At 42.0% G+C, this 72,089-nt stretch overlaps 2 protein-coding genes across 2 annotated transcripts; both read right to left on the reverse strand.

The window, feature by feature from the left end:
• Nucleotides 1–14,887: 14,887 nt before the first annotated feature.
• hs3st3b1b (heparan sulfate (glucosamine) 3-O-sulfotransferase 3B1b) lies at nt 14,888–30,433 on the reverse strand (the record flags this gene model as incomplete). The annotated part of the gene is made up of 2 exons (XM_083903927.1): nt 14,888–15,506; nt 29,826–30,433. The coding sequence occupies 2 exons, from the start codon at nt 30,431–30,433 to the stop codon at nt 14,888–14,890; spliced, it is 1,227 nt and encodes a 408-aa protein (XP_083760053.1).
• Nucleotides 30,434–34,209: 3,776 nt separating this feature from the next.
• Nucleotides 34,210–58,252, reverse strand: cox10 (cytochrome c oxidase assembly factor heme A:farnesyltransferase COX10). The gene is made up of 7 exons (XM_083904202.1): nt 58,153–58,252; nt 57,173–57,315; nt 56,675–57,050; nt 56,148–56,272; nt 39,822–39,892; nt 36,471–36,703; nt 34,210–35,034 (listed from the first exon to the last, which is right to left on the reverse strand). Exons 1-7 carry the CDS (start codon nt 58,181–58,183, stop codon nt 34,601–34,603), a joined length of 1,413 nt encoding a protein of 470 aa, XP_083760328.1. The 5' UTR covers nt 58,184–58,252; the 3' UTR covers nt 34,210–34,600.
• Between the last annotated feature and the right edge of the window lie 13,837 nt (nt 58,253–72,089).

The raw sequence follows: 72,089 nt of genomic DNA on the forward strand, positions 1-72,089 counted from the left end.
TTCTCTGCTTGGCTCAGTTGTTATATTTCATACACATGCACTACTTTCCCGTTCCATCTAATATAAATGTCAAACTATTTATGTGATCTTAAAACAGCACATTTAAGTTTTATCAGGCTCCTAAAAACACGGGCAGAATGCTGCATTTTTACCCGGTTTCCAGTCCATTATGACACAATTTATTAATAGGATTCGATGACGTTCAAACATGGTTCTCTCCAAGAGCCACCGACCAGGAGTGACACCGGTCTGGCTGCACAGGATGCATATAAGAAGCTAGAAGTTAGATTTGTCCATTCAAATATCTGGCAACTGTTTTTATATCCGTGTATTCTTAACCAAGCCACATAGTTTGAGTATAAAAGCACCTTGAAACTGTCAGTTGATGTAAAATATGCTCAAATCATTTGATGTCCTAGCCAGATGCTATCTGAGTACCGGTGAAAATAAATAACAGTGTCTATTTTTAGGGTTTTAATGGTTTTCAGGTCGAGAATGGAAGCGTACGACAGAGCTTCAAATAATCTTAAAAACAACTGTTAGGAGGATACGTGCCAGGGTTGCAAAATGTAATCGCCAAAAACGTATGGCCAAGTATTTTGATGGTTGATTTATCAGTCGAAGAATTGCTTTAATCAAAACAAGTCTCTGATTTCACCTTTTGTTTCCATGACAGTACACTGAAGATCTCTGGGTTGTGCAAAAAAAACAAAAAAACAAGACATTAGACATTTTCTGACAATTTCAGAACTTGTTTTCAGAACAGATTAATTGATCATGAAATCCGGCATCTATATTTCCTATACCTCTCTCTTTTCCATATCCTCAGCTGTCACACTCGCGTAACCACAAAGCCATGATTCGATTGTACGTGATGCAGATTCTATCTAAAGCAGGATAATCAACTGCAGAATTCACATCCGTCCCCTTTCAACAGAAAATGTGAAGGAACCCAATGCCCTAAAGACAGAAAAAAGAAGAAGATACTGAATCCAAAACACGAGCGGATCATTTCAGTCCAGTGAACTACCCGTGACACTCATTACTTGCTCAGAATGGTAACAAGAGGCAGGAAGAATGTCCTTTCATCTGTGCCTCTGCTCAGAAACGCTGCCTCACGTGTCAAAGCAATTACAAAAGGTGTTAAGAGTAGTGAAACGACGGAGGATTGTAAAAATAAGAGCAACGTGATGTAGGGAAATTATACATTGACTTGTTGATGGTGAGTTACACAAAGAAGAAAAAAACAAGTGTTCAATTCCATTAGCAGAATTAGCCGTCATATGGTGGACAAGACACCAAATACAGGTATGACCCGGTATGGGTGGGAGGCTGCTCGATGACTCGAGCTAATGTGTTCATTTCGTTCTTGTGTTCGTGGCGCTTTGATGGCACGCAGCCAAAGCATTTGTGTGTCTGAGTGCGTGTGGAAACAACGAAGCACGCACATTCACACTACCCGGGGGTCTCTGGCCCCCATTTGTGGAAGAAGAAGGTGGTGCTCAGTGGGCAATTTCAGCAGACAGATGTCAGTGCCTTATTACAGAAGATGCCCACCAGCGCTCGGAGGTGGGAGAAGGCTATGAATAAATTTATTTTACTAATGTACTGACCTTAAAACTGTAAGTGACGTTCAAATGCTGCACTGATGCAGGCAATTGATGTAATAGTCATTAGGGAGCGAGGGGGGGGGAATATTCGGGGAAAACAGCCTTGCCCTGTCGTCGGTCTTCATTTTTCTCTCATTGACGGTCTAACTGTACACAAGCTTTCGTCCACAAGTCTCCAGACGAAAAAACCCCAAACAGGGCCTGTTTCCAATCCATACCAGAACTGGGACGGAGCGGCAAAAGGAGTTTCCACCACCTCCATCGCGAGCAAACCACCTCAAACAACTCCCACCTCCCCTTCCCTCCCCTCCCCCCCCCCCCCCCAACGTCATGATGTAGGAACGCTCTCATCAGGGCCTGATTAGGCTGTGCGAGTGGGCAGCGCGGCAGAGCAATGGTTTCCAGACTGGCGAGCGGTGGCTGTTAAGAGCGCAAGCGCTGCATGTGTTACCATTGAGCTCTGGATGTGACATCACCTCAGCGCAAGACAAAAAGTCGCTCTGTTCTCCCCCCGGAGGCGGCAGCAGTGGTTTACGGTGATGCCAGCACAGCAGCGCCGCGGAAGGAGCTGCTGTTCGCAAACACACATGTGCCCGCATCTGCACACACACATACACACACACTCGTGCAGACATGCCCGTATTATTATTCCTCTTTTCTTTGATGCAAAGACACAAAAAAAACATGCAACCGTGCTCAGCTTTGTCAGCCACACACGGACTTCCCAGACTTCCTTGTCTGATGTACATTTTTAGATCAGAAAAACTCATTATTCGGAGATAACTGTTGGATATAAACACCACTGAAGCTGAAATAACACGGCAAAATACAGATCATCGACAAATTGACAACCCACACTTCCTCCCTAGCTCTCCTTCTCACCCACAGATTTCATACCAACAGCTGGTCTAGGAACCCCCACTGACTAACTGAGATATTGCTTCATCTGTTAGTGGATGCTTGCTTTTTTGCATAAACAACAGGCCGTCTCAAGCAGGGACTTAATGTTAATAATAGCACATTAGCATTGGACCGACGATACGCGTTCTTGCCGAGCCAGGCTACAGTCTGACGACGGAGGATTTTTTTTTCTTCCTACTTTTCTTCATCAGAGAGGAAATTGAAGCCATCTGTCTGTGGAGATGGGAGGGGGCTTCCAGCAGGGACAGGCCAATCATCTCTGATGATAACTCTGGTTGCCGGATCTCTCTCACCCCCCCCCACCCGACCGTACTCCATCACGTGCATTAATGATGGCCACCAGTCAACGTGTGTCTGACCACATCCAAGTGTCTCAGCAGGAGTGTTGCAGAGATCAAAATACACACACAGACACACACAGCACTGTCTCCAGCTCATTCACACCCTCTCACGTAGTCCATCGTCACATGTGCATTGGCACACTGAACCTGGCATCAAGTGACACATTTATAGTGCACTGTGACACAGCACTGTGTACATGCAACAACAGCACCGACATGGAGTCTAACCAGTTCGGGGCATGGCGATGCTGTATCTCTGTGTTTAGCCGCAGGAATGCTGAGCGTCAAGGAGTGTCTTTGAGACACGAATAAAAAAAAGGTATTATTATTGTTAAGTATACTGTAAAAGGCCTGTCTAATTTTACCTGAGACCAAGGAGATGCTTTCAATGTATCCCATCAAAACTGTTCAAATTGGTTTTATTGTTGCACATTGCCACCACTTTATCTAAATTGTACTTTTAAAATTACACCTGTGTTGTTTCTGCACTGCATCACCAACAAAGTTCTCTCAAATCTTGGAAAACACCAGATATTGTTTTTATCTTTGCACCACTATCAACTGAAATGAGTAAATTACCAGTTGAATAATCTCAAGCCAATCTTGCTTTGGAGCCTCACCAATAATCCAGCCGTAAATACAAATCAAGTGTAGGCTACACTAAATATGACACAATAAAACGTGTGCTGAGTTCAATAATTTAATCCTAATTTATTTCAGTTGCATATGCCAAAGAGGCTTTTTATAACCATGCTGTAATAAAGCAGAGATGTGCTTCATCTACATACAGTATATGGAGTAGTAGTGTGCAGTAAGTTGTTGCAGCACATAACTCTCGGAGCAAAACAACATTTCTTATCGACTTGAGTAACACACCGGAGCTGACACAAACGAGGTGGCAGGTATAAAATACTTTAAAGGCAAATAAATCAGGCAGGAAGGGGAACAATCCTTTGTTCTGGAGTTGGATCGGTTGGGGAAACAAAGCTACACATGTGGACGGGGGGGGGAACTGTAAATTAAGAAAATCTCAGACAGACAGCATTAAAATGCCTGGCAGTTCTGCTCACATTGCTGAGGCACAGTCAAAAACATCTGCGCCTTATGTTTGCCTCCATACTAAACTTTATCGTTTTTAATCCGTGGAATAAAGCTGCCTTTTTTTTTAAATTTCTCCTCTTATTATAGGAAGAAAAAAAAATCACCACCTTTTTTTGGCCACAATGTGACAGATGTCAGTAAATCACTGCATCATGGAGCGACGAGTGAGAGAATACTGTGCATTACATAAAACGTGATACCAGAGGGATATCTAAATTCACATAACCTGTCTGAAAGTAAATACTGGAGCCGAGTTAAATCCTGAACTTGGCTTGGATGAAGGCGACGGAGGTGAGGTGTGAGTGACTGATCTGAGAAAGCAACACTGATAGGGCAGGTGTATGGGGCACGGCTGCGACACAACCTTTGTTTAACACCGATTATTACCCTCATGTAAAGCAGCACGGGCTGCTACTCCGGTGCGTCGGCTAATCTCCTTTTATACCTGCAGTGATAAGATAGACTCGCTCTTGATTCCCTCCCCCCCCCTTGCGCCCTCCGTTTCCTCCGGCCGTAACATCTCTGGGGCTTAGCTTGTCGCAGCATGTCTGACATCTGTCAGACAGAGGAAACAGGGGAAGGGGAGGAGGATATGGTGGGTGAACGGGAGGTGGGAGCACAGATGAACGGAGGGGGCTATGTTTCCTATGCAGTGGACTTAATATTCGCTTTTTCATTACTCTGATCTATATTCAGATTTAAGCTCAGCATCTAGCAAAAAAAAGTATGCTGAAAATGACTTCATATATATTTCAGTGTAGCAGCAGGTCACGTTTTTGAAGTCTGCTGCTCTTTTGTAGACTGTGGGGAATTCCACTGAGACAATCCTGCCTGTTAAGATGTGCACAGACTCCACTTTCCCTTCCCTTCTTACCCGATTCCAGTGACACGAGCAGGTCTAATTGTTGTTGTGTCGCCATTCTCTGTTTTTCTGAAGGAATTTCATTCATTCTTAAGCTAATGTCTGGGACATCATAATATCTACATTAAACAAATCAGTTGGTTGTTTGTGAATCAACCTGATGGAGCTCTGCCACAACACCAACTTTAGTTAAAGTAAATTTCTCCAAATAAAACTCATTCCCTGGTTTCCTAATGAACATGTAAAGTGAAACATAAGGGAAATGACATCAGCCACAGAGGCTACTGGGAGCTAACAGCAGTTAGCATTTGGAAAAATTATCATTTGCAGGCTCTAGCAGGCACATTGTCGTCATATATAACATGTATCCATTGGACAGATAAATTCTCTGAGTCTGGAAGTTTGTGTAGCACTCTGTGCTGCACTGTGGAGCCAAGAACAGCAATTTTCACGGACTTCGGATTTTCGGATACCGTTGCCCTCGCCAGCATTCTCGCGTTTTGCAAACAAAGCAGAGCTCCACGAGACAACGCAACATTGCGTGTTTATCTCCTGTACTTAGACTGAGGAGGACCACAAAAACATGAGCGAGTCATCTTTTTTTCACACTTTGGCGACTGGTAGGACCTCCAGAGTCCCAAATATAAGGATTTAAATGATTAAGAAGTTGATTTTGCATAATATGGGACCTTTAACATCGATCATTATCCCCATGTAAAATTCAGCAATAAATTATAGAGAGGCAGCACAACCTTAAACATAATAAAAGATCTACCAGCACTGTAATCGTGCTCCAGCTTTCATCAGATAGTTTTGGTTTTATTCCCTCCTCTTCAATAAAGCTAAAGTGAAAACTCCCTTTTAACAGGCAAATTAATCAAAAAATATGAAGTGTCTGATGTGTTGAGGCCTTAGCAGAAATAAAATCCTGACAACGACATGATGTGTTTTGAATTAACCGTCAGTTCACACGTTCTTTCTGCGATGTCGATTACCGTTAACCCAAGAGACGAACACGTCAAATCTGCGCAGCCATATGCCACTGAAGTGAGAAAATGTGTTCTTTTTATAGGGGGTTTTAATTGTACTTTGCGTGGAGCACCCAACGGTCCACAAACGGGTGCATATTAATAAGAAGAACAGCAGATGCCTGAAATTTCAAGCTTAGATATAAAGCCATCCACCAAAGCCACGTCTCCCTCTTCAAGAAAGTTCATATTGAGTTAAAAAGGATTAAATGACCCCATATTAGAGGATGGGAGAGGTGGTGATGTGCATCAGAGGGGAATAGGGATAGTCAATACCGGGTTTGCGTGTCTAGCACTACCAGGTGTCTGTTCCCATTGCAAAGACCAAAGTGGCAGCCACCTGTGCCCAAAACAGCCCAGGAGGCACCCTCGATGACAATAAGACATCATCTGCCAACGCTTCAATTACCCTCCTGTCATTCTGCTCAGCTTCTCCGTTAATTACACAAACCATTTCCTTCAACATGGCTCAGTTGGCCGCCAGCCCAGAAATCTCTCATTCCACTATGTGCGTGTGTGTGTGCGTCAGCTCCGTGAACAGGTTAATCAGGTTCGTCGTGAGTTAATGCAGGTGGCTGCGATTCAGGGGGACGAGCCGAGCGCCGAGAGAACACACTCCACCTCGACCTGCCGAGCTCTCTCTGTTTTTTTAAAAAAAAAAATTGTTTTTTTTATCCTCCCCTCATCATTCACACCACATCCTGTTTGTCTTCCTCACCGGTGTGTCTTTCAGTGCTCCAGCTGAGCAATTATCCAGCTCCAGACTTGTAAATATGAGCCGTGATCGCTGATGAGAAGCAAGCCGCTACCTGTATGTGTGTGTGTGTGTGTGTGTGTGTGTGTGTGTGTGGACGACAGGAAACCAGTGGGGCTGGGCCTTGAAAAACCTCAATGGATCCTGATAGCTGTGTTTGCACTGTATCACACTTTTGCCATAATACAGACCGCTGTTTACTGTGAGCGACACATTTTTTTCCATTGAGGTTAAGTGGCGCTGTGGAGAAGTGGTGCCCACACGCACCCACCCACCCACACACACATGCACACACACACGCACACACACGGGAATTAGCAGATATTTCCACCTGGCTGCACCGCATGCGTGTCCTTGTTTGGACATCATCTTTACCTGATGTGGCAGACTTGGTTCTTTGTCTATGTATAAACACAGTTGCCATGTTGACAATGTTCATATCACTTTACCCACTGGATGTTTTTGAGCCTTTGTATATACAATTAACCGCATTAACGGTAAGCTGTAAGACTAAGTTACACGGATTGTTTATTTTGTTTTTAATAGAAGGCACATAAACTTATTGTTTCTGTTGATACGCCCTGGTTTACGATAGATTTTTTTTTTTTTTTTAACTCCCTTAGGATTACGTCCGTGACTGACGGCAAATAAACATTTTTACCCACTTTTTATTTGCCACTGCATCTTAACACGCATACCACGGGGATTTGTGCCAATCATTACAGACCCGCCTCTTCCTTTGGGTTTGGAAGTATTTAGTATGTTCAGCCAACACAAATTAAAATGGGAAGTTTAAAAAAAGATTTTAATTTGAACTGACTTTGTCACAACATGAATTTTTTGGGGATTTAAAATACCGTTGAATTCAATAGAAGTCAAATACAAATACATGAGGACGCATTTCAGCTCTTTTAACACATCCTTTACGCAAAACCAAACAAAAACACAAACAACCAGCAGGATGTGTCAGTCAGATATAGAGCATATCGCCCCTGGGAACAACTGTGCCTCTTTTAAATCTGGATCACTTTAAGTATCTACCACATTATTTGGCAGAATTAAAAAAAAACGGTAAAATATGTTGGTTTGGTTTTACACCATCAGCAATACTAAAATGGCAATATTTGGTTTTTAATTCATTTTTCAAATTGCGTCACATTTACTTGTAGATGGAACTCATTAGGCTGCTGCCCAGCTTTGCCCTTGTTCTGTCCCGAGCATGAAATGTGCCAGGGCAAACGGCTACTGGCAGGAAGTGCGAGGAACCTATTGTTTCTGTTCAGTTGGTGATTTTTCTCCGAAGTTGCGCTCAATTTTGAGGGGGTTAACATGCATAAAAACTCTTGAAATTTGGCATGGAGGTCGGTTTGGCAATAGTGGTGTGATAGTGGCATAGGGCCTAGCCCCAGGGCTCTATTGCGCCCCCAGAAGTCGGGCTATGGTCAGACAAAAGTAGTCCGATCCAGACGAAATTTGTTGAGTCTGTTAGGCTTAGTTCAAATTCTCTTGAGGAATGTTTGGGGAATTTTTGAAGCAAGATAAAGTGGTCAAATTTGCATAAAATGCTACATGTGTCTCTCATGATTCCAACAAATTTCTAATGTACTTTCATTAGCTCCGCCCACCCAGAAGTTGGCCATTTTGGAAAAACTAAAATCCTGGTCCTAGTCCTAGTTTTGATTAGTTTTTTGCAGATTAAAGAACATTTTCATTAAACTGAGCAGATTAGAATTGTGATACTATACACTGTTAAAAAAAAAAAAAAGTTGAAAAAACTAAACATTTTCTTCTTTCTTCAAAACTTCATGCAATCAATTTTTGAGTTTACAGCCCAACAAAAGATTTCAAGTTTTTAAAAAGTTCCATCAAATAATATGATTTTGTAAGACAAAACTCAAAATTCTCTTTTTAAAGAGTTTGGCTAACTAATCTTGTTCATATAATGTAAAAAGTCACAAGTTTGTCTAACAAAATATTAGTTGATGGAACTTTTTAAAAACTCGAGATCTTGTTGGTTTGTAAACTCAAAAAAAATTATTGTAGCAAGTTGCCTTGAAATTTTGAGTTTTCTTTTTTACAGTGTAGTACAGTATTTAACCACTGATGATAGAACTGTAGGTGTGATCTGCAGTAGCATATCTGCATGAAAAAAAAAATCCCCAGGACTTTCGACACAGTTTTCTCTGGATGTCAACACGACTCCGTGGACAAGTTTGTCAATAAACCACCTCTGATATTGTGAATGAATGAACACCGAGTTGTTTCAAGGCCTTGTAAACACACAACGCTGGAGGTGTATCTCATTACGAGCCCATAAGGAAACATTGGCTGCTTTTATGAGGGAGGGAGGGTGTGGGTGAGGGGAGGGGGCATTTCCGATGGGCAGACAGACCCACCACCGCTACCAGCGACCAAACCTCCCACACAGCCATGGGTCACCACACAGACCCCCCACTCTCATAACCACAGTGCCACGCTGTGCTGGAGACAGAGCAAGTAAAAAAAAAAACTAATAGACACAAGCGTCTTCATTTAGTTACTCATAATGTTGATATTTAATAAATAGAGCTATACAAAACTGAAGTATAGGATTTTTAAAGTAAATAATTTGAGGTTGTCATCGTGACCGAATATTATACATTTACTTTAAATATCCAGAAAAAGTACACAAATGATGGTAAATTGGAAAAATATGAACGTATAACATCTGCATCAAATGAAAGCGTCATAACTTTAATTAAATGTAAATGTTTCCTGATGCTGTGGGTAAATTTAGGGAAAAGACCTGATTTCATTTTTGGTTTTGGAATATAATTTTATCATAAAAGTGCCATAAAAACAAAACTTGAATGCACCGTTGAGAACGTTAGGATATGCATTATTTCCAAAATGTACTTTTTTAAATTGATATAGAACAGTCAGTGCATTTACATGCATGCAAGTCTAATACGTTAGACCGACAAAAAACAAGCAAGTCTTAGTCGGACTAACATACCTGGATAATGTGATTCATAGTCCGATTACTCCTGCACGTAGACCCATAGTCGGACTGGCGTCAGACTTGGCCTTTTTTTACACATGGACCATAATTTCCCCTGCGGTCTTTGACCCGGTAGTATATTATGCAAATATCTACTAATACAAGTATCTTCAAACAACCCAGCAACCACAAAAGCCATGCTCGATCTAATTTGTACCACGATTAACATGTACAGCACGTACGAACCATACAGAACGACAGCACGAACTATCTCACCGTCCATCTCGCCATTCACGGTTTGTTTTTCTGTGACGTTAAGGTCAACAGGAAACTGGTTCAATATACACTTACGCATTTAGAGCGATACGGCGCCACCTACAGAGGCGGAGTCAGACATACGCAGCCAATAAATCCATTTTCTCCTGCACATGTATGCTCAAGTTATTCAAATGTGCATGTAACCGTAGTGAGTGTATCAGTGAGGTGATCATGGACATCATTAGTGCTTTGTAGTGTGAAAAAAAAAACACAAAAATATTAGTAGTAGTTAAAGCACAGCAGATTATAATCTCCTTTATAACACGGCCCTGCATGTTTGAGATGTGGCCCTGCTCCGGCACACCTGATTCAAATGAATGGCTCGTTATCAGGCTTCTGCAGAGCTTGATAACGAATCAGGTTGAATCAGGTGTGTCGTAGCTAGATTGGGGAAACACTGGTTAAAAACACAGAACAATCTAAATCAAAAGCCGCACCTGATGTTACTGATGTTACCATGTAAACTGAGGTGTGTGTGGGTCTACATTTAATGACGTAATGTTTGGTTTTAAGTGGAGAACATTCTGTTATGCAAGTTACTTTTGCATCATTATTCACCAGCCAACACAGTCACGTAGACTGGAATGATCATATTAACAGAGTGAAGCTGACCTTCATATCTCCCAATACAGACTTAACAGACAACCACCACAACACAAAAAGACACTCAATCTCTAAATAATCTAGTATCGTAGTTCCTTTCCGAAGTTTAATGGACCCTCCACCAAATATATTAGCTCAGATTTTGATGTACTAAACCATGATAGAGCCTGATAACATATACGAGTAACAGTAACAGATGATGTTTAACAACGCATCAGTTCTTTCATGCCCATTAAAGCCACATAATCTCAGTAATTTTACCTTTACTTAGCCAGGAAGTCACTATAAAGGACAAGAAATGCACAATAGCATGTTTCTTTTCAGCTGAGACACGTGCAACATTTGAGTATAAATATTAGTGTGGGGAACACATGTGTGTTATTATTGTCCATGTGATGGAGCAACATTAAAGTTTCCTAACTAAGTGTGACAGGGAAACCAAAAACAATGAAAACACATAACATTTCCATGAACAGCATGACAGAGCCATATAATGCATTTGCCAAAAAACAAAACACTGCAACAACAACAACAAACCCATGCAAATATAAGCTGCACAGGAGCAACACCATGTTAAAACCCCACAATGCAAATGTAAACATACATGTTATTATCACCTACCTGACCCTGAAGTCTCTCCATGGTTCCCCCCGGGGTAGAGATCCAGGTAACAGGCTGTGAGGTGTGAGGAGCCTCAGAGAAGACACGCAGCAGAAGACATGTCCTCCACATTTCTTCCACGGAGACACTTGTCCTCCTCCTGAAGGTCTTGTAATCACTGTTTCCTCATCGAACTCTGCATTATCATCAGCTGCAGCAGAAGCAGCTTAACGAGTCACAGTGCTTAATGACTGCTGCAGTTGGTGGAGCTGTTTAAAGGGTCATTTCACCTAAATCACAGCAAAATCTCCCTGTTAGTGGTCGACATGCAACTGTGTATTTCTTTCTCCAACACATATAGTAAAGGAGATTTAATCTACTGTGCTTTAACTACTCCTGTGACTTTGTTTTGTTTGGGGTTTGTTTCACCACAAAGCACTAATGATGTCTGAATCACCTTTTTTTTAAAAATCCTTTATTTAGCCAGGAAGGTCCCATTGAAACACAAGATCGCTTCTTCCAGGGATTCCTGGTCAAGATATAGCAGCATATTAAAAAATAGTTACATAAATGGTTACCTCACAACAGAATATAAGACGTAAAAAGGAAAACATAAAATGTGTTTGAAGAAGGCAGTGTCTGTAGTGAACTTGCAGCTCATTCCAAGTCCATGGTGCACAGAAGGAGTGTGTGTGTGTGTGTGTATAAATATGTATATGTATACGTATATGTGTATATATATGTTTATGTATGTATATGTATATATATATTAGGGATACACAATATCATGATATAGGTATTGGAAGATATTGCCTTTAAAATTATTATTAGTATTAGTAGAAAACACACAAAGCTCTGTGCCTAATGACTAAAACAGTACACTGAATAGTCTGCTACCTTCTTGACTTCTATTGTTTTTTTATTATTATTATTTCATTTGGTCAATAAAGAACATTATATCTACATCTGCTTCAACATGAGTATGAAAAATATTGCGTTCATTTCACGACAGAAGGGACTAATTGCATCGTATACATACTGCAAATATAACGGTATCAATAAAAGTTGTTACAAAATGCTTTTTACGTGCAAATGTTCATTTAATTTAAACCGATTGTCAAATGTCAAATCACACAAAGCTGATGAAGCTCCACACAAGTGTCTCTGTGTGGCAGAGTGATCAAGAATTCTGCTGCTCAAGAATCCATGTTGTTCAGTAGTTTGATGGGATCAATGCTTCTTGTCCCTGCGCTGCCTCTGCATACACACAAAGGCTCCTCGGTGACAAAGACATGAAGACAACGACACAAATCACCGAAATGTATACACTGCAGCTCGAGGTACTGAAACTCCACAAGAGGGTTGAGAAAATAAAAGCCAGGCACAAAGGTCTTTGGTAAAATATATACTTTTTTTTTTATTTATTTCTTCATACAAAGAAATATTATGAATGTTCAGTATTTAATCATCTAGAAACATCTGTTCCATTCTGCGTTTGCATTGTGTAAAATTAATTCCTTTGATGTACATACCACAAAATACTTGATTTACATTGTTGTTCTCATTTCTGTACATACAGATCTGCTAGTCTAAATACATATTATACGTGGGTAAGACGAATATTTCTAACGGGTTTCTTTTTTTAGAGCTCAAGAGAGGCTGAATAAAACTCAACCATAACAAACGTAGCAACATGACGCGACAGCTTGTTGAGACAGGTCACCATAAATGCTTTTTTTTTTTTTGTCATCAAACATTGCACTAATGAGAGGAGGGAAGACGGAGGCTCCGGATTCTCACTCGGAGAATCGTTTGCTCAGGTAGAGTGAAGGAAAGAAAGCACTATGAGAAGGTACAGTGTTACGAGGCCTCCATCTCCACCTGCTGCCATTGGTTTGAGGTTAAAACCAGGAAGCTGCTTTCAAATGGAAGGTCGGAGGTCACAAAGCAGGCCAACTGTGTCGTACAGGATAGTTACAGAGGCACAATGTTTCCTTAGCTTCAAAAGAAAAAAAAAAGGATAAATCGAAGTAAAGCTGAGTGACAACTGACCTTTGAAACTGATTTGAGGGACTTAAATGTGAGAGGACAGGTTGTGTACATTCACTCTGGGCCCTGCGTATAGGCAAACGAATCCTTTGGACCCTTCCATATTCATCCCTGCATTGTCACCACAGCTTCCACGTTGAACATGCATAGCGACATAGCGTTGCCGCCCGCCGCAGCAAGACGGAGCAGCACTTCAAAGAACCACTATATCGACGCATTTTTCTCCCTCTTGCATATCAAGAATTCAAGCAGAAAGACAAAAACAAAGAAGAAACAGCGGGGGTGGAAGGGTGGTAGTGAAACACGATATCAACTCAGAGGGGTTTTCTTTTTTTTTTTGGCAACGACTTGAGAGTTGAGATCTGCGGCGGAAAGACGCGACGTGTGAGGACGACAGCGGTGAATAAGGCATAAAGTACATTGGCCATGGGACGTTGGCACGTGAGGACGTCTGATGACATCAGAGAGGTTAGACAATGAATCCCTCCCCCCTCCCCCCCCCCCCTTCGCCGCCTGAGGCAATTCTTGCTGTGCTGAGAGTGCTTCACCAAAAAAAACCTTCCCTCTTCCCTTGATCTCTTTAAAAGTGCGGGATCTGAGACGGAGCTTGTTTTGAGCGAGCGCCGTTTTTTTTCAGTGAGGTGAAACCAAGTTGTTGTCGGTCTTGTCATCTTTTTTTTTTTTTTCTATCTTCACGCTCGAGCTCTCAAAGATACGGCTTCGCTATGCTACCTCACGCGAAGATCGCCCGTCTTAAAACAAGGGCGCACCGCTACCTCCCATCCCGCTGCGCTACACCCTCTGGCAGTTCCACAAAAATCAAACCGCCGCTTGACAAAATTTGACTCCGGGACTTGGTGTGACCTTTGAACTGAATGGATCGGGCACGAGTCTGGCTCACAGCCCAACACTGCTGCTAATGGGGAGTTAGCAAAGCCCCGATTGATCTTCCAGTTACCTTTTACCCAATTAGCATTACGTTGACATGGTGGTTCCCTGATATGGTCGTGAGATCAGATTTAACATCTGATGGATGGGTCGTTCATTAAATCAGACAGCAGGAGCGCTGCGAATGAAAGGGCAGCTGTATACTTTAAGTATGAGTGACACAATGAGGATCAATTAGACCTATTGATCTACATGTGACTGAGTGGAAGGGGGCAGGAGATCTGCAGCAGTGGAGGAAAAAAAAAAAAACTGCAAGGTCATAAGAAGCGGAAGTGGGAGGTTTGTATTTCAGTGAAACACCTTATAGAAGAATTACACTCACAAAGACGGGGGTTTTAAGATTAAAGTAAAATTGCAATGCATATATGAACATGGATTTGTGTTCTCCACCACTCTGTACCCGTATTGCGGTGCCTCTGCATGTTCCACCCCCAGTATCTTCCTTCAGTTATCGCCGATCGTCTGCATCACGAAGCACCATTAAAATTCACTGAGTTTACAGGACGGAGCGAGAGAAATCAGAATTAAAATGAGGAATGTTAAAAAAAAAAAAAAAAGATGTGTCAGACAGATGTGGGTCAGATGTTATGTACAGATATGGTTAGGCAGCTTAGTGAATTAATTGCTTAGAAATAAAAATAAATTATTATAAAATAGATTTCTGTACATTTTACATATATATATTTATAGCAATATCTCCACGTCTTGCCATTGAATTACAGAGGAAAAAAACAAAAAAAAACTTCTCAACAATTCTCTCATGACCTTCACATCAATCCCAACCAAAGTTATGTCCTGTCATCTGGTAGAACTTCATGTTAAACGGCCTGTAGAAGTCCCGCAGCCTCTGCACCACCTCTGGGTCAATGTTGGGATGGGTCCTCCCTTTGGTTTTTCCTAGGCAGTGAGGCTTGCTGCTGCCCTCTGCCTTCTTGAGGCACGGGAAACCCTTGGTCTGGTTAAAATAAAAGTGTTTGTCTGTGATGATCCTCTTGAGCCCCAGGAAGTCCTGCACGCGGCCCAGCTCCCCCGCTGGGTCGCTGATGAGACGCTCGCCGCTCACAAACAGGATCTGGTCCATGGGGAAATACTGCAGCCAGTTGTCCAGGTGTTTGGCGTAGATGCCGATCTGGATGGCGCTCCACGAGGTGTCGATGAGCCCCGTAGTCCTGTTTTTGAAGGTGAGGCTCTCGAACGAGGGAATGTCAGGCTTCTTAGACAGCGTCTGTGTGTAGTCTGAGATAGCTCTGGTGACCGGGTCCCTCACTACCACAATCAGCTTAGTGTCCCGAGACATGGCGGAGATCCTGGCTGGAGCCTCTCTGGTCACAAAGTAGCTGGGTGTTTTCTCCATGGTGATCTGGCCCTCCAGGGTCTTGGGCATCAGCTCTCTGCAGAAAAACAAATGAGAACAAAAAAGGTAAGATAGAGCAAGGTATTGTGTAATATAATAGAGTAGATAGAGATTTGTGTGTGTTCTGTAACCATTGACTCATTGCCTGTGTTTAAAGTTATTATAGGGCTTGAAAACCTATTAGGGATGGCAGCTCTCCAACAACAACAGGCTCACTCACTCATACGATATCTCACTTGTGACAGAAAACAGAAAACCCTTATTTGCAGCGTAATCAAACACAGGGACTCATTAAGAGGAATTTCCAAACATGATCAACCTTGGATTTTACCATATTAGGAATTAGGATTTGGGTTTTCCCCAGCCCAGCTCCCATTTTCAAATCCCCCTATCCTACTTGTTGCCCTGTTGTTTTAATGGTGAATACTTTTTTTATCCATAATTTATAATGTGTGAATCGTATTATCTTATGTGTCTTCCATAAACTCATATTTCCTCGCATCTCACTGCAGGATGTAATGTTCCAAAATGTCCGAAATCCACCTGCCGCTTTATACGATTGGAGCAAAAAAAAAAAAAAAAGGCAGACAACAAATATCAGCCTTGCTGTGCCCTGGTGCTCGGGGGTGGGGCACAAAAAAAAAAAAAAAAAAAAATGTGCCACCACATTGAAAGATGATGAGCCTGGTATGCTTGAATCAAAAAGGGGAATCTGTTTTTTTGACAGGACTGGGTTTGGTTTGGTTTTTTGGGTGAGGGTTGGACCATGGTCCTCACACAGATATGTTACACGCAGACATATAATCAAGAAATGCTTGAGGACTAACGGTTTTGAAGGGAAAAGCGAACGCGCTCGCGCTCTCTCTCTCTCCGTGTTCGGTTTCAGAATTGGTGGCCAACCGCAGAGTCCAGATTACCGTGGAGGCGATAAGAGAGGTTTCACGGACACTGAGATGTGGATCACCTTTCCCTTTCCTTGGCCTCCGCGCCAGGAATAAAACAAGCCTGTGTTGATGTGTGTGGGATCAAATGTGTTTTTTTTTTTGGGGTGGATGGGAATGGTTTGGATTATGGAGGGGAGACTATAACAGCGTGAAATTCTCCTTTCTGTTGATAAAAGAAAAAATATAACTACAATTAAAGATAAACAGCAATTTAAAGCACTAACAAGGAAAAAAACAAAGGATGGGAGAGATAAGAAAAGGCACTGATCTATCAGTGTGAACCCACTGTCACAGATAAGACCCTTGTTGGCCTGTTATACCCTGAACCTCACCTTTGTCATTAAGGGCAGAGCACTGATACACCATTGTGTGGACAGTCCTATTGTACTGGATCCCATTCAAACACTATTTAATCCCACGCAGTGGATTTTTTACACACTGATAAAGGTAAAAAGACGTTGAAACTGCAGAGTCTGGAACCGCTGCTCGATATTTCCCCTGAGCTCTGGCTCTTCTTCAGAAACGCACTCTCTAAAAGCTGGAATCTAGTTCATGTCCATCTTAGCTCATGGCTAATTCATGTAACACCGTCTTCCCATCAATGCACATTTTTGTGTGCAAACGAGAGGGGAACAGTGAAGGGGGGGGAGGAAAATGCCCAATGCTGAGGTAACTAATAAAATGCCTTATGGAAATGGTGTTGGCAGATTTGTGTAATCTTAATGCACTGCCAGTGATCTAATTATGATAAAATCTCCTTGATTGCGTACACACGGAGTAGACAGAAGGGAAAAAGGGGGCTGTTTCCAAAACCTCATTAATCGCCTATTGAAATCAAAACAGATACAGCGTGCGGTTCTGTGCGAGAGCATGACAGATCTCTCTGCCAGCAAACCATTTCTGGAAATGTAAATTCTAAAAAGCACATTACGAACGCGCACGCATGTTCAAAACTCTGCAACTGTTTACACGGCAACTCTTGAACGTTTCTTCAACGTTCTCGATTTAAAACTGCACGCTACTCTTCATTACGCCCGATGCACAATGGTGATACTGCCTCCAAGGTTTTCTTGTTATTCTTTGTGCTAACGTGCACAAAGAGTCCACGGCCAACACAGAAGAAACCAAATGGCTTCCAATCTAATCCGATTTCAACATGACAATGGAGCATGGAGACAGGGAGGAGGCCCGAGTTACAATGTGCATAGTGATAGATTATGCTGATCCCAGCTCATGGAATTAAAAAAAAAAAAAAAAAAGATGTTGGGGTTTGCAGGAGCATGAAACAAGGGGATGGTTGGAGGGCAAGGGAGAAAGAGTGTTGTGAGGAAGCCTCAAAATCTGCAAGAAGTGCCCCCCCCCCCTCCCCCCAAATAAAAAAAATCTCCACCTCTGACTTTGCCCGGTCTTTCTGCCAAAGAGGCAAGGATACAGAAAAGTGAGGGGAGACGGCAAAAGAGAGAGGAGGGACATTTTAGTGGGACAAGTGGCTCTTGGAGAAACAATGCCTATTATGCTCCCTTTTGATTTATGAGGTGCCGCTTTTAAAGATTCCGTCAGCAAACAGGCAATTCTGTGACACCGGGCTCCTCTTTTTTCCTGCTTTTCTTTGAAAGTGAGCCTTTGTCCCCCGAGCGCAGGGGTGAGCAGGGCAGTGGTCAGGGGCAGCGGGGGCGGGAATGGGGGCCAAAAGAGAGGAGAGAGGAGGCGAGTGGAAGGGGGGGGGGGGTGCTTATCGAGGGGCTGAGTGGAAGCACTCCTCCGTCCCTCTCAAACTCAAGTGAGAAAAGCCTTTTTGGAGGGGCTCAGATGTAGGACATGTGCCAAGATTGCCTGGTAAACATTCACCCCTGTCCCCCCCCCTGGATACAAGCGACTCCACAGAGACTCCACATCTGTGGGAAGCAGCAATAGTAAAAATCGGTAAATAACTAACTTGACCTCCAATATAACGACACAAAAACTACTTGCGCTTCCCCACCCAACCACCCCCCCCTCCCCGACTCACTCACTCCATGCCTCTCTGTGCACCTTTGTCCACTGAGAATATTTGCCAGTTGAAAGACATGCCAAAAAAAACAGCGATAAGACACAAAGCAGAAGCCCTCGTCACATGACAGCATCAAACGGGGGCCCGGCGGTGTGGCCCTTTGGCCTGCGTTTTTTTAAAGAGCCCTCATCCTGCTGGAGATAAATGGCAGGCAGGAAAAGGGTTATTTCTGTCTGATGCTTCTTGCCTCTACCCCCCTGTCACGTTTGATTTGATGATAACGGGCTGCCACTGAGCTGTCTGTGCCATAGCATCCCTGACAAAATGACTGCTTTGCTCATAGACAAAAGAAGATAAAAAAAAAAAAAAAAAAAGAGGCTATTTGGCGTGTGTCTGTCGATTTTTCTGTTTGATACAAAAGGTTTTCAATTGTCTCACATGTCTAGAGGTTGAACGCATTTGAATCTCAAATTAGGGTTTGTTTATTTGAATACAGACAAATCACTTTGTGTCCATCAGGAAGGGTGTGGCTTTGCCCTTATGGCCTGTAAAGCTGTCTAAATTTTTATGGTTTCAATCCACCTGAAGCAACAGCATATACTTAACGGCACTTATCGAGGAGGAAATAACCTGTCTGAGTATACCAAGTGGATGAAATCAAACAAATAAGCTCTTCTATCTTAATGTCTCCGCTCCTGTCCCTTCTACCCCGCTCTCTTACGCCCATTGATCCCTCAAGTTCCTCTGAACCCTGGCAATCAGGCCCGAGCAAAGTGACACTTCACAAGTGGAAATAAGGAGAGGCAGCAGCAGCAGCAGAAGAGGGAGGAAGTACTGAAAGGCTCCCTTTCTTTTCCAAGGGCCTCTTAACAGAGCCCTTCACATGAACCGACGTGGTGCATGTAGAAAGCGTTTTTTCAGGAAACACAAAGAAACATCTTTATTCCGTATTGGATGATAAGGATCTCGAGCTCCACTTGTTCCCCTCACAGTGGAACATGTTTCACGTTTGATCTCCACCCCCCGAGGAAACGAGCATTTGAGCGCAATGTGCTAATTCAAACAAAGTAGTGTAAAAAATCACATCAAGTCCAAGGATGATCCGGTGGTATTATTATGATTAAAACAAGTGTTCTTTTCTTCTTTTGCTCCATATATGAAAGAAATCATTAAAACTGAATCACGTTGCCTTTGTGGACGAAACAAGACGTTTAAGAACATCATCATTTTGACATGCGTGTGCAAACACACTCCCCGACTGCTACTGAGGCAGGCGTACGCACACACTGGCTGAATATTTTCAAAGAAGCATTTGAGCATGTACAGAAGCCAGTCATTTAGAAATATACTCCACTGTGCCTGAAGTCTGACATTATATTTAACCACAGAGTGTGGCTTTGGCTGTAAATTAAAAGAATAAAGGCGATGGTTTATGGCGCAGTAGGCCGGACCGCGCCGATGCAGAGTGGGAGCGGAGCTCGGGCTGCAGTTAAGGAAGCTTCATCTCGTCTCCCTTTCAAGTACTTAAGAGTCTCGAGGTCCAGGTGTTAGTATGTGGCCACTTAGAGCTTTTTGACATTTCATTTCCTGGCTGAGAAGAACCAGAGAACCCCTGCTTAAATCAGAGATTTTGCAAAAGTGCATGCTGGATGTGGGTGGGGGGGGGGGGGTCTCTGTGTGCGGAACGCAATGCAGGAAATCCATTCAAATCGAATGAGAAGAGTTTCAGTTCCCGCCCGAGATGCGACGGCGTCATCAACCTGATGAGAGTGGCCTGTCGGTGTGCACCTCCCTCCAGAAACTGAGGTCTCAAGTTAACGGTCTTCGCTGAATAATGTGTCACTGGAAACGGGAGGAAGGTGGCCGAGTGGAAGCCCCCTCTGAATCATCCGTCTGCTAAAAAGATTAATAATGCAGACTGGCCCAGTATCAGACACTCAGACCTGGATGGTGAGCCCTGCAATGGGATGGCGTATATCATGACGGAGACTGAAATTCCTCCTCTAGATTACTGGAAATTCTGTAGTTTAAGGGCCGGTCAGACAGTTATTAATTTGTTTTTGTCATATGGGCAGTGACATGCAGATAACCCTTTCTAAGGATGAAGTTTTCTTTTCCGCTATAATCTGCAGTCTGGGTATCATTTATTACAGTTTCTAGGTGTCAGCCAACTATTATGTTTTACTTTTTTTTATCTACAGAAATCATGTCCTTGAACATGTAAGAAGAAGAATTCTTTTCAGCGGAGCCATATCTTTTGACACTTGTATCAGATTCCAGATACATACAGTATCAGATAAGCTACTTACTTATTTATCTACTCACTCTACATACAGTTTGGGGGGCGTATAAGTGCCCGATTGCTATAGATAATGCTTCTTGAAAGAGATAAAACATTTCCAGATATAAACGTCTGAATCTATAGGAAAAGTTGCATAAAGCCACACCTTTAGTCACTCTTTCCCTACTTTGGATCTTGAGACAATGATTTTTTCCACACATTAATATAATAGAGATGGTAATAATCTGTGCTTGAACTGTTCAAAAGCTCATGGACCCTGGCACTGGCTCACAATTTCAACCTTTGATTCCGCAGTCCTTCATTTTAACTAACAACGTCTTTATCGAAAGGGAAGGAAGGGAGTAACGCGGAATAATGAAACACTATTTTAAGCCTCCGAATGGTCAAAGTGGTCAGAGCATTTGTCTCGTTTCCTTCAGTGACACCGAGTCCTCGTCCAGTTGATAAATGCAGCTCCCAGACCTTTAACTCCATCAAGGAGCTGCGCGGTGTCAAAGCAGCCTGGGAATCCACTGACCCTCCATGTAAACAACACTGTTAACCCCGAAACAACGCAGCACGCCCCATTTATAATTTTTCACTGGAATCAGGGAGTCATGCATCGCCAGTAGCGTCTCTCACAGTCTCCCTGTGTGTCTGAAGGAGAGAGAGTGAATGACAGAGAGAATGTGAGGGAGGAGTAGATGGAGAGAGAGCAGGGGAAGAAGAGAGAGGGGGGAGCCCGGGCCTTTGCGGTCGCAGACCATTCAGATTGGTTTCGGGCTCGTACCCAACCTGGTTTTGGAAGCAACATCAGACACGAGTAAAGTAGAATAAATAAATAGAAAACTAACCACCACATATAATGTCATGGAAGACATGTCAGACACCCCAGCAGCATCTTACAGCCTCCCCCCCCCCCCCCCCCCTCCTGTTACGCTGCGTAAAAATATGTAAGTGAGGCCGCTCTTCTATCGCTGCGGTTCGCTCCGCGATGGGCATCGTCGCAAAGGCGTGACCAACGCCAATTATTCAATTTGATCGCCGCCTATCATTTTCCCCCAGTTTCTACATGTATTTGTTGTTACTTGGCACCTTTTGAAAACAAAACAGGAATGTGTGGAGACCAAAACTGGGTTGTTGTTTTTTTTTTTCCAGGCCTGGAACCACATCGGCCTGTGGCCATAGGCGACTGCCTGAGTGTTAATAACCCTGCAGTGAAGCGATGGGAGCCCACCATGTGGTATAAATAAAACAGAGGAGCTGGTGAAAGGGATGGTGGAGGGGAGAGGGCAGAAATACCTCCTTCCTTCTTCCTCTCTCATGAATGTGCAACAGCATGCCGAGAGTTTTTCTTCCTCTTTCCCCCCCCCCCCCCCCCCCATCTCCTGGCGCACAAAAAAAAAATCTTCATTTTTCAGGCTTAAAGGAGGCGAAAGATCCCGTCGTTTAGGTCACACCGAGCACAACATCGCTCTCCTTTGTTTGACACGCAGCACTCGATGAGACAAATGAGGTCCGAACACACACACACACACACACACACACACACACGGAGTCACACTCACACTTGATGATATGCTCCCAATTTGTTTAGCGCCGGTAATCCGCACTAATCAGTGTGTTTGCCCTGGGTGTTTGCAGAAGGTGTTAGCCCAGAGCTAGCCACACATTCCAGCGCTCCATCAGCAGTCTATCAGGGTGTGAGCGGCTGACAGCTCAGACCAGGGGGGAGGAAAAAAAAAAACTGATGAACAGTGAAAGGATGAAATAAATGAATAATAATAATAAAAAAAAAAAATTGAGGTGTCACAGGTGAAGACTCAGGCTTGTGTATGTGAGCAGGTTGGTGTATAAATTTCCGCATGTGTGTGTAGGTGTGTGTGACTTTCTCTGCATCTCAGGAGTGTGTGTGTGTGTGTGTGGAGGGGCGGGGGTGGTGGTGGTGGTGGTGGCATGTATGTTCTCCTCCAGTCTGTTTCATCTTTTATTCATCTTCTGCTGTAGATAGATCAAGGAGTCATGTGCCTCTTGGAGCATGTCAAGTGTCAGGAAATCAGTCAGAATGGCTGATTCTTGCCTGCACACCAACACAACAATGCTCACACACACACACACACACACACACACACACACACACACACACACACACACACACACACACACACACACACACATACACACACACACACACACACACTGACACGAACGAGAGAGGGAGCAAGCAAGCTGCTTTGCATCCGGTTTGAATCGGGCCTGTCATCCGTAACTGCCTGCACACCTTTTTGAAGGCAGGTGAACTACAAAGTGTGAGGGAGACAAAGAGGGGGGATTTCCTCCTCACTCAATGTCTCCCCGAGCGGGGGAAAAAAAAAACCCATCTTCCTGTGTGTTTGCCCTATTATTTAGGTTCCATCACTCAAAAGTGCAGCTGTTGCTGCAGGGTAATGTTTTACAAATTCCTGAAGACCTCCTGCCTCCCGAGCTAACGTGCAATTAGCTCACATGAGTAATGATAACACCAGTCGCGGCAATTAACCTACTCCAGTCTGAGCTGGAGAAAAATCGGCAGGAGCAACAGTTTAATCCAGATTTGAGATTTGAGATTGACCAAAAAGACAAAAATCTTTTATAAACATTTCAGGTGCAAAGTAGAGTAAAAAAAAAATCAATCAGAGATTGAAGTTTTTGCTATATCTCCATCAATAAACCTCTTGGTCATTAGTGAAATTCTTGGATTTAAAGGTGCATTATGTAATAAATCTAAAGCAACTGGCCATAAAATCCTCCTAATGTCACAGAGACTCAGGAATAATGTTCATATAACAAACTGAACTCACCACCAACAACAGTACAGCCATAATATTTGTATTAAAAATATATATTTTGCAGACTGCAAATCATGTTTACGTTTTGAAATCATGTTTTGGCATGTGGCGCCACCTACCGCCGTCTACCAATCACTGCAGTCAGTAGAGTCTCAGCTGCCGAGCAACCACGGGTCGCCAGTTACGTCAGAAAACGAAACCTAAAAGACCTCGGTATTTTGAATTTGAATGTAGTAACCGTTTTTGGCCACATTCTTACATATGGCACCTTTAATTCTGCACCAGGATAAGAGGCTATTTTGTGAAAAGACACATGCACAATGCAGAACAAAGGCACAAAGAGAAGCGTAAAAAGAAAGATATGCTACATGCCGCATCTTTTTTTTTTAACAGCTAAACCCAGAAGATAAAAGACAATCACATCAGAGCAATCATCCAGAGTCAGATATGCACCATAACAAGAAAAGGAGAGAAAAACTACACATGGTGGAAAATAACTGAAATTGAACCGAGTTTGACCAGTTTGTGTTGGAGATGAATTTAAGTGCCACTGCACCTCTTATGAGAGAGCGAGAGAGAGCAGCTCTGGGAGTTCATCTGGAGAGAGTGACTGGTGCCGGGGCAGCCATGGTGCAGGAAGACAACTCAGGTCTTTTAATGAGCTCTGCTCTTTTACCGCCGGGCTAATGTAAACCTCAGGAGACCTCAGTCACTCTCTCTGCCTCTTTTCAGCGTGTGTGTGTGTGTGTGTGTGTGTGTGTGTGTGTGTGTGTGTGTGTGTGTGTGTGTGTGTGTTCCTCCTCCTCTCTCCCAGAGGCAGCCACACTCTCCAGCACTCTAATGGCTACCTCTGGGACTTAATACCTGGGACAGTTTCAGTGTCATCACTTTCTCCTCTTGCTGCACCTCCCCCCCCCCCCCCCCCACACACCCTCCTCTTTGGAAAGCTATTTGCTGGCTATAGATTTAAAGCGACAGTTTGTTACTCTTAAATATTAACAAAAGAACGTCTGTTGCATTCAAACTTTTTGGGCTTTTTTTTTTGGGGCGTCAGGAATTCACGATCAATTTTTTTTTTTTACGATTCTCGCTTAGTCATTACTCAGAGGTCCACAGAGGGTGATAGATGTTTCCGCAGTGGAACTTCACATCAAAATTATACTTTTGATATGTTTACTTCGCAGTAATGAATGAGCATTAGTTTTTTTCCCGACAAATAAAATGATTCTTCATCCTATTCTTCCTTTCGTCTCAAAGTCTTTTGTTGTCATCTTGGTTCCGAGGGAAGGGGAGAGGAGTAAAAAAAGGAGTGAACAAAAAAGAAAACAGCTGACACGTGAGTCTCCCGCCAGAGTGAAGGAGCACAAACAATGGTCTACACTTTCCAAAATGAATGCCTGTGTGTGTGTTTTAAATTTGCATGACTTGTGCTTGTATGTGTGTGTGTGTGTGTGTGTGTGTGTGTGTGTGAATCCTTGACAGCAAGTTTCCTTCCTGTCTTATGTGGCAGCCATATTGTCTTCCCTGGTGTGGGTGGTGTTCACTGGACACCATCATCATGAGGAGTCAAGGAGGAGTCGGGGTGGGGGGGTGGGGGCAGGCCGCCACAGTGCAGCACAGCCACTCCCCTATTCACGGGTCTCCCCTTTCACAATTAACCGGTCGTAATTTGGGGATGAAAGCCGCCCTTTCACTGTTTTTTCCACCCCCTGGTTATTCTCTATTCTCAGATGGGCCATGCCAGCTTAGGCAGCAGGGAGCGATGGCTTCCGTCCCCCTCCCTGCTTTGACCAAAGGCTTCTCTGGGAGAAGGCCACTCGTGGTCAGCGAGGCCTGCAAACGAGCCCAACCCAGCGTTGGACAATCCGAGCATGACATGCGACACTATAGTGCACAGCGCACACAGCTGGAGAAATGAGACAAGGGTGAAGTTTTATAAGAGCAGGGATTTGAAGACGATGTCTGGAGGAGGAACTGGGAGAGAGGAAGTTCTAGCCAACACAGGAGCACAGCGCTTGTTTTTATGAAGGCTGCTTACAGCTGAGGATTTAAGCGGGAGGATGTGAACCTGCTGTCAGCTGTGTGATTGGTTGGCCGGGGGTGCTCAAGTCCCAGAAGAGCCGTGGAGTTCCAGGAATTAAGAAACAATCAGAGCGCAAATGCACCTAATCATGTGAATTTAACTTTCTCCTCCCTAGAACTTTAACTGCATTAGACCGCACTTAAAATCTTTACTGCTCCGACACGCAGTTTTAACAGCAAAAAACAAAAGACAATTGTCCTCATTTACTCGCCCTAAAACTGTCATGTCATGCTCATGTTAACAGTGAAGGACAGCTTTAAAATTTTCCCAGTGGGGCTTGTAGCTTCCGGACGCTTTCTGTTGCTCTGCAGATGGTCAACGCACAGAACCTGTCAGCAAGCAGACACGAGGCTGACCCCAGCCAAAGGCCCTTAACCCATCTCTTCACATTACCTCCAATCAGGCCTGACCAATCAATACCGGCGAAAAAAAAAAAAAAATGATTTGACCTCACAGCTGCGCCTGTCACAGCCACACACACACACTTTTCTATACCTGCTGACCTTCAACATATAACACCCCGATGTGTGCAAACATCAGCGCTGGATGTGTTGTTTGGTCTGATGCCTTTCACTGGCGCCCTATAGAAGCAGGTGGCCTCTTTTGCCATTGAGAGGCAGGAAGGAGGGCGAGGTCAGCGGCAACAGAGAGCGCATGGGTCACCTACGTGGAAAATAAGAGCATCCTGTGGTGAGCAGATAAAAGGACGTGCGCCCATCCAGAACTGTCCCTGACACAGGCAGGAGCTGCAGTCTGACTCCAGCTACCAGTGGGGGGTGGACTCGCCTTCAGATAGCGGCTTTAACAAAGATTTAAAGTCTGATAATGGAGCTTGTTTCAGCAATACTAGTAGTAATTTTTTTCAGTTTTTCCATTAAAATATCCTTGCACAAACTTCACCATCACACCACCACCACTGCATCACTAACACGACCATACGGCCGTTACACTCTCTTCGGCGTGTTCCTAAGCCTCTTGTTTTAATTCCAAAGCTGCTCCAAAGGGAGGAGCAACAGCGTCAAACACTGCCGAGGGCCCTGACAGCGAGCTGAGACCAGAGCCCGCGACACGACAGCAAAACCACAGCACAGTAATTATATATCAAAGCCCCTTCGTAGGCAATAGGGCTAAATGGAATATGAAGAGAGCGACGTGCACCACAGACTGACAGGACGAGACGAGGACTGCAGTCAGCAACGGTTAGGAGTAAATAAAATACCTCATTAAACAAAATCTGGAGCAGACTGTTCACTTTTCTGCCCTTATAGATGATATTTTCAAGTGCTCACATCCGCGTGCATTTTTGTTTCTACTTCTTCTCCGTGTTGTAACACTTTCTGCCTTTGATTTCCTTTCAAAAACCACTTTGTATTCTCTGTCATCAAGATCGTACTCGTTACATAACACGTTTCAAGTTCAGCTAGCACGGTAGCAGTAAGAAATTACAACCAGGACTTATAGGCTGTTGCCTCACACTGGCGTGCAAGGTTTGTATTTATCTTTTTCAGGAATTAACCCTGCGCTAAAGATAAGTAAGCAAGACGAGTTTTCACTTCGCACGGTCAGATAACAGCGTCACCGTCAACCACACGCAGATGCAAATACAAATAATGAGAAATAATGAACCAATGTCCCTGCTCATATTCAGTCATACTAGTCTGTTGTGCCTACTGTGTGTGTGTGTGTGTGTGGGGCCAGTTCATGCATGACCTCACAGTGAAAATGTGTACCATCCCGAAGCAAAAGGACGGACAACCTCGGTCAAAAGCATGAATCGCGCGTTTGTCTTTGCTTTCACAAATAAAAACTGTCAAACTACATCAGAAATTCATTATAACACGTGTTATTATCGCCACCTCCATTCATATTAGGACCTCCTCTCTCTCTCTGGCTCCCTGGTAATGTTCCAACGTGCGTGTCCACTGGGATAAGGCAAACGATGGTGCAAGCAGGGAGATTGTGCAAATGGACAAACAGCGAGAGGTTGAGTTGCTCAACACCACAAACGTCTATAACCGCCTCTATAAACGATCACATTCCCATGGAATACATTTCAATGTCCTGCAATTTTGCCCCATTTTAATACATTCCAGCATTCGAGGTTATTCCCACTATCTGGTCCCACAAAGCAAGATTAGCAATGATTGACGTGGGATTTTCTCTGTCCATCATCATCGTCCATCAAAAATAAAGACAGGATTACTTATTTCCACCACAGCGACACCTTACACCAGCTGTTAAATGAGATATACGTGTTTGGTAAAAAAAAAGTATGGTAAGACAGTTTTCACTCTTCTTTTTGGGTACATATCTTGTTGCCTCATATAATAATATACAATATGCTGATTTTTCTATTTCAGTGTAGTGAAAGATGTGTCTGTGTGAGAGTTGTGAGGCCCTGTTTTTTGGCACCGACCAGGACAGAAATGGACTAAAGTGGATTTTAGTTTCAGTGCGTAAAATGCATATTTTTTTTTTATTTCAACTGAAAAAACCTTGAGTCATGGCTTCTTTACAAGGCTGAAAACGTACTAAATTTCACGGCTTAAAAACGCGCGGACAGCACTTTTACACAACTCCCTGTTGGGTCCAAAAAAAAGAAGGAAAGTTGGAAATACTTTAAGTGGAAGTTGAGTTAAATAACAGAGTGAAACCTAAAGGGCCTGCAGTAAATCTCTGCTTCTATCAGAGCACTCTTTATTTTCAATGCTGCCAACACTGGGCTCCTTTTTTTTTTTTTTTTTTTTTTTTTTCATTATGTCCAACATTGTTGGGGCCCTCTTCAAGGTCTTGCATATTTAACATGGACAACAAGAGCACTGGGTCAAATCCGTTAATTCCAGACACATTTTAAATGAATAGGTTTTTTTCTCTCTCTCTCTTTTTAACTTCACATAGAGTATAACTCTGAGACACAAAACCTGGCATTTTTGCAAGAAAGTGGTTTATTTTGAGTCCATAAATAAGGAGGTTTATTAACTGTGTAACCTATTTGTGGAAATCAATAATACATTCTAATATAGGCATACATTATCATAAAAGCAAACAAAAAAGCAGGAGGGAGATTTGGCAAATGCAATTCCTTTGTTTTTTTTTTGTTTTTTTTTTATTTTAAAACCCATTAAAGTTATGACCCTCATTTCGTTAAATGAACGCGTTGTGATGTAAATGCGCATGAGGGATAATGTTAGTTTGTCAAACTGTGGCAGGACGTTTAAACGCTTTTTGTTCCTCACTTTTGTTTTGCAGATCCCTGGTTTTCGCGCAACGTCTGGAGCTATTTAGGGCCCGCAGATCCATTGACATAAGAATGGCCAAAGCGCACTCACACACACACACGCCCACACACACTTTCAGCTCCGTCTGTCAACACTGTTAACTTCAATATAATTCTACAGAAAAAGAAGAAGAAGAAGAAATCACAATAACAGTGTCTCTGCCTGCGTATTTTTGAATCCTCAAATGTTTGGCTTTCTTGTATTTGGGTTGTTATCACACATGGATCACGAAGACTTGGGCACGTTGCCATCAATCACAAAGCGATGAAATAAAAATGCAGCAGCACAGCAGATGATGCTGATAAAGTAAATGTAATTTTGAAAAAAAAAACAGGGGGGTGAGAGGAAGAAAAAAAAGTATTAAAAACAGATTTATCCAAAAGCCCGAGGACGCATCACCCGTGAAGGTGCAGTGTTGCTCTGCGCCCAACAGAGATCACTGCACGTCGCAGAAACAGGAGGCCAGAGCAAAAAAAAACGAGACCTGCAGCAGCTTCACATGCAGGACTTTTTTTTTTTTACGATAAAAATACAATAAAATAAAAATAAACATGAACCCATAACACATTTGATTAAATAGTAAATAACATGTTTGATCCAAACATTGGATTATGTTTGGAATTACAACTACAGCTGAATGAAGATCATAAACAAATATCATAATAATTTAAAATTGGTCAACTTAAACGAGGCTACATGACTGAAAGGGTGAGGTTTGTGTTGAGTGAGTGAGTGAGTGAGTGAATTAAGAAACCTAGTGAAAAAATAAATAGAACATCTCTGACCAGCGCTGTTGGCACTGGTCACCTTTGCGTAAAAGCAATAAAATGATGAATAAAATCATCCAAAAAGTCTCTAGTTACAGACTTTTGTATTAGTATCATTTCTTATAATTTACGGACACATTCATACATCATCCAGACGCACAGTGGTAAAAATAATCGGACTGTACCTGTACCACTCCAGCCCGTTGTCATAGTTGCGGTCGAAGAAGTGCGGCTCGGCTCCCACGGCTCTGATGTCTGGATGAACCCGGAGAAACTCCAGCAGAGCCCGGGTGCCTCCTTTCTTCACGCCGATGATGATCGCCTGCGGCATCTTCTTGCTCCCGGAGCCGTTGGAGAAGCTGGACATGGCGCTGGGCTCCGGCGCTCTCTGCTGCTGCTGCTCTGCGCCGCGCACCTCGTCCCACGTCTCGTCGCCTCTGTCCGCGTCCAGCTCGTCGTCAAGCAGATCCCTGGACGCAGCGGTGCGGATGGACGGCTCCTCGTAGTCGCTCTCTATATCCTCCCACGGCTGCGGTTTGGACATCAGCCGGGACACCAGGTCCGTGCCGCCGCCGCCGCCGCCGCTCTCTGTCCTCTTGGCCACTGCCGCGCCAGTCTCCTTGCCCCGGTAACCGTCCACCACCAAACTTGGCATAGTGGAGCAGTAGCCCACGCAGGAGTAGAGCATGTAAACCCAGACTAAAAACATGATGCTGAGCAGGAGTAGTTTCTTCTTCACGGGGCTGGAGCAGAGGGCGTGCGGGCTGTGACACACCGGGCTGCTATATTCCATAAGCCTCTCGGGTCAAAATCATTTCCCTGCAGCGGCGCATGATTTGCCCAACTCACTCCCAGTGGCACAATCCTCGCAAAAGTACGCACATCATGCTCTCTCCTAAAACTCCAAATACATACAACTAAGAAATGAAAAAAAATAAAATAAAAAACAAACCTAATGTAAATATAACCGTAGTAAATGATACATCCAGGAATGAACGCGCGTGGAGGAATTATTACGCATAGTTGACGAATATGGAAAACGGTTGCTGCTGCTGCTGCTGCTGCTGCTGCGGGATCATCTCAGGTTCGTTAAAAGCTGCTGCTTCTGCTGCTGCACCTTATAGAGAAGCGGAGTTTGGAGCGACAGCAGCTGCAGCCAATCGAACTGCGAGGAGCTTGAATATGCAGCCCGGAGTCCACGGGAGCGCACCAATCACAGGGAGAGGTGGGCGGGGACAGCTCAGCCTTGGGACCCCGGGAAGAAGCAGAAGCAGAAGCAGAAGAAGCGTGCGCGCTGCAAGTTTGGAAAACTTTCTTAAAAAAAAAAAAAACAAGTTGAAATTGAATTGAGTGAAGTTGAAATCATGTCCGGACTTGGTGGGATTACTTCAGATTATTCTGCCAGTTGATTCTCACGCAGTTTGGACACACATTTCTGCGCATCTGCGCCAATTATAGAGAGATAAAATCAAAGGAAATCAAATTCCAAACACTTAACATAATTAAAACAATTAAAAAATATATATATATTAACATCATTAGTGATCGGACTTTTGCACAGTTTTGATTTTATTGTTGACGCTGAATTGAAGGTCACTGCTTTCACCTCTCAGTTGCAATCATTGAAAAAGCTTCTTTTAATCCTAAATTTACCATATTCTGAATTATAACTACAAAACCACAACATTAACTAGACTTAAAGGTCCACGATTACTGAGAGTCTATCTATTCAGGTTGTTTCTGATTATTAGTGTTTTTTTTCCCCTCTGTTCATTGTCATTTTTAATATACATTTTGTTTCACTTTTCCACAGCTGCAGTAAAGCACCAACTAACTCACTGACGGCAAATGTAATATTTGAATAAAAATAACAGGGTTAATATTCTCTCACGGCTATAGTTATAATTGTAATAATTATTATTATTTTAATAATAAAAGTATTTTAAACTCTTGGTAAATACACCACATAAGTCATGCTCGTTTATTTACTTTCTTCTGATTTACTTAGTTAATTAAATAACTAATATGCACCACGATACTTATTATCGTGTACGTCAATCTTGAATACAATTTTACGTCAAAAAAAACCAGCCGCAAAACTCATGAATATTAATCTGCGCTTGACAAATCCGTTCATTTTAATGTTCAATATAGAGAAACGGACGCAGAAAAAAAACATTTTGTTTTGTTATGATGAGTGAAGATTTACGTGCAAAACAAATAAATAATAATTATTAGTTTAAAATGTTGTAAATGAAAATACCACAGTCATTAGATGATTAGATGAAATAAAATTCTCATTTAAACATTTTAAATGCATATATTTTATATTTTCTCTGTGCAACCTACATTTATGAAGAAAAAAAAAATCCCATCATCACCTGTTGCTTGTGTTCATGGAGTTCAACATTGAGTTTATGGTAATAAAGGGAGTTCTTTTTCTTTCTTTCTTTTTTTTTTTGGTGTCTCATCAAAGTCCTGTTTCCTACACATGAACCTTCAGGAAGGAGTAGTTTTACTGAGCTGGTCCGGTCGTATAATAATCCCAGTTAAATATTGCTTCAGGATTACTGCAGCTCTTGTTTTGCAAAAGGCAATCTTCGAGGAGAGGCCAGAGGTCATCCGTCATCCTGAGATTTCATAGCTTGGGTTTTTTGAAGAGTCCTGGAATCTGATCTGTTCCACAGTGTTTCCCCCCCCCTTTCCCTTGTGATGTGCGAGTCAGTGTGGATATGAAAGCAGTGGGCCTGACTGCACATTGCCGCTCGGGGACCTCTCTCCTGTTTACAGATGCATATTTCGCTCTTCACTTTTGTTGACTCTGGAGTCAGAGCTCAGACTCGCACCGAACGGGGCAAATAATATAAATGATTTAATGGCCGATATCAGCAGTGGGAAAGAGCAAAACCTCCATGTGAAAGAAGAAGGGGGGGAGAAGAGAAATAGTGTTGACTTTCTCAAGTTTTTCCTCACCCAAGTTTTTCCTCACCCTACATGATCAATCTTACGGTCAACTGCCACTGCCTCGTGTAATAACTCTATAATTTCTCTAAAAATCCACAGTTTTTTTAAAATCTGAAATATCACTCACTTGGTTTCCTTGTATGAAACATGTCTTCTTATCCCATTCATGCACCGAGCTGCACACATGTGGCTTCCAAACCAAACGTGTAGTCACAGAACACTTTAAAGCGAGCACCACATGTAGTAAGAGGAGCACCTGAAACTGCAGTGAGTGAACGTATATCATTCTGCAGAGACAGACAGAGAGAGAGAGAGAGAGAGAGAGAGAGAGAGAGAGAGAGAGAGAGAGAGAGAGAGGCTCTAACGTCCATGTAAAGTTATAAGAAGTAAAACAAATCTGAGTGGAGGAGGTGAGCTTTGAGAATACCCCACTTGTTGCTTTAAATCACACATTTCATGGAAAACGTTCTGACTTTCAGTTTAATCAGAGGTGGGAGGTGTAAATCCAGTGAAAGCAAATTAATTCGCTATTATGATAATTAAGTAACTGGTTTGAGTCTGTGGTTTAAGCTTTTTTGAGAGAATATTTTACAAGTTTTACAAGGAGCACTCTCACTTGTAATGCCATCAGAGTTTTGTCTCATCCATGTAAAAACTACAATATTTATGTTGGCATTCAAACACTATAACAAAACAATGCATTCAAACACATTTCCCATGGACAAGACATTAGAAGATGCTAATTTGAGGTTTGGGAAACATCTCAATCTTCATGTAATCATATATTTTGGGCCAATAACCCACAGAATAACCAACAGTGGAACCATAGTCAGTGTAGCTCTAGTTCAAAGCTCTTTTCTCAACCATCAGCATCAGAGATGCATCAAAATCACCCTGCCACCCAAAAAAAAAAAAACCCACACAGAGCGTGGTGTAAACCATCACACTCACATCTCCAACACAACAGTGTGCGTGCGTGTTTTCTCCCCCTCTTCTTTTATCCCAACTCTAACAGCTGGCTTCATCTCCCCCCCTCTGATATGAAACTCCGTATCCGGTTTAGACACTTTACGAGGATGTCGGGTCGTTTTAGTTCTCCCGGCCTTGACTAAATCCCACATCCTTTTTTTTTTTAAACAGAGGGATGGTGGCAGTGAGGGGATAGGGGGCAGCTCGTTTCTCCCCAGTGCTGTGATGCAAATGTAACCAAATACCAAAACGAGGGGTTAAAAAAAAAAAAGGGCGGAAGGGGGGGGAACACATGTTGTCCGACAGGTGTGGAGGTGGCCTCCTGTTAAACAGAGCTTATTGCAGGGATGGTGACTTACATTTGAAGCCAACACATCCACTAAGGCTATAATTGAAACTTAAATCCATATATTATGTGTATTCTGCATCAGCACCACCACTTAGAAGTGTGGTCCTTCGATAACAGCGCCAACACGTGTTTAAGTGTAAACAGCAACGGAGTAAAACTCAAAAGACAGTTAGGATCATGATGCATTTATTCTCAAAGGACATTTACCCTTGTGTTTGATACAGGACTTTTAACACGAAGAAATACAACCATGAAGCAAATCGGTGTTTGCTGAATAAAGAGGCCTATTATGTGTCAGGCAGAAGGGATCGAGCAGCTACTTCATAATAATTTCATATACAGTATCTTCTTTTTTTCCCCCATTCATTTCACAAATTCCGTACTGCAGCATGGATCCAAAGAAAGGATCATTAAAAAAAATATCAGTCATGTACAACACACAGAGGGGCCCCTATACAAATAAATACAGAATATATACAGCACACACACAGTGAAATGATTACAACCCGATGCTGCACTGATCACAATCATCACTTCCTGATGTGCAGTGAGTGCGACTGGTTTGAATTTAACACAGGTAAAATATTGTGTCCATCACCTGGTGATGAAACCCTGAGGCAGCAGCTGAGCTCCTCAGAACTTGTACAGTAGAGGTGTTGAAATCTCTCGTGGAGTGGTTTAGCTCTGCAGTGTGAGCGGTGAAGCCGCGGCTGCGAGCGGAGCTGCGTCCTCCGGGTCCCTGCGAGGCTTCTTACAAGTGAGCGCCAGCAGCAGCAGCATGGGCAGGTGCCACAGGCTGCAGAAGAACAACCTGCGGGCGCTGTCGCGGTCGCCCTTCTGATAGAAGCGAAACGACAGGAAGCTGATGTACAGGTTGATGGGCAGGGAGATGAGCGGGAAGGTCCAGAGGGTGACGTCCAGCGCGGGCGCCAACGTCGACAGGCCGATGAGACCCAAGCTGTGGCGCAGGGCCACCCGCTTGCACATGCCGGGGTGGGTGACGGACATCATTCGGTAGCCGCCGCGGGAGTAGTCCTCCCTCAAGTTCCAGCTGAGGGCGTTGAAGTGGGGGAACTGCCAGCTGTAGAGTAAAGCACCCAACAACAAAGCACCTGGGATAAAAGGAGCAGGGAGAGAGGATTAATGATGCAGACTACAGAGTCTGCTTCTTTAACTCATACTAAGCATGCTGATACTACACAAAGTCCTGACATAAATAGTAATTTAAATTGGAGGGAAAAGATAACAATTATTAATCTTTCAATGGTTATTTTAGTCTATAAAAGAAACACATTTGTTTTTATTCTAAATATGAAGTATTCAATACAGTGCTTTAACCATTCCAACAGCTAGTTTCCAAAGTAAATTCCGTACAGTGATACATAAACCTTCTGGCCCACTGTAAAATATAAAACTTCAAAATACTTCAAGAAGCAGAAAGGCAGCAGTGTTGTGTCTGACGTCTTCATTAATGATGTCATATTCAAACCCACTGTATTTTTCCTTAGGTTACATCTTGAAAGAAAAATGCATATATTATGGCAATTATTGTCTCAACGCTAACACGCTGGCTAATAGAAACATGTTCTTTCATAAAAAATTACAGTCATTATTAATAATATGGGTGAAAGCAGAACAACAGGAAGTTATTAAACATTTAAAATGTAGCTCATTGCAAAGGCTGAGCCACAGTAGAGTTTATTTAAAGAAATAACGTCACTTTTATTTGATATTAATGAATATTAACCCTAAGTGTTCCTCAGGGATACGGCAGCAACACGATAAAAACAGTTGCCTTAACAAAACACTCCTCTTCACTAACTTGACTCCATTCATTTACATTCATTCGGCAGATGCTTTTGTCCAAATCCACTCACAGAAAGTGTATTCATACTCTGCAGGAACACCGAGGAAGGACAACTAACAACACTACAGGGATTCTGGGCTATAGAGTATGTAAATAAAGCTTTATGTAGTGTGATGTAAGGGCAGGTTGGAAAGGTCCCGATAAACCCGGCGAAGCACAACGATGGTGTGAGAGCGAGGCGAAAACAACAATGTGGCTTCGTTAACTTGTGCTGCAGCATTTATTTTTTGATTAGTTTTATAGTCCATTATAACTGCCAGTTCAAATACATTCAAATGACAAACACAAGCAGTGTTGACCTTTGAAAAGTTGGAACCAAGTCAAGTTTAATGATTTGAATAATAATAATAATTAAAAGAGTTAATTGCCAGTAATGTTGTGGAGTCATTTTTCTGTAATTAACTAATTTGTTAATGGATTACTTCCTTTGGCTCTAGATTAACTGCTGTTGAATAAAAAAGTCCCTCGCAGGCTGTTGAGGTGTAGATCTTGTTGCGTGTCAACAGACTGTATCTCAACTCAGTGGCTCAGTTTGAAAAGTGACAACAGCGATAAAAAAACCTGTTATAATTGCTCCCAAAATGAAATTAAAATGTCATTTTCTTCCAATAACCAAACATGTCAGCACTAGCTAAACACATGAGGCCATTAACAACACATATTTCAACTGGTGACTTGTACCTGGCTCCAGACACCCGGTGGCAGCTGTCCAGCCCATGATGGGAGGTATGGCACCCACCAGTGCCCCCACCCAGGTGTTGGTGATACTGAGCCTCTTGAGTGGTGTGTAGCAGCATGTGTAGAGAAAGATGTTGAGGGCCCCGAGGAAGCCAGTTAACGGGTTAACAGCCAGCGTGAGCAGAGCGATCCCAGGTACGCCACACGCCAGAGCGAAAGAGACTGCATGGAGGGGGCTGATGTAAATGAGAAAGACAAGAGAAACAGGGCCAGAGGATATGAGCATCAGATTTATAAAAACGCACACAAAGGATAGTTTACAAGAATTTTTGGTGTTGTTTTTACGTATAAATAGGAAATCACGGACGAGTACACGGGTACAGGCACAGACAAAAGGTGCATGACTTTCATTGCGACTGTGTGATAATAACCTTTTGTGGACTTGTGCACGCATCAGATCGGTCAATGATAGTCAAACATGTTCCCTCATAAACACACACACACACACACGGATGCCACACACTGACAGTCAGTGGACATGCATGGCTTGATCTCAGGAGGCTTAGAGGAAGCTCATCTGATAAGAGTTTGTTGGGGATAAAAGTAGTCCTGCAAGATGAATAGCATGTGCACACAGCGGAGAGATCAAAACGAGCAGAGGAAAACCGCTGCCGCTCAGGCTTTTACCCGGATGAAGACTTTGTCCTCCTCCTCCTCCCTCTCCTCATCTTTTTATTGAAAGCAGCAATGGCAAGGTCTGGTTCAAATTCACCAGTAAATGCTCCATAAATTAAAGAGAGGGCAGATTAAAATCTTGACCAAATGCAGGCCTTTTCTTCAAAAAGCAAACAGGGCTTTTATTTTGGTGGTGTGGCTGAGCAGGGGGATTGGTACATTAATGTGATTAGTGGTGTTATGTCTGTTTTATGTGGGCTGAGGTGGGGCCGTGCAGGCTGGGTATGGGCTGTTGACAGTCTGGCTGTGGGCTGGCTCGGTGGGGGGGCAGGGGGGAGGGAGCGTGTCACATGGCCCCGAGGTGGGTTCACCGGCCTCTGCTTAGAGTCTGACAGTCCCAGCCATAACGTCAGGTGGGTAAAGTCAACACAGAAAACCAACAGTGTGGGCAGCTGGTGAGAAACAACCAAGGCCATAGATCAACATGTAAAACTTGACAGATTTACGCGTTGATTTACAGAAACCGGGTGATTCCACTTAAAACTTTGTTACCTGTTATATAGTCCAGTAGTAAAAAAAGATGACAAGGCAACAAGAAGCAATTCTAAACTTTCCAAATGTGTAATCCTGGCCAGTAACGACTATACTGGGATCAGATTATAGAAACACAAACCTTCTTGCAGTTTTTGTGGAATCATGTGATCATTGAGGATAAACGCTGATAAATTTCTCCCTGTATGTGTCCATAAACATGTAGATTGGGGATTAGATTAACTGCACACTCAACATTGACTGTAGTTCTCCCTCACACTCACAGTGTGAGAGTGAATGTTTGTTCATCTTTGCCATGGACTGGCAACCTATCCAGGATGCACCCTGCCTTTCATGTGGAGGATGAAGAGGTAGAATATGGAAAAGATAAATGTAGACGAGTTATTATATCTGCGCTGATAGATGAACAGGAAAATTAAACAATTCTCCTTCAAAGCACTGTTGACATTCATGAATCAGCCATTTTAATCAATGAGTTTGACGATGGAAATTAGTATAATATTTTATCAGTAGAGCAAACAACTAATAACAAATGGTGTGATATGGTTGAAAGAGCCACACAAAACTACACAATATACATAGAAGCACAATTGTATCACTATTAAAACTAACTGAGCCAGACTATGACTGAACTGGTCCAACTCAGTCAACAGCCATGACACACAAATCATGTCCGTCTTTAACCCGAGAGACTGAAAACTGACCTTCTGTGTTCGTCTCTCACTGTCTTGAAAGCAATCCAGCATCATCTCCACATGTGGAAGCCTCAAACCACAACAAAGAATGTGGAATTATGGTCCACATTATTTTACCGAAGACCAATAAAAGGTTGGGAAACACTATTGTAACCCAGACTCAAAGGGCAAAAAACTATTTTGGAAGCTGACATCATACGGAGCAGACAGACTTTGTGCAGTAAGGCAGATGTAGCGGGAGGAACATCGTTCGGCTCGTAAAAGAAAAAAAAAAGCCTTGTTCTGAAAACAACATGGACAATGTGTAAAATGTGTCCTTCTCATGCATTGTTTGACAGGAAGGCCAAGCCTTCCATCTGTTTGCTGTCAGCAGACAGAGGAAGAGAGAGCAAGAGGGATGGAGTGAGGGAGGCAGCATTTCTGTGCGTCTCACAGAAAACACCTCTTTTTGGGAGACACTAAAAGCCAGACAAGAGGCTGTGTTTAGACATTGACGGAACATCTTCGGTGAAAGCTAAACAGCAGGAGAATCCACTTTTAAATGGTTTGTCAGTGCAGAATTGCATGTGTTAAGCTCCTGCCGTGATACTTGTATTCAGTCTTAAAGTGACTATGTTGCTGGTATATAATAGCAGGCAACAGAGGTATTTAACTTCCTTTAGCTGGCTGCATGTAAATTGGACCGCCAGTGACAGGCATCCAAACCTCTTATGTCAACAAGATGCTTGCGTTTGTTTCACTCGAATAAAATGAAAGACGAGACGGGAAGCTTTTCCTGTAAGAGTGAAACGCTGCCGACAATGGGTGAAGAGGACAGGTGGTTCGTGTATCAGTGAATATTTGTGTATCTGCCCGCTTCCGAAGGGTGGCAGTCTTCCAAGGAGTTGTAGGAGCGTGTCGATGCATGCAGTTCACTGAGCACCAATACAGAGGTTATCTGTCATCTAAACAGTGGAGGTAGCAAAGTAGGGATGGCCAGGTAAACTACACCTTAACCTCAACCTCATCTCTCCTCCTTCCAAACCTTGTAACAAGCTCACGTTACACGTTACAGGTGTAAAGCAGAGGGTGGTCATTGCTGTCTACTCTGGTGACATAACTCAATTACCAAAGCTGAAACAGAAGTGTTTCAACAAGTACTAGATGTGTGGTAGATAAAGTTGATCAAAGCATCTTCCTGTATGATTTGTGCACAAGGCAGCTTGGACGGCCAAGTTAGCCGTCTCGTATCGTTGTCCAGGAGACTGTACAGAACTGAACTTGAACTCATGCTGTGCTGTTGCATCTCTTGCTCCCGCAGCATACTCTTCAGTTCTTTGTCAGTCTTTTTTTATGGTAATAAAAAGTACAGCTGGGGTTTATTTTGTGCCAAATAGCTCATACGGATGACCATGAGAAAATGCTGTGAAGCACCATAAGAAGACAAATGTACCTGATCTGTCCACGAGCAAGTGGACGGTTCTTCGTACGGTTCATGTTGGAGTCGAAAGGCACCTCGAAGTACTGTGGAGACAGAGTAACAAGATGTTAATGACACAAAACACACTCATGGGGGAAATGTCCAGTCTTTTTCATGCATGTTACATCTCCACATACTGCAAGCAGCAATGAAAAGTCCCCACACTAGTTGTGGTTCTTGCGAGACTCCTACACTGCAGCTCAAAAGCTATGCGTCTATAATTCAACAATGAGTTGAACAGGTCAGGCTGAGATACAGCGACATACACTGACAAACTATCTAATTCAGTGTCGGCATGCTCTCTGATGTCACGCTTGTTAACTTCCGCACAAGTGTCTGTGAGATTCATAAATTCAGAACAGCAAGAGCAGTAGTGTATGGGTGGAGTAAAGAGACTTCCACCACAGCTTCCTCTTCCAAGTCATTCTTTGCCACATCTGGAGAGAAACAAAGTGGGAAGAGCTGCTTGCTTAATGCTCACCCTGCACTTGAGGAGTAAATGAACTGGAGGTGGAAGTTGGGGGGCAGCGAGCTGTAGGGTGGTGGGGTGGTCGGGGACACAAGTATTTGAACAAAAAAAAAACCTACTTATACTCCTGTTTTATGATCTACTCTGGAGGAGTATGCTTCAAAGTGCTCCCATGAGATTGGAAATGTGTGACTTAAATGCAAACACATGGGGTGCTTATACGCAGGAACTGGATAATCTCTCCCTGTGTGCGTGTGCGAGCGTAAACTCGCATAGATGTGCGTTTTTGCCTGCCTGCAAGAGCCTTTAACTAATGAAGAAAACAGATAAAGCACTGACTACTCCAGCTCCATATCTTCTTGTATATCATTCACATAAAAGGTCTACTAAACAGATAATCCACTTTTCTCTCCTTCAACCTTACTTCCCAGATTTACTGCACGCATGACACCTAAAAGCCATCATATTATTAAGAACCCTTTGGTGGAAGGCAGTGCCTTTCAGATGTACATATTTCTATTTTGAAGAGCATTAGAGTGGGCTGCACCAATAAGATCTGGTGCGTGTGATATGTCACAATTTTGAATGCCACCGACACAAGATCAAAATTCCAAGTAAAATAATGTGTCCTAATCGGATGAGGCAGCAACCGCAAAATGCATAGTCAACAATATGGAATATGACTGTCAAGACCATACGTCATGTTTCAACATACATGGTTTAAATGAGTCATTTGTGGACTTCCTCTGGATTTCAAGCTTGAATGTAATTGAGCTTCTCCTTTGAATTATACTGAAGGTAAAATTAGCAAACGTAATGAAAGAAACATTGCTTTTGAAGGTGGTGTCTACCACACATAATAAAGTAGGCAATATATATATATATATCTCATTTGGCTCTAGTTAGTGCTAAAGTTGCAGTAGCACTAAAACTAATAATAAAAATAGAGGAATAAGCCCTTTTCTTACACTCCAAAGAAAATATCATGCTTCCATTTCCATCTTAGCTTTGGTTGTCATTGAGTACAACCTATTTGGGTCTTACTGGACGCAGCCAGGGTAAGGCACAGCTGTGTGTGTGACTGTGGGACCCTAAGGCCAAGACTGAGGTGTTAATTCTATTTCCTGGGTCAGGAAATGCGTCAGGAGGTCAGGGGCCGCATGAGAGAGAAATACACTTTGTGGCCAGGACAGAGCAGAGCTGTGCTGAACCAAGGTTGAGGCAGGCCCAGGGCCAAGCTCGCTGCACCACTGCTCACATAAAACCTCCACTTAGTTTCCAATAACATCATTCCACATGAAAAAACAGACAGACCTGTGCACTTTGCTCCACAGGCGTATGAGGCACCTGCACCACAAATAAGACCAAAGAAGAAGTTTGCAGAGGGAGAAAAGAATTTCACACATTGAACATGTTGTGGATGATTTTGCAAAGTGACAATTTTGATGTCGAAGTCACTCAGTCGACCATTTCAGTTTGCCCCATTCTGCTTTTGTTCATCCCTCTCTGATTTTTAAGCTGCAATATGTCATCTGGTTCACATCAGTCCCCCCTCTCAGCCCTTGTCATTATTTCCACCCAATACTGCCATATGTTACAATGATGGTATTAAATTAATTGGGCCATTGGTGTTTATGTGCTGCTACAGGTAGGTCTGGAGGTCTCAATGCTTCAGAGAGCATCCGTTTAAACTTCATTAATTTTCACAGGTCTTCAACCACAGTGAACTGAGGTAACTTGACTGTAATTTACAGACAGTATTTGGTGGTTTAGCAGTCTCCGGCAGAGAACCACAAAATTAAACGCATTTACTATTTTACAAAGTTTTTTTTTTTTTTTCAGATTGTGATTTAATCGAGCACTTATGCCATCTGTGTTGTCAAATTAACATGAATATTGACAAAGACGATTGTCAATAGGCATCTCTATCGCCATGTATTAGCACATTTTCTGAAACAAAATTAAGTGTTAGGGGTTTAACAAATTAAATAAAAAACAATTGTTAGAACAATTCGTTTAGCTTTCACTACAACTCAATTTAGACATATTAGGTTTTTTGCATATTAAAGTGTCCCCAACTTCAGTTTCCACTGTGGTGAATATGCACCATGTCTTTTTAAATAAGTGGCATACAAAACAAAAGTTTTAAACTGGTTCAAGCTTCAGGTGACTAACAGTCCGAACAAAAAGTTTGGATCAATACCAACCCTATAAATCAAGCTCAGGATAAACATTACAAAGCAAAGTGGCTGGCGAGAATGAACCGGAAGTTAAGGCTGCTGCTCTCAATTATGGACACACACACAAACATATAACTGCAGGGGCAATTATCTGCCAGATGATGAGGGGTGGAAACAGGCAAGACCAAAGTGTGAAGCAAGGAGGAGGGAGCTTTAAGCTGCCAGATCCCCAACGCTATTAAAGAGAGAACGTGACCCACTGCCTACCACCATGACTCAATCGATAACAGGCTGCAGGGAGACATTTCCTATTCTCAAGTAGAACAAGATAACTTGGCTTTGTTTCTTAGTATGATTTATTGTGATGCCAACCCATAAATTGTACCTGTAAAAAATAAGGGAGGGTAAAGGTTGGCATAGAGTAGTGATGCAGTAACTACACGCCATGCATTTACTGTGTCAACTGGAACGGCTGGAGTTTACCTAAACACAGGCACAGGAATACATGCAGCCAAAGCAGCTGTATGGCGTTGGTTCACAGAAACATCAGCTGGCCTAAACAGCACATCTCTCTCACTTCCCCGAGGGAAACACAGGTGCACTGGCAAAACCGAACAACGTGACCAAGTCGTCATTTGTTGGAATGTCAACTGTTTGCACACAGGAATAAAATGGCAGACCCAAAAACTCCAAAAGGCTGGGTGCGAGCCAATTCGGATGAGAAAAAAAAGCTTGAGAGCTCTCAAAGCCCCTTAAATTCTCTGATCAACCACTTGACAAATGAGCAGCCAAAGATTTACATAGATTAAGCTGTCCTCAGAAGTCATGTTGTTTGTTCTGGCAGGCATTCATTAGTCTTGAAGTCAAATGAAAGAAAATAAATTGAGCTAAACAAAGCACACAACAAGGCACATCACACACAAAACACACTGGTAGGGCAGAACTATGTTGTTTCAAGGTGTAGTAGAGGGAGGGCTGCTGTTCCATCTCCAACATGCTGTTGATGTCTCTTAAGTCACTTGAATAGTCTTGGAGGTATGTGAGCAATGTTGTGATCTTGTAGTGAAGAACCTGTTGAACACTTCTAAAGCATTCATTAACCTATTAGCACCTCTGTGTGGATTGTAGTGAAATAGTCAGAAAAGAGGAAACATGAGATAAATGCCAGAAACAGTTGCGACATGTGCCATGATATGGATTCAGTATAAAAAGGACTGTAAAAACAAAATCTTTCTATGGAAAAACACAACATTGAAATTTGGTATTGAGACAGTAAGAAAACTATCACTTCATTACTGTCAGTGAGAAAATAGAAATGTATTCCATATCATATGCAGTGGACGTGAGAGGTAATAACAGGAGGTAGGTCTGGGATGCTAGATATGGACAGCTCGGAGATGTTGCTCATTCTTATCATTTGCGATCCTTTGACGTGATGAAATGATAGGGTAATAGCGCAGCTGGTGTGATTAAACATGAAACGGCTACGATAGTTTGTACTGTTTAATTCATGAACAAGGAAATCGAGTTTACAGGGCAAAGCGAAATGACATAAGCTATGATCCAGACATCCAAATTTCTATGTCTGCACAGTGACACATGCACATGTATGTAAACATTACTTTAACCTTCAAAAGAATGTAACTCGCCAAGTTGAAACTAGCAATACTTAATTGACTTCTAAATACCAGAGTAACTATACAGTATATAAACATCTTATTTTCTTCCTTCTAGACAACAAGGTAGAGGGTGCAGTTCTCCATCTGACCAAGGAGTGGACCATGTCCCCCTTTCTTTACAGTGGTCTGTGTACAGCCGTTGGCAGCAGTTCAGCTGGCACCGCTTCTCTCTTGATTAATGGCCCAAGAGTGAGACAGTGAAGCGCTAAACTGTCCTCATGTTAATCAGCCAATTCATGCCGTGCAGAGCCACATTGCCTCTGCCCTACCAATAATCAGTCCTGTTTGCCCGTGAAGATATTGGAAGAATCTGGGAAAGCACACTGCAAGGCAGAAACATGCTATGCTGTCACCACGCAAGCCACAAAGAGAGGGATAGTGAGGTAAAGCAAAAAGAGGATGAAGACTGAAATGGAGTAAATGTGGAGTATTATTCTTACATTTCGCTTTGCATGCTTTTCCCCCTGCTCGCCTGATCAAAGTCTATTTCTGTCCTGCACAGACATCTTAAATCACTAATACAGGGAGCCTCAGTGAAAATGTGCTTTTTGTTTAAATGCGATGCCATAGTTCATCATGCATACCCCCTGTCATATCACATCACTGATGTCATCATTTATCTTGCACCAGGACCAAGCCACAGTGCCTCCTAGTGAGAGGGAGGACTCTGATTGCAAGTGAAAGAGAAAAATATTCAGTTCCAAAATGTTTATTTAATGTCACAATGTAGAACCTTTGGACTATGCGTTAGAGCTAAATATATGGGAGAAATGTACAAGTTCTAAATATTAATCTTAATTTTAGTATACTTTACCCCATTTTTATTCCACTGTGAACATATCAACTATGCAAACATTACAAATTCCTTTGTTGGTGAGCTAGCCAACCATATCTCCAGGCTCTGTCTGATAAGTTAACCCTTTTATTAATGAGGGAATTTCACTCCAGTTGCTATGAACTGTGCACATACTTAAGTGCTTTATATTAAGCTTCAAAAACTGTGGGAAAACATATCGGTGAAGAGCTGAACACATAGAACGGGCCTGTGTGTGGTCACTTGTTTAAAGAGAAATAAACAGTCCTTTCCTCCATCAGTGGGCATTTGCAAGTTACTGTGAGGGCGCGACTGACATGACAAGTACTTTGAAAGCCTCTCAACAGTTTAGGTGCAGTTGGAAAAGAAGCATGTGCATGTCGATGTGTATGCTTGAGAGAATGTGAGTGTTTAGATTTTTTTTTGGTCCACAGCTGTGTCCAACCACAAGAAGCCTGCAATGATATGACTGGCCCTGAATATTTTGAAGAAATGTACCCTTTGGAAGTTAGAGGTGATAAGGAGAAGGCGCTTATGAAGGCCCTCGCTGTTCTCTCGAACATGACAGCAGCCATCAGCACCTCTGGAATATTTGTATTTGCAGCAATGACCCATAGCAAAATTCAGCCCCTTGATCTAGGCAGGCTCATTCAACAAGCCATTCAAATCCAAATGAGCGCCTTACAAGAAGACAGTAAGGTCTACATCTGGGTTTAGCTCACAACATTACTTTATAAAGATATTGAACATCTTCTTAAGGTCAACTACATACTAATGAAAGTTAAGTTGGAAAAAAAAAGTATGAACTAAAACCAGAACAGCCATGACATTAACTGTACTGAAAATAACAAATATAGGTCACAGGTTCGATACTACCTACATATAGCCAGTCCTCCAAGGTAAGTTTGCCTCTGAAAATACCTCCTTCAATTTTCTGCTTGTTAGAGTGTTCTGGAAACTAGACTTCTGTTAACACACATGCATCTCAGCCTGCTGGTGAACAGAGTATGCACTGGGACAAAGTACAACCTACTTCTTGACCCAAATAGGAAAAGACAAATAAAATACAGGGTTCATGTCAAGGGTTTGCTTTGAAATTGCCTCAAGAATTATCTTGAAGCATCTTTATTCTACCATGAGATTGGGTTTTTAAATAAGGAAATGTGCGCCATTGCCAGCTTTCCTGCGATTTAAAGTAAAAACTCTGTTCAAGACGTCTCCTAGTGTGCTAACCCTCTTTATTTTTAGCTTTGCACTTTTGAGTGACAGGAAATGTAATAAGGAAAAAAACTGAACTATGTTTACATGGAGGCAGAATAATTGCTAATGAACCCAACACAAGGAAGACGGGTGATAAACAGTGGCAAAAAAGCAAAAGCAGTAAATAAGTCCTCTACAAATTTCATTCATTTTCACTACAGTAAATTGGAGGAGACTGAACAGGCTAGCACAATTCCTGTCAGTCTTTCCTCCTCCACTGCTAGAGCTTTGCACACGTAGACCCATTCCACTTTTCCCACTTTTCCACTCAAGGGTTTACTAGTTAGTTAGTCGAATTGTTGAAGGAGTGAGTGTTGTTGGAGTGAGCTGTTGTCAACCATGTGTCCTCAGACCGTAACATAAATTGTTCCTGGCAGGATGTGGCATGACACAGCTTCCCTTCAAGAGTCTGAATTGGGAAAGTAAGCCCAGGCTGAGAGGTTGTATATGTGGCCGCAGAAACAAAAGAATTATACTAATTTATCACAGAAAATTGGAGCACAATATCCTACAAATTCCTACACTAAATATCTAAAATGTAATGTAATTTGTCAAGTAAATCTATATATTAAGAATGTAAAAGGCTATGGGATCACATCTTACAGTGAACTCAAACTTTCCTTCAGCAACATTGATTTTTGAAGAGGAAGCTTTTTGTCTTCCTCAAAAATGAAAATGAAGATAAGCAAAGTAAAAAGGACCCACGTCTTCAACAACAAAGGCAATTTCAAAGTAAAGTGCCATTTAAATTGTGGGCTAAAACCAGTCGTTACAACAGAAGCATAGAGAGGTGTAATTTAAGTTTTATAAGCACAGCTCAGACAACAGATATGTGGAATCCCTCGAATCGGTTAAAGTTAGATAAAAGATACAGACATATGGCTATAATCACTTAATGGACAAACGCCCAGCTGTTAATGGTTTTCATATTGATTGAAGGTGTGTGGGTGTAAAATGAATGGGTACACAACAGTGGTTACTTCCTCCTACTTGAATGGCTGTGCAGTTATATTAAAAGTTTTCAGAGTAAAGCACGTATGTGTGGTTTTATGGTCTTTTTGTGCATTAATGGCTGTTGTGTTGGACGCACGTGGGGAGACAGACAACACCACAGCGGATGAGCACAATGAGCTTTTTGAACTGGGTCTCAATGATCATCCAAGATCTCTTTTATCACATGGCCAAAAGTATCCATGAGATGGAAAAACTAAATGCAGTTTAGCTTTACCCACTAATCTAGGGAATGCATAAGACAACACGGGCCTTAATGACAAAAGCCACTTCAAAGTAAAGTTATAGAGTAACACTTAGGGAGATACGTCATTTTTGTTTATGGGCTGACAATGAAATGCTCTATTTTGCAAGCTCTTGGCTTAAAAGAGGCTTGGTAAGAAGTGAAAACAGTGATTAAGATATCACCATAAATGAAGAGAGAAAGCAAAGTGTGGCTTTATGATCTCTTTGAGATCCCCAGGTGGGGTTAGCATTGCCTCGTATCAAGTGCCGAAAAGCATAGGTGCAGTTAAAACTTTGTGACTGGTAATCAACAGTTACTACATGACAGACTGTCTGAGCCTTTTAACCATCTGAAACGGAGGTCCACACCCGATCCAGCACGAAGATGGGACTTTTGTGACTGTATGATAAGGCACCAATATAAACCTCATTAGGTGGAATGACACAGAAAAGCTTTGAAGGAGGAGTCCACACACAAAAAGGGACATTTGCCAACAAAAAAAGCAACAAATTATTTTTTTTAACTTGTGATGCATAATACTGAAATTCTTCTCCTGCTAAAAATAAGAGACAAGAACTGTTTTGTAAGAAGCACCAACGGTTTTGGGAAAGCTTTGGTATGGGTAACCATCTTGTTTTCCAGCCATGATGCCCTTGCCCCTGAAGCGTCTATGTTTGAACCAAATTAGCATGCAGTGTTGGCTCACAGGCACATTATAAACAGGGCTGCTTTTGTTAATTATCCACGGATCTCAGTATTACAAAGAGTGTTCCCTACTTGCCTTTGGCCAAGTTACCTTCAGATAAAAAGGGCAAACTTGCTCAAGTTTCATGGAAAAAAAACCTAAAATATACACAAATACATAAATGTGATTTTTCAAAAAAAAAAAAAATGTGATGGTTTAAATAGATGTCATTTCCAGAAGAAATCAAACTGAAGAATTATTACTATAATCAGCCCCCCAAAAACACACCATTCTCTACTTGTTCATTGTTATCGCCAATACAATCAGAACAAGAGCTTGTAGTGGGTGTAATAATGAAGAGAATAGATATCAGGGAGCCTGGGAGTTGTCTTTGTGTATCTACATGTACAATTACCCTCGAGCAACTTAACAAAAGAAGACAGGCCAAAAAATAGAGGTCTAAATAACTTTAACGTTGCAGCTCAACAGAAAACAGAAGGACATTTCATGAAATGTGCCATTTGCCAGTCGCTGATTTTATTATAGTTCAGAGGCACACATCAAAACACAATATATATTTATCTGACTGACATTAGTATAAGAATAGACGTTCTGCATCAATGCCAAGTTAGGGGTGATTTGGCCTAAATGGTTCAATACATTATTTTTCTTTTGGGGCTATATTTTTATATAGGTTAATAGTTTGGTTGCACTGTTCAGCAACTTGCAAAATAGTCAAAAAATTGTTAAAATGTTAAAAAATGTTAAATGTTAAAAATGGTAATAAAATCTTGATTATGATTTTACTTATATATAAAAAACAAGAAAAACATTCAGGTTGAGGCTTGGCAACAAGAAGAAGAGGAAAAGGGAAGATCAAGAACAAGGCAATATTACAGTTGCTAACTGCAGTAAAACACCACAAGAAGTGGATTGGAAATCGCTGAATGAGTATGCAAGCCTATTGGCCAAGTCTGCTAATTTTCAGCAGGGCAAAGGAACAATGAAAAGAGGAAAGGGCCACTTCTAAAAGGAGGGCATCGCCAGCAACCCTTTTAATCACCAGCTATAATCAGCTTCAGTGTGACACTAGTGCAAGAGGGACGGCTTGTCCTCTAGACATTCAGGGGCCTTTCAGTGTCTCTATTGACTGATACCTTCACCAAGCATCCTGTAGGTGCAGCTAACTGTGTTTCAGTGGGAAAGAAGGTCCAGAAAGCTTTAAGAAAACTAACACCAACATAGTTTAAATGAGTTCTCATGGCTGCTTTGAGCAGCAGGTAGGTTAAACTCAAACAGAGTTTAACATTAGTATGCTGTACAGTGACAATCTATTGGCCATTTCAGACTTTTTTCATTTGCTGAAAACACTGCCGCAAGCAGTAAAACAGAAATCACTCGAATCAGGTGTGTCCTGTCCGGTGAAACATCAACAGCTTGCGTGAGGTCACTCATGCAATGTGAAGTGTAGAAATGTTGTTGGTGCCAGACAGTGCTATGGTGGGTGGTTTCCCCTTCAAGTCTCAATGGTGCCTGCCATCACTTTGTTATGCCAGTGAAGCCCATAATCACAGTGTTTTGTCAAAAGCTAAAGGCTAATCAAGGAAGTGTTGAGGAGGGGCTCCACCTGCCCATCACTCAGATATGTTCATACCCCCGGGTGAAGGCAACTCCATTGTGGTGAGGTGGGTTTGCCCAAACAAGTCAGACACTTTGTATGTGCAGAAGTGCATCTCTTGAGTGTGATCTTCACAAAAGACTACGCCAACTCCGGTGAGAAACCATAGTTTCCTCTTTTTTGAAGTTATTTTGTAGGTATGAGTGCAGTAAAGGATCTAAACAAATAGAAAAAGAATATGTAATGTACATATAATTATTAAAACCATGACGTGATTGGTGTTAACAGAGTGCTTTTTATATTTATCAGAATGCTAGCAAGTTATCTCATATCGCAATGTGACTATAATTGAGTTCTGGACACAAAATCTTTCTATACGATGTTAACAATATATTAAACATGTATAGTCTCTGATTCCAAAGTCAGAGGATGCAAGCTTTATTATTTTTCTTTATTAAAATATTACAACTGCATCTAAATGATGAGCTTTGAATTGTGATAATATTATGTTAATGCAATTATTTTACCGAAAGGTACAACATAATTCAAATAAAACCTGAGGTAATTGTGCTTTTCCCTTTACAAGCATTTCTCTACATTCACTGTACTATAGGCAGGTTTTACTGAGTGTATGAAGTGAGCTGGTATTGTAAAGATCAGCAGGAAAGCTGTGCTGCATAAAATGAACTACAAGTATTTCATTAGCCTGCTGTTGTTGCCTGCCAACACTCTTACAAATGAATTGCCTCATTCCATGTCCCTCTACTTTATTAAACATGTCCTTTACTTTTAAATGTTTCAATCCCCTAATCGCAGTACTATGACTGAAATGTGCAAAATAATAACAGACGGTGTAAATGGCTACATTATAGACAGCTGGTTTTGGACTAATTGAACACCAGAATTTTATCAGCATACTTTAACACTGATTTTCACAACACTCAGACCAATCAACTGCAACACTGATGTGAGTCTTCTAGAAGGAAATTGAACAATTTGCGTTATGGGGAGTTGCTTTTTGTCCCCATAATATATCTGTGTTTAGATTTAGGCCCCCACAACATGAGTAATTCCTGGAAGGAACGAACACAGACACACAACATTAATTATTATTATTAATATAACCATATTCAAGCCTGCCTGGCAACTGTGTTCTCTCGCTTCCTCTGTGGCATTATCTTGGGGCTATTCAGTAGTTGGATTTAATCTCAATAGCTATCAGAGGACAGCATCTGCCTCCCATTTGAGGCTGCAAGAGACCCAGTTGTACAGTTTGAAATGGATGAGCACCCCACAGTTGACAAATACAAAAGGCTTGAAAGAAATTAACTATTAAACAAGGCGGGAGTTAAATATTAATTTTAATCCAGTACCTAAACAAAGATACCTCCATGAAAATCCGTTTCGTGCCATGTCAATGGGCAATTAGGGAGAAATTTCCATTAGTGCCTCCATGCCTAAATAACAAGTTGGCAGCTCATCAAAACAAAACTATCAATGTCAAATATCAACTTGCCATTTTGTTTTCACTAAGCTCCTGATAAAATGATTCAAAGAGTGTAATCTGAACTAAGGATGGGATCATATTTGTGTGAATTCAACTTTCTGATGTATTTGACATTTAACATCAAAAACCCCTGGAAAAATACCAACTACATTGCAAATTGAACAAATATTTTTAACTGGTGATTATAGAATGTAACTTATGTAACTGATATGATGAGCACAACTCATCTGCCAAAAGATATCTCAGGGAAAAACAAACCGCACAATGATGTCATCATGTTAAAGGTATTCTGTTGAAGCCATATCCTCTGTCACTACTTCTCAGCAGGGAACAGACACAAATCCAGTGGAAAGGTTTCACTTTCTTTATGGAGCGCAATGGTTTGTGGTTCTTTAGTGGTCATGAGGTCTTGTTTCAAATAATGATACCCTCAAGAGGTACCATGCCCTGTGAGGTACCCCAAACTACAACAAGAGGAGATCTACCCTTGAAAATTGCACTGACAGCCTTGACTGTAGAGGCCCAGCAATTCTGCCTCCAACCCAGACAGAGGCGGACATCTACCACTTAATGTGCTACTGATGGGCCACTATCTATACCTTCAGTCTGTCAACAGCAGCAGTAACAAAAAATGTATATGTAGCAAGCAAAGATAACAATAGCCAGCCATCCCAGACAAATGTATACTAAATCCCCCCAAAATAACAAATACAACAAGACATCACTAAAACAAACAACCAAAGCAAAAAGGAATATCTTAAACATCCTACACCTAGACATTATTAGAAACATGCTCACTTCGTGGCTTGGCACGCTGGTTGTAATGAGGACACCACGACATGTAAAGTACATCTTTAAAAAAGCAAAAGCATGCTGTCCTGTTATTGACCATCTCATGATTGGGAGCTTACGAACTCAAAAAACAAAGTATCCCATGCTGTCCCCTATAATTGAGGTTGTTTATAGAACGGGATTGCAACTAAATGTATCTGACAGAGATAGAGCTAAATCTCAGTCCAAATGCTACAGTCAAAAACTAAAACCCAAATACATTCTGACTGCAGTAACACAATACATTGCTGTTATGATTTAAGGCTTTTTAATCAAGCCAAGCATACATATTTACAGTTCAACAGACTCAATAGATTTATGCATTTCACTAGCTATGCCTCAGGGGAGTATTTAATTTGTTTAATACCAAGGGAATTTCCAAACTTGATTGGGATCAAATTCACATGGCAGCACACCAATCTGACCTCCAAATACTTGGGTAAATATGATTAACAACAAGATGACTGCCACTGCAAACCATGTAGTGATAGAGAGATTAAGACACCAACTGCTAGAACAAGCCTGCACTGTGCTACCGTGTGCTTGAAATGGTAGAAAACAGTGTCAGTGGAGGTGACCATGCTTTTATAAACTAGTAGTAGCATTTATAATGATATTTCTTCACATTGATTGGATTAAAACAAAGGCTGAAAAAAAATCTAACACATTATCACACTGTTTTGATAAAATGATTGTCTGTATAACCAGTGTTCAGTGTGTGACCATACACTTGAGGGTAAGGACCAAGATGCTCTCAGAAGGAAACATGCGGGAGGATAAATAATGCATGCCTGCACACGACAAGAGAGCAGGGTGTACCTGCGAGTGTTTGGAGTGGATGTGCTGGGGGCTTGTGGGGGCTCGCTAATGCGTGCCAGCCTCAAGACAGCTCACCACAGGAGAGACACAGACACAAAAGAAAAGTCACGGTCATCATTGCGAAAACAGGAATGACACTAGGCAGCCACAAAGCAAACCAGCTTCAACCCTTATCAAAACAAACACACGAGCAGACACGGTGCAGCTTGACACTCGAGACGCTGTCAAAATAGTGAAGCGCAGTGTATTTGACAATAAACGCCATAACAGGGTGTTTACACTGCAGGGGGGCACAGATTTCCTGGGGGTGCAGCAACCCCTGCCTGCAACTCATCTGATCTAATTATCCAATTAGCTGAAGTAGTGGCCAAAATGGAAGGTGATGATGGCTGGAACACCTGCAGAGGTTGTACTCGGTGTGGGGGCCAGGAGACCTAAAGACCTTTTCAGCTAATGTTAGCGATTTAAGTCTACCCTATAGGAACAGAGGGAAGTCTGTCGTGGAAGCTTTGCTATGTCTTTGAACAGGCTGAGCCATTTACAAGTGTTACCCCTTTCTTTACCTGAGCACCTCCATAAAGGTTTTAATGGCAGCCTGAGTAGCAAGATTGTTTCTAATTGCCAATCCATGAGATCTACTTTAACTGGAAACTGATATAATTACATCCATTTGCGATTGGAACTAATTGTTCTTACTGTCATACATGACAGTATTAGCGTTTTGTACCGTGATGAGAAACTGTAGTTAACTTGCCATTGTTACGTGACTGCAAGTGCTTACAACTTTCCATCCGTTTCCTCAGTAGAGTAACATTTTGAAAAGAAACCACAACATTTCTGTTGGCCCTAGGGGCATGTCCCACATGGGACAAAGAGCAGCCTTGGCTTTTGACAGCACTACTGAATGTCTGGCTGCCACTTTCAAGAGCCAAAGCATTTTTTTTCTCCCTCAAGACATTTTCCTCCTTTCCTCAAGGTAATTTGACAGTTGTGTGGTCACATACTTGCACACTCCCTCTTTAGATGGTGAGAATTAAGGGATTAGGGAGGAACAGTGGATTCTATAGGAAGTGATCTTAACTAGCGCCTTCCTCTACTTTGATATGGTTGTCAAGATTGTGTTTGATTTTTCATATAAAAAGACATCTAGCTTTGATCACAACTAACCACTAATGCACCAGTTCTTTAAGATGAAAGAGAGAGAAAAGGGAAAAAGAAATATTTGGCAGATGATCTGAAGGTAGTGTTTTTCTTCACCATTCCTTTTTTTCCCCCTTTTTCAAGCTTATGAAAAACAAATGGATGGCCAAAGTGTTACCAGGGAGATCGGTAACATACAGGTGAGGGCGTGTCTTCAACAAAAAGAACCGAGAGCCAATCCTGAGTTGGTTCATTGCAGCAAAGCAACAGGCAATTACGTGTCACACATGACATCCTTTGTGCTACAGTGTTTGTGTAATTACAACCCAGGAAAATGGCATTCTTCACCCAAACAAAGCAACACCAACAACTTCTCTTTCATCTAATGTAGTATGACATATATTTTTCATACCAGGCATACCAGGGATACACTAGCTGACTTTGTTTGTTTGGTTTGATGATTTCATTCAAGTTCTAAGCATGTGAGCTAGTCCAAAAATACCGTAAATCCTACCATAGTGCTCAAGTGTAATGCAAATTTAGCTGAATAAATCCCATTCACACGTCATTAATATCTAGGGGACTTCATACGTGTGGTCTACTAAAAAAGTGGGTGTTATAAAATAGCCTGAAAAACACCTAGTTTTCCAAAATATTTATGCAAATTTCCTTTAGGTTTTCACACCACTTGTGTCATTGATAAGAATAATTCACACACAGCATCCGCTGTGAATTCGGTCCATCCTTCACCTTTGCTGTAGGTTTGAAAACTAGACCCAGAGAGAGGAAACAAGAGAGAAGCCCTGAAAGGCAAATAACAATGTTTCTATGAAATGCGACGCCATGCTGTATCCTAACCTCAGGCTGAATTGGTGGAGAAATGAAGAGTGACGGGACTGATGTGAGGGTGGGCCCACAGATTATGGAACACCCACGGTATGAACAGTGGCTGCCGCCTCTTACATCACTCAGCGCTCTGAATGTCTTGGAGCTCGAGTCGGGGCTACTCTCTTCAGCACGAGGAAAAGGGGCATTTTTCAAATACCTGAAGAATATTTACACACCTGCTCAGTGTGCGGTAGAGGTGCACAGCTCTGTTAAAGCCCACTGAAATTTTACCTTGAGCAATTGACTGACTGACACTATTCAGGGCAGGCATGACAGCAAAAAAACAACAACATTGGGTTAACGTGCAAATTTGTATATAGACAAAGCCCTCTGAGGTGAAGCACAGGTGGGGGTTGGACTGCACCTGTGGTGTATTTGACAAAACCTCAGGTCCAACATGATCAATACGAGTACAACTTGTGTTTGAAAACAATACAAACAGCAGGGGAAACAAGCCTGTTGAGGGTAGGCTTGAGCAGGAGATGGAGAATATGCCCCAAGGGCAAGAACCTGCCATGTAATCATGGCCGTTTCCAAATTACAGACCAAAGACAACTAAGCAGAGTTCAATGTAGGCAGAAGGGTCAAACATTATACTAATATTCTTAAGTCACAGAGTAAGTTCCAATTTACAACGTCAACACCAGAAAGCAGAGGGAGGCTCTACTTGTTCTAGGTATTTTAAGTGTGTTGGTACACTCGCTCCCCTTTGTTTATAGCTTAAAAAAAGCTTTGAGCAGAGAAATAATAACAGCGTTACAGACAGCTCAGTGCATTTCTGAGACGTGCGGCAAAAGAGGAATGTAGATTGGTGAAAAAAAAATTCACATGTACGGGATTTTTCAACATTTTCTAAAAAAAACAAGTAAACAAAAAACACATTAAAAGGACAAAAAGGCTAGCTTGGACTACTACTCATTCCTTTACTTTTCTTTTAGCTGCAACAACAACCAATGTGAACTTTTTGTTTGTTTTATTGGGGTCTTTGTAGTACAAGATTAGATATGGTCTAATAATGTGAGTGTAATGATATTAAATATTCTACCAAATAGATGTTCTTCAATATAACTTCTATGGTGTCACTGGAAATGCATGTGGCGTGCAATGAACCAAAGACAATACATATACATGCTGAAATAGGCATGTGAGGTCTTGTTCTCAGGATGACTGACCTGGTTGATGGAATTGGCACAACAAGAGGCGAGGCCTGTTCCCAAAGAGGCCACAAAGAAGGTGAATGGATCAAAGGGCACTGGAGCCATTGCATAGCCAGCTGCTGCAGTTGTAACCACCAATGCTGAATTGACAAAAGCAACAATATTAGAAAAGTAACATAAAAGTGTTTATTTATGTTTATCATATTAATGTAAAAGCTGTTATTGTAAAAGCCACATTATGTCCAGCGTTTCTAAAGACACATTCTAAAGAAAATGCAGATGGCCAATAGCTCCGAAGATATGAAGGAACAAATTACAACTGGAAATGGGAATTATGCTGCACCTTTCAGCAAAGCTGAGACAGTGACCCTTTTCTTCAGGTTCTAAATGTTTTAATTAATTTGTGAGATTATTATTTGCTTCACCCACCTGGGTTATCTTCCTAGTTCCTACATAGTTTCAGTAATATATGCAATTGTGAACATTTTCTTCAGAAATCAATTTGCAAATAGCAAGAGATGTACTTTTTAAGTTTACTCTACCTGTAAGCCTGATTTTGGCCAGTCTGGCATAGATATCCGGTAAGAGGTCCCTTTCAAACTTCAGCTGTTTCCACTGTCTGTCCAGACGAGCATCCTTTGCCTCATCCGTCTCTAGGTGTATGTGTGGAGCTTCAACTGTGTGGGACACCAAATCTTTTTCTGCCACCGCATCTCTTGTAGTTGGGCATATTTCAGGCTGCGTCTCAGTGGTGACAGCCTCCGAGTGTGGCGCAGGGCCTGTGACCACAGCATCAATCATAGGTATTCTCTCCAACTGCCTGTCCAAACCATCGTCTCTCTCATCCACAATGGGGAGGATACGGGTCTGCTTCGGGATGGCACGCTGACGAAGCTCACTGTTATACTTTGATACATACTGAAAGGAAAACAATGGAAAAACAGGTTATTCACAGATGAATACTATATACAAATGCATTAATAAAAGCAACTGAAATAATAATAATTTTTAAAAAAGACAAGGCATAGCAAAAAAGGTACCTGGCGTTTAAGGAAGCAGAGATGCTGATACGTCGACAAGTTTGATGGATCGCTTCTGTGCAGCTGAATAAGGCTGCGAGCTGTCTGGTTCCACCGGGGGACAGCGTGAACTAATTTCTGCTTCAAAGTGGAACCAACCAAAACTGCAAGACACAAAGTAAATCATCAAACTCAATCATCAAACTCTATAAATATTGCTTAGTCAGTTTGATTAAGTCCATAAAACAATGTACACATGCTTGCTTGACTCAAATGAAAAGCACGAAAATTCAAAGTGAAAAAAAAATCATCATAATGCTGTAAACACCAGCATGTTTATGGCTGTTGAAGAAACCAGAGATATTAAGAATGACTAAATCCACAGTATATGTCCAAGCTGCACAAAACCTGCTGTAAAATCGATACATGTGATATATGAAAGGTAATGGATGAAAATAGCAAATGATTGTATTTGTTGCACCAAGAATGGCTGCAGCTGATAATTAAGTAATACTTCTCTGTATCATTAGTCCTTACAGCTTTGGAACAATGTTACTAACGATTTCAAACGTGTTGCTAATAATATCACCATGTGCAACAATAATGATTCAAGAGAATATTCTAAAACTCCAGTTTAATGCAGTGCGACAAATATTACACGAATGTATTACCGAAAGCAGACTTGTTATTGTCGTACCAAGCCGTCACGTAACCAATATAAATCATCAAACATTTGTGCTCGCTTTCCTTGTTTTGACAACAGATAGTAACACTACAACGACTGCATATGTAAAACGAAAGACAGTCATTGAAATATTTCGTTAGCTGAATGTAGAGCTGACCTCCGTATAAGGTCACTGCTGCACTCCAAACACGTAAGGGGGTTAGCTATATGCTAAGCTAGTCAGCTAGCTTCCGTCTTTGCTGCGGAGCTTGTATTGAAAATGCTTCAACATTCAACGGCGCGTTAATCCGATAGTCCCGTGTTCGCCTGGCGTTACCTGACAGCCTGCAACACGGCGCTTTATACATGTTTTCCAATCATAAAGCCGGTCCCCGTTTCGTTCCCTTCACATGTAGTGAGTCGCCATTTTGACCCCGTTCACTCAGTCATTCACTTCCGGTTCACACGACGACGTGACGACAGCACGTCCATGTGACTGCGCTGCAGCAGAAACAGCAAACCTGAGGTAAGTGTATAACAACAAAGTGTTTTACTGGAAACGGGTGGATACGAATATTTGCTTGTTTCATGCTGTCATTATCAATCGTTCTGAAACGCTTTGTGGAATGGTTGAATACAAAAGACAGGGTTGTATACATGATAATTATATTGTTTGGTGTAATCATAGGGAACATGGAACTTGACCTATTGATTCACGTTTTCCTTATTGTTGACATATCTTTATTTGATTTAATTTATAAAGACTACCCGTATTTAGAACTATGTATAGAGTCCCTCAAATTAATAAAATGCATTATTATTATTATACTAAAACATGTGGATTTGTCTCTGTGTGCAATTTACAGTAAAAAATAATTTGCATCTCTGACCCCAATTTGTTGTACAATTTGTGGACATTATGTCCAAAATTATATGTGTATATTATGAAGTTTTTACATTAAGATTACATCTACAGTTACCTTGACCATGTCTGATGTGGATCCAAGGACCGTAAATATGAGATTTGATATTTAGAAATGGGTAAATGGGTTTTGGTTAATACTGTACAGCATGTGTTCTTCCCATGTCACTGTCATACCGTTGTGAATTAATGGAACATATGAATACAATGGAGTCATTGTTCATGATAAAAGCAATAAAATGTAATTTTAAAACATCTATGGTAAAAATATATATATATATATTGTTTTCTAGAACATATTTGATTAATTACCTAAAGATGACTGACTGAACAGAGGACACAAGAATACATCTGCTCCGTCTCTCATTTTAGCTTAATATTATCAGTGATTTTTCATAATTTTTCACACAAGATCATGAATTGTTTATAAAAGTATGCACCATTAACATTAAATCAGTAAAGAAAACACTTCTACAACTGCATCAAATGTGTTTGTTCTGGTTTGATGCTATAGATTAAAGCGGAAACATATTCTTCACCTTTCTATTATTGTTTATTTTCAGGATTTTTGTTGTTGTACTTGAAGCTGTTCAGTCTGTTCTGAATGGCAACACTGTAATATGTTCACTTGTAACACACACCAGTTGGAGTTTTATGCTTTGAGAAGTCAGTGTATCATTGGCCAATAAATCTGTGTTGAAGATGGGTTTCATTTTATTCAAAATTGTTGTCTAATTCAATGTCTGGCCTTTTGCCCGCCACCCTTGTGTGTCCTCTGACTAGCCCTGCTGTTTGGTCTGTTATTTATGTGTATGATCATCTTGTTGGCCCTGGCTGCCACGGCCAACAAGATGGAAACCTTCTGATTAATACCCCCGCCACTGGTTTCACTTTGCAGCTGGGGGTTTATTCACAACAAAGACAATAAAACAGTGCTTCGGAGCCGTGTTTCATTCTCTTCAACAATAACATTTTACTGACCCAGGAAGACAATAATTATGATGATCCGACTGGAGAGATCATATTCAATAATGAAGAAAACCATCCCTTGTTGTTTATCTGCTAATTTGTTTGGAAGGAAATCTAATTTTGCAACCATCATCGGCTAAACAGTTGCGGTTTATTATTTGGTTTTGCAGACTCGTTCGTGTTTATGAATGGACATGATGCAAATATGGTTTACTATAACAGTCATTGTCAATGAACTAAAACCCCACTTCAGTCCAAGCTGAGCATCCAATTCCCCTGATTCATCTCATTCATTCTACTCCCACCGCCAGCTCCTCCTTCCTTCCCTGCTAAGATTACATGGTGTAATCTTCATGCACCATCAAGATGCAGGAGCTGATGAATGCCAACAATACACACAAGGCCATCCCAGATCCAGCACAAGAGCACCTTTATTGCTGTAGATAACCGCTATGTGCTGTTGTGCACGATTTCATTCTGCACTGACCCGGTCAACCTCAATAGGTTTAGTTTTGATGCGAGTGTGGAAAAGGAGGTTTATTGCTGTGTTTTTTACGCCATGTTATTTATTTCTGGTGGAGTGTAATACAATTTCACTGCTCCACGTTTGCCTCTTTTCCCTTCTGCTAGGGCTGCGGGAATACAGCTGCTGAGGGTAGGATCAAATCTGCCAAGTTTATGGGCTGCGTGAGGCGCTGTGTCAAACCATAATCTTTTGTATAGCAATCTGCAGACAACCGCTGCTGATGACTGACATCCTTAACAGAATGTCAGGGCTTCACATTAACATGCATGCTCATTCAAGAGTATGCATTTGCCCCTCTTCCTCAGGAGTGGAATGGAATAATGTTTGTTTACTGCATCAAGGAAAGGTTTATCCTCTGCCAGTGAGTGTGACTAGGACTATGGGTAATGAATTCCAATGGGCCACTTCTTAAATTCCTATCTGTATACATTGTCCTGGCATCATTCGGTGTTTTATTTGTGTGTATAGATTATTAGTGCATCTTAAATTTAAAGTGAAAAATACATGTTTGTCAGGTTAACTGTCTTAAGACATGCTGACACCCTTTATCCAAGAATCTGTTAGTTGTTCTCCTTAAGTCAGGAAGCTCCATTTGTTTAGATAATTGCATGACTCACTCTGGTGGGTAAAGACAAAGACAAACATGCCTTAAATGCCTCCTATCCATAAGGTGGACCAAAAGACAGGACCTGAGGAGCAGATGGGTAAAGTGGAGAAGAATGGCCTGGTGACAAATGGGGGGGGTTGTGAGGTCTGTTCAGCCCAAAGGGCTCTTTCAAAAAGACCTTTACAGTTATTGGACCTTTGACGGTGGTCTCTGGTATGAGGGCCTTTTATCTCGCTGCTTTCACTGCATCTCAAGAAACCAAAATGGCTGAAAACATCCTCTTCAGTGAAACACAGCCACAAAGGGAGTTAAGACTTGTATTGTCTGAGAGTGATGACATGTAGTTTATCAGAGAAGAAGGAGGATGATAGCCATGGAAGGCAAGACCTGTAGTGGTGGCCATTTTCGTTGCAGGCTGGGTTTGGAATGGGAAAAAAAGAAATGGCAGAATTGTAATATGTTAAGGGTGTAAATGCAGTAGCTCAAGTAAATGTCTTTGAAGTAAAGGGGAATTGACTGAAAAGAAAAAAATACATACACAGATATTAGACTGCTTTTGTTATTCAACAAAATAAATTATTCTTAGTTTCTTAAAATCTCTTGTTATTTTAGCCAAGTTGTTTCAAAAATGGCATCATTTATATTCAAGGAAGAAAATCAATTCTGAAGTGGAGAGCCAATGTCAGCAAGATTGATGGATTACAACAGTGTTAGGATCTCTGGGCTGTCTGGTTTACTGCCGAGTTGGTTTGGCACAAGGAAAAACGGGTCCCTTTAGCAATTTTAAGGGTCCTGGAATTTACTCAGTTTTCTATTTAAAACACAGCTCCTTGGCACTTAGTGGTGAAAAGGTGACATGTTGAATCAATTGAAGGTAGCACGGGGCCCCGGCTTGTGTAAGCAAAGTGCTGAAGGGTCATTAATAGACAGTAATGAGAAAGGTCTTGTTACTCCATGCACACAGCCTGCTGCCCACATATGGTCCTCACAAAATGGCCAAATCATTTTTTATTCTAGTTTTACATGTCTCACACTGTGGAACACACTAAGCGCCTATAATGAGACACCCCCTCCCAAGAAGCCCCTGTAAATGGCCTCGTGAAATAACGGAGGCCTCCCCGGCCTGTCATCGCCCCGGTTCATCTGCTCTGATTTACAAGCAGTGTCCCAGAGGCTTTAGTGCCATCACTAATCCCACAGGGATGACCATCTGAGTGGCAGTGGAGTCAGACTGTCTAAAAAATCAGAAAGAGGCAGACAGTGCTGCATAACTCCAAGCAGAAACAGATGCAGAGAAGCTTTCCTGTTTATAATTGATTTTCAAGGGCAACATCTTGTTGTCATAGGTTGACTAACAAGTCAACCATGGGGTACACTGGGTGTCAGATGAAGCAGGGTTCATGACCACCCTACCCCCTAATGCTGAAACACTTACATCACTGATGGAATTTCCCAGTGGGACACACTCTTGTACTTTTTAAAGGTATTTTCAGTTGATGAAGTATCCAAAACCTCCAGAGAAGGTCTGCTGTCGTCCTCAGCTGCTGGCCGGAGGCCTGCCCTCTCTCCACAGAAAACAGGTATTCTCAGGCCCTATGGCCGCCAATGTTTATGTCTGAGATCACGGGTGTCTTTGTGGGCCTCCAAGGCTAAGCCTCTAATTGGCCATGGCTCATCAATCACACGGAGCAACCTCTTTCACCCAAAGTCTCATCCAAATAGCGAAAGGACTCTATGCCTCCCAAAGGCCTAAAAGTAGGATTTGGGAGGGAGAGTGGTTTGTGAGAAAACCACACTTTTTCCAAGTTTATGTCAAGTAATGCATGCGTCTATGCTTTTGTTTTTTTTCCGGACACATGTTGACTACATTCCTGTAGCATTAAGCGCACAAGAAACATAAATGTATCGCCTTAGTTTAGGGTACAGTGGGGAACATGGAGTACTTTAGATTAAAAGATTGTAAATCCTGAGACTGACATTCAATAGCTAAACACCAATTCGGCATCTTTACTGAATCTTATGACAGCAGGAAAATAGACAAACATCTGGATTCACTCTGTTTCTTTTTTTGCTGTTTTCACTTGAGCTTGACCTCGATATGATTTATTGAGCGAGTGAGAACAAGACCATCTCTTTCATTCAACTTTATTGTCTTGGTTTGGTTGGCATTGCTTGGCCACTTCATACGGGATCAACTGAGGTGATACACTATGTTGGTCAAGTGTGTCAAGGACCATAATACAGAAGCGTGCTCCAGACAGGGTCAGAGGGGTCACAACAACTCCTCAGCCATTATTTTGTTTGGCTGAACTCTAAAAGTCCAGGATTTGGCCTCGGCATAACGCAGAACCCACAGGTTTGTCGAGCGGAATAAAGAAAAGCCCATAGCACATGCGGTTTCTGAGGTCACAGTCTTCACATTGTTTCACATCCAGAGACAGCATGCATAGCACTCAATGTGTTTTTTCCATTAGTCTGGGTGTGTTATTTATTTATTCCTTCATTTCCTTTTTTTTTTTCCTTGAAACACTTTTCATTCGTCTCCTGCAACAAGAGAAGTTTCCTCACATTTGTCCGTGGGAAATTTAGGTGATCTACTTCACGGAGGTTTGGTGGAGATCAAGCTCAATGAAGACCACAAACAAATCTGGGTTTCTGTGGTTCCATTTGTACTATCACAGACACAAAAACACACACAAAAGAGCTGAAGCCAGTCCATGTCCAATTCTCTTCAGTAAATGAGAGTAATCGGCTGTGTCATCCTCTTCATAAATCTCTAAAGTATGGCAGCGGCTTCCAGCCCAGATGGGAATAGGCCTCGTTCAGTCGCACTTGCCTCCATGTCATAAATCCATGGCCGCCTTCGCAGGATTGGTTTCCTGCCTTGTGTCTATCTCCCAACAGAGGATTGCATAGGGGAGGCGAGGATATTGCAAGACCGCAGTCTCCTGAAGGAGTCAATTTGCAGAATGGACTGTCTCTTCCTCCCTGCTGAAATAATGTAGGGTTTCCTAGAGGCATTTTCCTTACCATCAGATGCAGATTTTGCAGCCACATCCCTGCTGTGAGTAACTGGGGAAACATGTACCACATTAGGTCAGCACATTAGCCGACGCTGTAAACCTGAAATTATTTACAGCCACGAAACATGAATGCATGGCTGTCCATTTTGAAAACACCTCTCTCTGGACGGCTGATCTATCTATGGAGACAAAAACAAACAAAACAATAACATTCTATTTTTACTGAAGAAGATTCACACAGTAAAATCCAGTTTTACGCACCTCGAGGCAAGAAGAGGATGTTCCTGACTACGGGGTCACTGTGCGTGGCTGGTCGTGTGGCGGTCCTGATAACCGATGGTCTGCGGGATCTTTTAAAGGAGAATAATATGGAACATTCCTGGATGCAGCTCTTTCCTTTGGGGACAAATCTGTTCCACACATTACCGTGACTGTGTGGACTGTCTTCACTTAAGTGGTGGTTCCTCATCAGTTTCCTAGCCCCCGGCCACCGCCCAAGCAGGGATGCATCATAGACAGAAGCCATTACATGTGATTGGATTAGAGTCTACTTGCAAAAACAATAGTAAACACACAAAAAAATGTAAACTATATCTAAGTTCCACCAACAAACTGAATGCATTTGAGTTTTAACTGTCAAGTAGTGTGGACGTCGCAAACAGTGAAGCTTAAAGTCAATCAACAGAAAAGATCTCAATTTCTCTGATCTGTGATCAATGTATTTATTTATTTTTCCAGACAAAAACATAAGATATACATATATGTGTGTCGTGTATGTACAATACATCGCTGAGGGAGAACTTTCAGTGTTTACTGTTGTACAGGTGGTTAAAATCAGCCTTTGTTTTCTGCCCTCTTCCTCTCCTCTTTCATTCTACTCTCCTGTTTTCATAAATGGCAGAGCCTGCCGACCACAGTCAGGACCTGCAGTGGTACATACATCTTATAACATTTATAACAGCCCTGGGTGGGCAATAAAAGAGACCTAGTCCCATTTCATAATTACGTGCTGATGTCATACTTGAGAACCGAAAAAAAAAAAAAAAAAAACTAATAGCAGTGGTGGCAAATTTATGGAATCAGTTGTAATTTTTCCATAAAGTGATTTTGCTGCACTAAATCAAACAAACTAGCTTAGTCACAGCTACGTTTTACGTCTTACTTAGGACTGAATTTATTAAAACCCTGTGGTCGTCTGTGTCTGCAGCTCTGTGCAGCATGATTACTAGCATCGGTCATTCCATTTACCAGCATTACGTCATATCTGTACAACTGTTCTAGGATATCCAAAACCACTGCTCAGGCTTTAACCAACTTTATGTCTATAGGCGTTGATGATATATCCAACTTTATACCAACATGTATCCCTGTATCTGCTGACATGTTAGATTGTTTGACAGAAGATGTTCAGTGGTCCATCTCCCCTGAAGGTCTTTGTCTTTCAAAAGACCTCTGGGTTCATCTCGCCCCATTTACACAGCCTTAAAGCTTTCATTAGGGCCCGAATTCCTGAGTCTTTACAATAACCTACCAATTGGCCAGTGTTATGAGGAGCATGTCTCCACACTTAAGACATTTCACACATGGTTTTTAGTGCGCCGTGTTTTGTGAGAACGGTTAATGCACCTGAAGTGGGATGCCTGCGCATTCACGAGAAGTGTGTGTGTGTGTGTGTTTGTTACCTCTTTGGGACCTTTTATGGCATCCTCATGGAGACCAAACCCCAGTCCCAATGGAGCACAATGTCATTGCAGAGGAACTGCTTAAGTTTAGGGCAAATATTTGAATTGTAGTAAGGTTTAGATATGAACTGGTTATGGTTAAGGTGAAGGATAATGCTTTGTTCAGGCTGTCCAGTTGAATGGAAGTCAAAGCAGCGTCCGAAGAAGAATAGCTCTGTGTGTCCTTGTGCATGTATATGTGTGAGTGTGTGTGTGTGTGTGTGTGTGTGAAGAGTGGTTGTTTGAAACTTTAGCCGGAGGCCAGTTGGATTCATGAAGGGCCTCTTTCATGTCCCCCCTTGCCATCCGGTGTCTGACTTGAATCGTGCTGCTCGAAATCAAGTGCTTCCTTATGCCAAATGTTTACTCGCCTACTTAAGAATATCAAACAGGTCTTTCTGTGCAGGGGCAAACAACACTGGCGACGTCAAACCCTGTTGTGTCACGATGACAATCGAACGCCTGCGGCTTTTGACAGAAAGTACACACTCTCATCTTGTTGTGCACCCTCGCGTCCAAATATCCCCCAACGCCCATCCGTAGCTATCTCAATTAGAGATGTCACTCTAAAAGAGGGAAACATAAAACTTCTTAATAAGTTTATATGTTCATCACCACATGGGCCTCTGCATAACAAATCACACTGATTTATCTTTTCCCCAACTTGGTTTTGTATCTTTTGAGCCAGGTGGAATAGTCATCATGTGGATGTTTTACAGGACACTTACTTGAGCCAGGGAGGGACACAGGAGACACTGATGGACATACCGTACTCGGGGAAACTGGAATACTTTATAGGACTTAAGAGCTTCTGTGACACTTCCTTGTGCGGTAAGTATAAGTTTAACTATCAGCGCTGTTGCAAAAACACAACACTACGAAATATATGCTGTTTCCGAGCTGGAGCGAAGAAAGGGAAGTCCAGATGGTGGAGAGAGAAGATATTGTGCACCTTCAGTGAAATGCAGGACAGAAAGCTGCAGTGAAGGTGTGTGTGTGTGTGTGTGTGTGTGTTATAGGGAACACAGTCTGTTGTCCAGATTTATGTGTGTGTGTGTGTGTGTGTGCATGCACTGTGAAAGGCATATAAGTACTGTCAGACTAATCTGATTTAAACTAAAATGGAAAACAAGTTTTGAACCCACAATGAAAAACAGCTGTATGCGAGATGTGGTAGCCAGGTTGCAAAGCCATTTGAGTGTGTGTGTGTGTGTGTGGTCCAGGTATTACTGGTGTTGTGGGGACCTAAAACTGCTATATTGTGGGGGGACTTGTTTTCCTCATGGGCATAGGTTACCCCATAATGTAAATCATGAAATTATTAAGGTTAAAGAGATTGAGAGGGTAAGAAAAGTCGCAGTTGTGGTTCAAATTAGCCTCCAGGAAATGAATGTAAAAGTCAATGAACTGTCTTTTTAAGTCATGGAGACGCTATGCGTGTGTCTTTCATGTATTGTGTGGTTCAAAACTATGATCGTTAGGACATCTTGGTGTCATATGGAGGCCTATTTTTTGGTTTTTGGACTTAGTTTTATGACGACAGGGTTAGGATTGCGTTCAGATATTAGTGGTGATGGTTAAAGGGTAACTGAATCCCCTCTACTGAGGCTTATTTTGAAAAATACCAAGAAGTGGGCACCTCTGGTGTTTGTAAAAGGGGGAGGAGTCTGGGACAATGAGCCCGGTGTAGATTAGACAAGAGGGTGATGGAAGCATGCACCAGTGAAGCAAGATTGGACTATGATTTGCATCTGGATCAGAAAATAACATTACTAGATACACTTTAAGGTTAAGATAAGGGGTAAGGGAATGCTCTCACGTATGTGGATTTCCTCAGTGGCACATTATCTCCATCTGGATACCTTTACGCTGTTTGAGGGTCTGAGATATTTTTTTGTTCTCTCACTGTTGATCATCAAAACACGTGAATAGGTCGAGAACACCTGTGGGACTTTTCCTTTGCCAACCTCTCGCTCCCCATCAATGTGATACTGTCCTGTTTTACATTCTGTGTACTTTAGATCTGCCAATGAATGATGCTGAGCATGAAATCTTTCTTTGCACACTACCCTCTCGAAACAAGACTTCATGATCAGCCGCCGATTGTCACTCAAAGACAAAACCCATGGTTTCTGAAAGGAGAAACAGGAACCTCAGGCTGGACCAGCAGCTTAGCAGCCTTCAAACAGTTGTGAATCCACAGTGCGATTTAGCCTATTAGCATAATTGCCTAAGCCATTTTTTTGGTAATTGTGATCTAGTTCTATACGATATGCGATATGCTTAATCAAATTACCATTGCTACAGTTACCACCAATTTGCTGATAAAATGCTGTATCCATGGTGGCCATTTAGCATGTCCAATTGCAAATAATCAGATCAGAAAAAAATTATTTGTAGTGCTGCTCTTTTTATTTAAAAACAGAGCGCTCCAGTTCGACTGTAGGCGCGCTCACATCGCTAAAGGAGCTAATTTAGCTAACGGAGCTAACTGGTAAACGGTGCCTGGACTCTGGTGCCGTGGCACGAAAAATGGTGTTACCGTTGACGTGCCCAGCACTAGTTCTGACCTTTACTGCTGATGACTGGATCATACTTTCTGCAGCCATGCGTTCATGGAGACCCGCTCAGGACCGCATGAAGTCAATTTCATCACCCCCCCCCATTTCTCTTGGAAGAATCCTCTCACACCTACACGAAGAGTACATGCTGACTGCATTGTCGTTGCAATTTGTGAACACAAATGACCACCGTTTTCTGTTGCTCAAGGGCAGAAACAGCCTTCGGTTTTTCACGACATGTCCTAAAATGAAGCATTTCATCCATTTCCAGATTGAGTTTTCTCCCATATATTTCTTGCACAATGCTGATTTCCAAGTTTAAAAGGATCAGGGAGAAATCTCGATGTCACGCCTCTCACCATTGAGAAGATCAAATGTAGTAAACCAGACAAAACAGCCTCGCATATAATGGCACCATGATCACATGATATCCATTTCAACGTGCTGTTGCCAGTGTGCGGAGCAGAAGAGGGAAATGGATGGATGAGGTTCAACTGAGGGCAAGAACTGGTGTCCCTGGAACAGCTTAGTCTTTTTAATTGGGAAGAACATTCCATTGGAATTCAAGGCTGTTCTGGCCACACTCCCATCATTAGGTGTTGGAGGAGCCTCTGCCAGTGGTTTGGATCACATTCATTTCAAGCGCTGAAGAGGTCTAGATAAGATTTTTTTTTTTTATGCTTAAGTCAGAAACGATTTTGTGTGAACCTTCCTCCCACATTGATACCTTGCTTTCACAAAGTTTTATTGCCTTTAGGGAGGAATTCTGCTTTGTTGATAGTACTAACCAGAACAGACTAGCCTCTTTTAGGTTGTTCCAATTAGTCAGGTTTTCTGCACTTGCAGTGTATCTTTTCTCCAGTGAAGCTGCATGGTCATATTTTCCAAGTGTCTACAGACAGAACTAAAGGAACAGTCCGCTTAACGTGCACAGTTTAATCGAGCTAAGGCCGTAGTCCGACTAAGACAGGCAATCAGACAACTTTTCAAGTCTACAGAAAATCGATCGCAGATCGCACCAGACAGCAAGTCCGACACAGAACCAAAGTAAAACACTTCCGCCCACCTTTCAAAATAAAACACAATACGCAGGTCTGAAGTTGCGTTGTAACATATCGCAACTTCACATCAACATTATGTCGTAACCGGTGCTACCAGGTCAACAGTCAATTGATCAGAGCGTCTCGGAGAGTCATAATGTACGACGAGTGACTGATTGTTGAAGTGGAGAAACATAAAATCATTTATGACACCAGATCGACAGTTCTTCCACGTCGGAGAATGAAAAGAAGCTGTGATGTTGTCGTTTCCTTTATACACACACAGTCTATCGCGGGATCTCGCGAACTAGCGCCCGTTCAGGATTATTATGTGATCTTCCGTGAATACCGCTGGCTCCCAAGTGGGGATTGACGCCGGGCAGAAGACGCCATGGACTATGAATCCGGATATGTTAGTCTGATTAAGTCTAGCTCGATTTTAGTCGGACTAAGGTGTTTACGTGACATTAAGAAAACCAAATTATTGTCTTCGTCCGACTTAAATCGGCCTTTTAACGTGCATGTAAATGCAGTGAACGACGAGAGCTTTTTTTCCTGTAAATAAAACAAGCGTTAATATTAACACATTCACCATCATGGACATTGAAAACAAGCAATTACCTTTGCTTTTTCCGGACACAATAACAAAGAACCTGCGCTATTTCTCACAAAACTTGTGCATCTGTGCTCAAGCTGCGTGTGTCACACACTGGTTATGCTCCCGAGCCGTCAACCGCATGTTTAACACTCAGCACATCTTCATGCTGGTGAGCCTCAGCTTTTCGGTTACTCTGTCCAGCTCATGAATAACTCAGCCCCTTTTCTCATGTTTAATTCAGTTTCAGAAAAAGCTGTTGACGCATGCTTTTTTTTTTTTTTTACCAGCTATAGCCGTTGTTGTTGTTTTTTTATTACACTTTTATCACCACTTAAGCTGTGCACGTTTTCAATTGCGAGCGTTTATTATACTACTACTACTAATCATAATTATCATGTCCAATCAAGATGTTTTGGATTAAAAGGATTCATGCAAACGTGGTTACATGAGTGAAATCCTAGCAAAATGAAATTACTGGGCTTCATTCATTAATAGGGAAGCATTTTAGCATTAAACGGTGTTAGCGTTTGTCTTCATGTGTGCATACATACTGTGTGTGTAGCTGCAGCCGTGGTGACACGACTAATGTATAAATATTGTTCAGCTTGGGTGGGCCCGAGAACCTTGAGGTAATCTCTGTCACGCAGCTGCCACCACTGGCAAATTAACTGGCGCTATGTTAAACAATGGTTGAACCCCAGTGTAGGGGATTTGTCTGTGACACAGGTGTCATATTTAATGCCCCCTTATATCAATAATTGCCTGCGAAAAGAACAGGAAGGAGTCGTTTGTGCTGGGAAGAGGCAGACAGATCATCCAAAGATAATTGTATGTACATGCTCGGTGTTACTCTTTCAATTGTCTTCCTTTGGCCTTTTAGCTATTTGGGACTTGTATTAAAAGGAAGACACTGTGTATCCATACTACTGTTTATAGTGATAAAGCACCACGTTATTTGACATGGTGTAGATTACAAGTAGCAACAAAAAGAAAGAAAGAAAATGAACTAAAAAATGCTAAACCGAGCTGCAAATCTTTCTAAGCTTGGGTAAGGTCGACTCCCGCGGAAGGGAATGGCCTCCTCCCTCCTGACGTTTCATCTGATAGCGTAAATTTAGCAGCATGTAGCCGCACTATCTCTCCCTGTAACGCACACCTCATTTGCAATTATTGCTCGGAAACACATGGCGTGCTGCTGGACCCCACTTTGCTATCACTCAGAGACTAATTACACTTTTGATTCCGTCTCCCACCCCTCCTCCTTAGGGCTCTCTCTCTCTCTTCCAAACCACATATCCATCGCCTCTCCTGCAGGCAGTTATATGCACAAGTTCACTGACACACACACATACACACACAGTGTTAAACACAGAATTATTTTCCTTATCTGTCTTCTGAACTGAAGCCACTGCACCTCCCCAGCCATGCCGCAGTCAGATTTCTGGCTGCCTCGGTTGCTCCTGACATCTCTCGCTAATTTAAAGCTACTGTATGGATTCCTTCAATGTCCCCGGGCAAGATTTGCCTCTTCTCACTCTCCCCGATCTATCAATCACAATTAATTGCTCAATTACTCTAGTGAGAAGCTAAGAAAGGAGAGACGGAGAGGACATTTTGTCAGCTTGGATTGCTCAGTCTCTTTTGGTAAACAGACACAGACTGGAATGATAAAGTGTGTCCTCCTGCGGGGCGTCAGGGGATGAGATTCCCTAATTAATCCAAACATTAGGCAAGCAGGGGCTTTCCACATGCATTAGACTCCCTCGCTCACAGCACAATAGGAGGACTTCATTTTCAAAGGTATGAGAGACTTCAAGGCGGTTTAAAGAGACGAAAACGAATCAAATGAAGCTATAGTGAAGGGAAAACTGAGCAAAAATGTGGTTTTAATGCTAAGAGTTGTGGTTCTTTATTTGTGCAAAGAAAACAAAAAAAACGATGGTACTGAATAATAAGAAGGTATAAAAACTGACTGAAGACCAAAAAGTTACATTTTATGATTATTATCAAGCAATAATAAGATATTGGCCCTATCCCCAATCAACAACAACAACACATAATTATTGTGTTCATCTTGTTCAGCTACTCATTCTCACCAAAGCAAAATATCTCTCTTTGGTTGTAAACTGACCTCGGGGAGAGACAAATATTTTGGAGACGAAACTTGGTTTTTACGACGCACGTGAAGCGACATGTTTGCTTAATCAAACTGTCTGCGGGAGATTGAATCGCGCAACAGCTGCAAAAGCCGAGCAGCTGGGCCTCTCTGCCCGAGCACAGGCATTATTATTGCAACCGTTTGTCCAG

The sequence above is a fragment of the Microchirus variegatus genome (genome assembly GCF_963457635.1).
Source record: "Microchirus variegatus genome assembly, chromosome: 17".
Classification (NCBI taxonomy): domain Eukaryota; kingdom Metazoa; phylum Chordata; class Actinopteri; order Pleuronectiformes; family Soleidae; genus Microchirus; species Microchirus variegatus.

What these genes read in the sequence shown, in the direction of transcription:
- cox10 (XM_083904202.1), bottom strand. Translation starts at nt 58,183, where the DNA reads ATGTATAAAGCGCCGTGTTGCAGGCTGTCAG. An exon ending in GCCGTGTTGCAGGCTGTCAG is followed by an intron (nt 57,316 to 58,152) that starts GTAACGCCAGGC and finishes TGTGTCTTGCAG; the next exon opens with TTTTGGTTGGTTCCACTTTG. An exon ending in CACCGGGTGTCTGGAGCCAG is followed by an intron (nt 35,035 to 36,470) that starts GTACAAGTCACC and finishes CTTTTATCCCAG; the next exon opens with GTGCTTTGTTGTTGGGTGCT.